Below are 72,089 nucleotides of genomic sequence, written 5' to 3' on the forward strand. Positions count from 1 at the left end.
CAAAAATCCTTCAAGACATTTCCATGACAGCTTTTTGTTTCTTCTTCCAAGAGTTCTACAAATCATCAGCATAAATGAGGAGATGACAAACTGCCGAAAAAAAATAAGAATGGTTGGCTGGGGATGGAAAATTAAAGCATGCTTGTAATCAGAGAATATGAAGCACCATGCTATTTCTTGAGACTATGTAAAATGGAATTCTTGAGCAAATTACTGTAGAAATATTTCTACAGTTCTAGTGACTACAGCTTGTTCTATACCACAACAAAACAAATCTGGGGGGAAAAAAAGCTGCTTGGAAAACAGTGTGCTCCAGTCTAGCTTGCCACATATTGTTGTGTACATTTTCATCTGGCCTCAAAGGATAGTGTAGATTATGCAATAGTTAAATAGAACACAAAGAAGTCAGAAAAAAATCAACTGTAATTTAAAAAGGATACAAAAAAACAAACCCATGTATTTTCCTACACAAATTTAGGAATTCTAGGAAATAATATGGAGTAACTGGAATGGCTGCTTTTAAGTGAGGATGTTGGTAAGTCGACATGTCAAGAATGAAGGAAAAATATCAGTGGGAGGGTATAGTATCAGAACAAAGTATGCTGGAAAGGCTACTCAAGGAGCCCATAACAGGAGAAACAACATATCTGATTCAGAAAGTTGCCATCTAACTTTCCACCTGTACTGTGACACAAATTGTCTCACAGCTATGACATGGACTGTAACATAACTGAGACAGGAGTTTATATTTGGCATCACTTCATAAATGGCAGTTCCTTGCAAACAGCAAACAGCAGCTCTTTGCAAAGGGCAGTGCTTTGTGAACTGCATCTCTCCATGAATGCCAGCAAACAGCAGCTCTTTGTGAACAGCAGCTGTTCATGAACAGCAACTCTTTAGTATAAAGAAAGACTTAAGTCTGGGGAGTTGTTTTGTTTTGTTTTCTGGCTAATACCAGCTCACCCATGCAAGATGTAAATGCATTCAAGATAAGAAACAACAACAGCAAAATGGTTAAGAAGTGTACTGGAATAATCTACCTTATTTTGTGTCACTCTCATCACGTTTCTGTGGGTGTTTGGTTTTTCTGTTGTCTCTGTTGTTGATGGGCTGGACTTTGAAATGACTTTCTGAAATTTTATGTCATTTAGAAAAACCTAAGCTTTGGATTTGACCCCTATTCAGATGCTTTTTGCTTATTTTCAGCCTTTCATTATAAGCTGAACTTTAAACTACTTGGCTACTTTGAGACCAGCAGCAACAGAAAGGACACTCTCTCCTATGGCACTGTCTGTGGCCCCTGCCTGAATCATGCTATTGTTTATAAGCATGGTAGGTCAAACCAGCAACTGGTTATGAGAAAACATGGTCTATCCAACCTCTACTTACTGTGTTAGCGCCTCAAGAACCTAAGAAGTAGAAAACAGACTGCATTCTGCTTTTCAGTTTAATTTGATCTGCAGCAATGTAACAGGTATTTTGCTATGACTACTAGCATTGTACTCAAGTTTGAACATTCCACTGGAAATGCTATTTCCCCTACAAACTCATATAGAGATGGTAAAAAGTTGGAAATATCTTCCCAGAGAGTTTATCTTGGCAGCATCACAGCGGAGACACGATATGGCAGCCTGACTAGTGAAAGAGAACGCATGGTAATGACAATCTGTGCTGGAAATTCTGTAAAGAAATCATACCACCAAGCATCCTAATTCCTGTCTTTCTCTGGAAGCAGACAAAAGCAGCACAGACCACTCTGATGCCCTGAATGACTTAGCAGACAAATGAAATATAAGCAAAAATTGACTAGTCTGTCCTTTAAACACACTCTTGGAGGAGAGATGAATTTAAAATCACAAGTAAGAAAACTGGGGTGACCAAAAGACAAGCAATTTGTCCAGAAATGCATTCAGAAGATGTCAGGGCAAAGATATAAGTAGCAGATTTCTTTACATGGCACTGAACATATGATAAAAACAAAAGGAAGGATTATGATTTACATGAAATTTTTATTAATAAAATGAGAGAATTATCCCAAAATATATGTTCGTCTTCTTGACAGAACACCAGAGCTTTATATACAATGCTTTTTATTCAAGTCTAGCCTGAAGACTTCACTGGACCTTCAATCATTGTTCTAACAAAGGCTCATTATGCATGAAATACAGCTTCATCTAGCTTGAAGTTGAGCAAAAAAAATGCTTTTTTAATTAACTTCTTAAATGATATTAATTATCTTTCATGTAAACTCTGAGCTGATCCTTAGAGATTTCAACGTACCATCATTAAAATTTGTAGACAAAGCTATTTTATTTCAGACCCAGTAGTTTTGACATACATCCCCAGAGGCCTGATTTAAAATGCATCAATGTCCTCATTCTTTGTCAAATTACCTGAGACACTTAGCAGACCACATCAATTTTTCAACTCTTACAAATACATATACAACATACAAATAAATTAAATCAACACAAATCCTCTTCTGACTTCTAGAACCTCACTTTAAAATCATCATATTGTTCTCATTGCCTGGCCTTGGCTTTGCTACCCTGGGTTCTCAACCCTTTCTAAACTAAAACTATAACACTGCTTTGACAATGTGCCATGAAAGTAGGATCATTTGAAATTAACTGTGCATTTCGACAGGTTATAGAATCATATAATCATAGAATGGTTAAGGTTGGAAGAGACCTTAAAAATCATCTGGTTCCAACACCCCTGCCATGGGTGGAGACACCTCCCACTAGACCAGCTTGCTCCAAGCCCTGTCCAACCTGGCCTTGAACACTGCCAGGGATGGGGCAGCCACAGCTTCTCTGGGCAACCAGTTCCGGGGCCTCACCTAGTATCTAATCTAAGTCTACCCTCTTTCAGCTTAAAACCATTCCCCTTGTCCTATCACTACCTACTCTTGTCAAAAGCCCCTCTCCAGCTTTATTGCTGGCCCCTTTAAACACTGGAAGCTTCCCTATGTTCTCCCCTGAGCCTTCTCCTTTCTACATTGAACAAGCCCAGCTCCCTCAGCATGTCTTTATAGAAGAGGTGCTCCTGCCCTCAGAGCAGCACCCTCTTCTGGACACGCTCCCACTGTTCCATCTCCTTCTTAAGTTGGGGGCCCCAGAGCTGGATGAAGGACTGCAAAAGGGTGTGTGTGGGGGGGGGGTGTCTCAGGAAAGTGGAGGAGGAGAATCCCCTCCCTTGACCTGCTGGTCATGCTGCTGCTGATGCAGCCCAGGACCGGTTGGCTTCTGGGCTGCCAGTGCATGCTGCTGGATTGTGGGAAGTTTCACGTCAATGAACTCTCCCCTAACCCCAAGCACTTCTTCTCAGGGCTGTTCTCAATCCAGTCTCCATTGAGCCTGTGTTTGTACTTGAGATTACCCCAGCCCATGTGCAGGCCCTTGCATCTGAGGTCCAGTTTCAGACAGTTGTTTAACCTAATTTTAAGAAAATCGTTGTCTTTGCATATTTTACAGTGAACAAATGGGGTAATAAAAGTCTTCCCTCTTCAAACGCTTGTCTCCCAGTTTTGAAAATCACATCATAGGGTCTGGATCAGAAATGAACACTTTCAGCTGCTTTGAAAAATGTTAGTCACAGAAATATCTTAACATAAGCAGTGCTCAGCCTGGCAAAGAGTCTATGTTTTCTTTTTGCAAGAAATAAAAGCTTGATTTATTTTACTGTTTCAGGATTACTTAGCTGCTATAAAATCCTACATTCACTATGCTGAAAGTCTTTGCCTTCACCAGACTCAGACTTTCATCATCTATGCTTATAGTGACCTAGATCCCACACAGCAGATGAAATGGTTAAACTGCAGTACAAAAGAACTTCTGTCGTAGCTTGGGAAGTTCACTTTTTTCCTTTGGATAAAATTCTGCTACTGCTTATTTTTAAAACATTTTATATCTCAGAACCTCTCTTTCAGCAAGCCTAAGAAAAGGAATTGTATAGCATTACATTATAACACAGCTAATACTATATTTTGAAGAGGGATTTTCACTGCATTTTCACTGCATTAAGGTTACCTTGTTCATTAGGGCTTTTGAGACTTTCAGTCAGCATTTCCATTCTCACACGACTTGCTAAAACTTCAGGATTCATGCTTGCCATCTAGTGGCTTTGAACAGAATTGGAAGCGATCAGTTAAAGGGTTTTCTGTTCTAACAGGCAGTTGTTTCAATTTATGGCTAAGTTTGAAAATAAAAAAATTGTTCTGGAATTGTACTTGAGAAAGATGCTTATTCCCTCCATATAACCATTAACTAACAGGAATAGAGAGGTTTAATTAATGGCCACTGAATCTCCTCTGAAAAGAAAACACGGCTATTGCATTTCACAGAATCACAGAATCCCAAGGGTTGGAAGGGACTTCAAAAGATCATCTAGTCCAAACCCCCTGCAAGAGCAGGGTAACCTAAAGTACATCACACAGGAACTTGTCCAGGCGGGCCTTGAATATCTCCAAGGTAGGAGACTCCACAACCCCCCTAGGCATTTGAGCATGTGATACACTTGCATTGACTGGTGGAGGTTACTATGAGGACTCTTCATATCCAACGTGTCCTTCCATACTGCAGTCCTGGAAATTCATTAGGCAACCCAAGCTGAGCACAAGCATTCTGTTTGAAAAAACAAAAAAAAAAAAAAAAAGCTTTCATGGGAGCTCATATAACCTTTTTCTGCAGAAAATCGTAGAATCATAGAATAGGTAGGGTTGTAAAGGACCTTAAGATCATCAAGTTCCAACCCCCCTGCCATGGGCAGGGACACCTCACACCTGCTGCCCAAGGCTCTGTCCAGGCTGGCCTTGGAACACTTGTCATGGGTTCAGCCGTAGCAGTCATTTTTTCTCCTTCTTGTAGCTGGTGCAGTGCTGTGTTTTGACTTCTGGGCTGGGAACAGTTGCTTGATAGCGAGCATGTTTTGAGGGTGTTTTTGTTCAAGGCTTTTTCTGAGCACATGCTCCAGCCAGGTGGAGGAGGGGAGTCTGGGAGGAAGGAGAGACAGGACACCTGACCCAGGCTAGCCAATGAGGTATTCCATACCATAGCACGTGATGCCCAGGATGCAACTGGGAGAGAGGGCTGGAAGGGTGGAGCTCTGGAGGAAAATGGAGGAGGGAGCACGCGGTGCTTGGCCGGGCAGGGTGGAGTGAGTTATGGGTCGGTGGCTGGTGGGGTGTTGTATCCTTGTCGCTTGTTATTGGCTTTATCATTATTATTTGTAGTAGTAATGGCAGTGGTGATTTAGCAATTAAACCGTTCTTATCTCAATCCGTGGGGGCTACATTCTTTGGATTTTCCTTCCTAACTCTCCGGGAGTTGGGGGACTTTGTCTAAACCATGACAACACTGCCAGGGATGGAGCATTCACAACCTCCCTGGGCAACCCATTCCAGTACCTCACCACCCTAACAGTAAAGAATTTCTTCCTTACATCCAATCTAAACCTCCCCTGTTTAAGTTTGAACCTGTTACCCCTTGTCCTGTCACTACAGTCCCTAATGAACAGTCTCTCACCAGCATCCCTTTAGACATTTCACAAAGTGGTATTACAAAATACAATTAAGTGATCTCTTGATTCAAAACTTCTGAATCTAATGAAATTTTAAAAGTAATAGTTGATAATAAATTTCAAGATAGAGAGCTGTCACTATACAGGGTCTGGGCCATCACCGAGAACTTCAAATGCTTCCCGGTTTCATGCTTGTGATTTCAGAAGCAATAACAAAGAGTTATGGAAGAAGTATCATATCTAAAACCTGAACATTTATTGCTGCTAAAAATATAAAAAAATCAGAAGTATAAAAACTGATGCATAGATAGAAAGTTAGTGATCAAGAAACAAGGAACAGAAGTCTGCCCAATTCTAATAACTGCAAAAGATGAAAATTGACTTTTAGCAAGAATTTTATTTTACATCCCCTTATTAGCATTTGAAATAAAGCTTTTGAAAAATACGCTGTAAAATTTCTTAATTGTTTATTAATGAAAGTTTTGAAAAACAAGAGCAGACAATCCAGGGTTTTTAGGGTGTTTACAAACAGATGCATAGCATTGATTGTATTTTTCAGTGTTAACAATACAGACAACTATCACACACAGTCTGCAAGTTTGCTTCTTTCTTCAAATTGTTTGTCTACTGCAAGTGAAAGAGCCTGAAGAAACGTTGGCATTGTAACACTGGGGGACTGAAAATAAGAGAACATCTTGTTAGACACACTACTGCAATAGGCATACATAATATTTTACACACAAATCAGTTTTTAAAAGAGAAATATTTGACTTCCATGTAACAAAATCTTCAAAATCCTACAAAACATAAAATGTTAGGTTTATTTTAAACCAGCTAACACAGCAAAGTCAAAGTCAAGCTATGCAAAGTCAATTGCTATTACTGTGGATTTGCTTCAGAAAAGATTTCAACAAATTAATATCATTTATAAAGCGGCAGAGGGTTTTGTTCCAGCAAGACATTATCACAGAAACAATATCAATGTTCTGTCACAACATTTAATTAAAAGAGAATGCCCTTGGACAGGTCAATCCCACACATCTTCTTCAACTTCATTTTAAATTACGGGAAGCACAAATTTCTTTCAGTCCACAAAAATGCAGAAACAGTGCGATTTAGCTTAAAAGGGGGGTGTAGGCCAAATCTTTTACTTCATACAGTGTCCACATGTCTTCCCACTTGCCCAAAACCAAACTAAAGTAGAACTAATAAACTTACTTGAATATAAAGTGCATGTGCTAGGAAAGGAAGTTTTCTCAGGACCCGGCCACTAAGACCTTCACTTCTCCTATAGTAAACCAGAAAAAAGTACTGCTTAAATGTTAAATATCCACTCTTAAAAGAAGTATGTTCAGTGTTTCTCACATAAATTGCTCTAAAATACTCAAATCAAAATTCAGCAGGTCACTTTCAGCCTATGGGAGGCTGTACAGTACAGAAAAGCAAGCAAGGGTACAGAAATAGTGTAGTCACATTTGCCTGCCGATGCTTACATCATGCCCTTCACATCACTGTGCCATATCTCATTAATTTGGGGAAATATCTACACTGCAATGGTATACAGACATACCCTGGAAGGACTTGAAAATTTGATTTTGAAGGCTGTACCTCCCAGCTACCGATTATCTCCTTCTTCCCACCAGTTACACACTGCTCCCTTTATCTCACCTATTTAATATATGCTTCCGTCTCCTCCAAATATCTCTCTATATAAAGCCCAAACTCCTATGCCTGAGAAACCCGTTGCTTTTACTCCGCTCCTTATTGGTTAAAATTGCATAGAGCAGAAGGAAAACAAACTTTCTTGACTTTACGAATGTTATTTTATTTTGTACCACAGAAACCAGCACCTTGGAAAAATATATTGCTTGATATGGCAAATATAATTATTGTTATAAGAATTGTTATGCTGAAGTGAAAGACTATTTTGCTCTACTAGCATACTCAGCAAATCACAACACTGTCCATTTGCACTTCACTCCTTTCACCTTTGCTTCTGTCCACTTACATCTCAATGCTAAGAACTGACTTGGTAGACTGCAGCAAAGCATTCTAACACATTTTCTTAGCAAGAAATAAGGCCAACACTATTTATGCTAAACTGCATTACAATTCACCATATCCACTGAAACCCAAGGCATCTTACTAATCCAGCCAGCAATTTGACAAAAGGACTTCAAAGGGCACAGCAGAAACCAGAGGAATACTCAGTCAAGCTAGATCTGAGACTAAGAAATGTTGGAAAATCCTGATTACTTCTACTTTTTGTCCCCTGACAGGTTTTGTGGAAACTTTACCAGAAAAAAAATGTAGATGTGTGGAGATGTTTCAGAACTCCAGCCGTATTCAACTACTTTCATACATCATTCCACAACTCATATATTACAAAAAAGAAAAAGTAGAATTTCAGAATCTTACCTTGATATTTCTTTTAGTACAAGGCTTAACCTTGACACGTTATTTTCTACAAAGCCTATCATCTCTAGCTCTCTGAGTGTCAGGAGCTGCTGTCGAGGATATATTATTTGACACTAGAAAGAATAACAATACACTGTTGTATGAAAAAACTTAAATACATTCAAAATTAACTTGTACAGTAAGAGTGGAAATAAAGAGAAGGAATTAATTTTGTGCATTTTTGTTATTTAGGAAATATGATTAAAATGTCAAATGTATTAAAATAGGACATTTTAGAGTCTTGCTTTCAAAATATTACCTTCATCAGTTCTTCCAAGCAAGAGAGATATATTCTAAATATTGCTGCAGTGGATGGAGGTCCAATGTATTGCTTTATGTCAGCCCTGTCTACAAAGGCCATGTCAATTTTTTCCGTAATATTTGAAGTAGTCAGGATAACTACATTGGGATACCTTCAAGATAAAAGCAGACTTTTAGGTCACATGTACAATAATAATCTCCTTCTCAGCCACTACTTATTACACTACTTCAGAAGCTCTTGGCCAGTGATCACCAATCTATTCTTTCAACTATTTCTCAAGTGTGCACAGTTTCTCAAGTGTACGTAGTTTTCTTTAACCCTATCTTAGAAGTGTTAAACATTAACTATCTAGAGCCTACTGGCATAGTTTCTGACCCATCTCCTTGCTCAAAGAAATACTGAAAGAATTTTCTTAACCATAGCTATTTTCAGATGAAGCCTGTGAACTTTTATGTTTGATGAAGCCACTTACCTTTCATTAGCTACAAGACAGGGTCAAATATGTGGCACCTTTCTTTCTATGAACAGAGCCAAGCAAAAAGTGGAGGAAAGTGGTAGGAATAAAACTGAGTACGGTAGGCTGCACTAAATCCAGCACACAAAGCAGACCAAGCATGATTAATGACTGCTTCTAAGCATGTGTTGTGCAAGTCTGCTTTAAATTGACATCCAGAAGCTCTAAATAATTAATGAATTCTCCACTGATCTTATTCTTCTCTCCAAGCAGATATCATGGCTATCTGGCCTGTATCTCTCCCTAGCTTTAAAGGAAGGATACCATCTGATTTGATTCAGTTACATGCAAAATATCCTGTTCAATTATTCCTATTTCTTTTCACAGTTAGCATGATTAACAAAGAATAATTCATTAACCAATTTGATTTAGTATTCTAAATAGGAATTAAGATTTTGCAGGAATCAAATACCTTTTCCTGTTTCAATAATGAGTTTACCTTTTAATCTGATCTATTTGTGTCAGCACAGCATTCACCACACGAATAGCATCTGAAGGCTCTGTGCCTGCCTTGAAAGCACTACGGGCTGCTGTGAGGCTTTCCACCTACAAAAAACCAAACCAACAAACAGAGAACAAAAAAAAATACTCTAAAAAAAAAAAATTGCCCAAATTACCCCCCACCTCCCCTCTCCAAACCCTAAAAAGAAGACATAAAGAACTGTACATTTGGACTGCTGGCAGCAAACAAATAACCTAATGTACCTTCAGATCCCTATGTCTGGTATCTAAAATCTCACTTTCCAAATTTTTGTTAAGTAGGCATTTACAAGGAAAGAGAAAGGAATGTCAAGAAAGTAAAGTATAGTGAGTGAAATTCCTGACTGGAGAATGGAAGCTGTTTATCATATTAATTAAATTTTGTAGGCAAAGGGGGAACAAGACACACACAATAAGGAATACATTGAATTTGGAATTATCTTCCCTGTAGGAACTCCAATATAACAAAGCTAATAAGGTACATATTTACTAAGGTGCTTACATATGCAAGCCAGAAGAGAATGAAAATTAACTGAACCATGATAATACCTTTTAGAGCTTTACAATATATGTAAGAGCACAGTTAATACAAAGGCTACTTTGAAGTTTAAAACAATACCTGTAAACATACAGCAGCAAACGAAGTTCCACCAAGAAAGTTTTAGATTCTTTTTCAGATAGAACTTGTCTGCTAAATCATACTTTTTTCCTCACAAATCACTGAAATCTGCATCAGTCAAATTTAAAATTCACTCAGTTGCACAGTTATGTAACTTACAAAAAATCGTAAGTATGCTTTTATTAATCCTTAAAAGTGAGCATTCTTAGAGGTCCCTCTCATCCATTTGCTTTCTGCTACATTTTATGTACATCAATGCTATTAGAATCATACCTCATCAATCAGTACAAATACAAGAGCATCTTTGTCATCAATTAACTCTTGAATCTTCTGGAACATCTTGGTTACAAGCTTGCCACTCTAGAAAGAAACCATATGCATATGTTTAACTATTTCCTTATCAAACTTTTCCTGTCTTACCATATTCAGAAATTGAATTACCTGTTTTTTTGAAAGTAACTTTCCAATATAGCTTCTATTTAAGTATTCTCAAATACATTAATTCTTCTGAGTAATCTTTGGTATGTATACTTATTTTATTAAACAAGCTCAACAGAAACAGTGTAATTTCTAAGTCTACTTAATTAGCTGCATCAATACATACCTCAGAAAACCATTTAGAGAAAAGGCTATGGCTGTTTATCTCAATTAACTGTCCATACCTATACCTAAAGTATGAAGGGAAAAAGAAATATCAACTCTACTGTACATAAAAGTCAGTGATATCATTAACTTCCATATATCTCATTCTCCCCATTTCTACCATGGAATTCTGTGAATCAGTCCCTAAACTACTTACCTTTCAAAATATAATACCCGTTTCAAGTTTGTCATTTCCAGAAACGTATCTCACTAGAATTTTTTTATATTAAATTACTATCAGAATTCCTTCATTAGAACAGGTGCTATTTAAATATAGTTTAAGTAACAGTTACCATGCTAATGGTCTTATTCTTCTGTTCATGTAAGGCTTTGTTCAGTATAGCAAGAACACATATAAAAGCAAGAAGCTCACTTAGCTCTGCATGGATAACCTTAGAACAAAATACCTCAGCCAGTCATTATGTCGACCATGTTTATCACAAATTCAGCTTGGCCTACAGTCAGATCCACTCCAATATTTACATATTATATTACACCTAGCATTTTATATAACTTTTAAAATATATGTACATAATTTTGTTAAGCTGCTATGAAGTTAAAGATTAACTTATTATTCATCTGATATACTGACTGACCTCTGCAGACTGTGGCATTCAGACAACCCAAGTTCAAAACAAACTGGTCACAAAAATTACTACCTATTAAAACCAGGCTTTCTTGAACATGAAAATACAAATAGCAGGCTCAACAGTCTGTGATTCTTTGTCCTTTAATATTAGTTGATGTACAAGGTGAGCACAAACGAATCACTATATCACCACTGGAACTTTTTTCACATACTTGGGCATAAATAGACATTTTAAAATACATTAAAATATGCTAACCAGTTTCTAACAGAATCAATTTTATTTATAGTTCACCTGCCTAGCAAAGAACTATGAACATTTGCATCTAGCACCACTTACTTAATAGCAAGTATTAAATATCTTTGGGCTACTGCAAAAGAACAATTAACAATAGGAAACTAAGTGAATAAAATTCCAAAAATTATCACCTGTACGACAGCCGAATTGTCAGCTTCTGAGCCAATGCTTTACAAAGAGAGGTTTTCCCAGTTCCAGGAGGGCCTGGTTTGAAACCAAATCCATAAGTTACACAGACTTTGCATTAGATTGTTAATTACATGTAACATCATTATAACTACCTTATTTCACTACAGCAGTAACTGTAGAATAAAAACACAAAGACAATGATTGTGAACACCAGCATATTTTAGAAGATTGTTTGCTCAGCTGCAGTTCTACAGCTGACCTTTGAATTTATATAATTTTCAATTATTAGTACACTTAGTGTAATAGCTTGTATGCAGGCACCATAAAGTTAAAACACAAAACAGACACAGAAGTCAAAAATATCACCCTAGCATAGCTTATGATTAACAGTAATCTCAAAAATCAGTGCTATGCTTGTATCTTCCTGAAACATACTTTTCTAACATGCAAACCAGAAACACATCATGCCTAGTTTGACCAGCTGTCCACTTGCTTAGAAATGTCTACACTGGGGCAACACAGAGAATCTTGGGAAGTATGCTATGGGACAAACCTTTTGGATCTGTTTTGAAGAGCAACAAAGACCACCTTCAAATAGACAAGTACAAGCAAGCTAAACATAGAATAAATGTATGGAAGATGATGTATGGGTGCTAAACAAACTGATGACATCAACCAGAAGACAGTACTTTCATTCAAAACCAATACTGTCATTTTAGCATAAATGTATTTTGCACTACAAGAGTTGAGGATTTCCCAGCATTAACTTCTTTGTGACTGCAATAATGAACTCACTACAAAAATTAAATAAATCCTAAATATATAAATAGTCTGAGATAAATAATTTTCCGAACAAAAATATCCTGCAGCTTCTAAACTGATAGTTGTAACTTTAATAAAATCAACACTCATAAAAAACATTTTCACTATGACCTTTTTATTTATGAATGCCAGTCTTGACAACAAAATTGTCAAGACTTGGTATTAATCAATCACTAGCAAGCTGCATTCTGCAAGAAAACTGATCCAGTTGATGTTAATCTCATTTATGGTATAACCTACACAGTAAAATAGGACTAACTGAAGATTATGGCTTCATTGAAACAGTAATAACCAAATTTGTGAATACTGCCTTCATATTTTGCAATAGAATATAGGGTTAATAATATAACACACAGACTGATTTCCCAGTTTCCTCAAAAGTTTTCATAGAGCCATAACTAACAAAGTTTTAATACTGCAATAGAACTGTAAGAAATATATGGCTCCTAATGCTCTCAGTAGCTGCATTACCTTTTGCACTTACTAAAAAAAGACAGCATCACTTAAAAATAAAAATTAAGAAAAAATAAAAATCAAAACAACTACTGTAACTGCATTGTAAATTCTAGAGTTTAAATTCCTGAAAAATATAGTACATGTGAACATTGATTTGATGCTGACATTAAATTTAATCTAAATCTGTGTAAGAGAGAACACTTCTCTGCTGCTTTTGCATCATCTAAATTCACTACACAGAAGAGCAATACAAGTTTTACCAGAAAGAAAGTATAAACAGATGGCAAATTAATCTACTTGATTTAAGACAGATAATTTTTACCGTGCAGCAAAACAACTCTGTTCCATGATATCAGGTTGCTGTCAACATTTTTGTCAGAAAATAGTAGTGTTGTCGTCACATAATCAAGTAACTAATTATAGAGGAGAAAAAGACACACACAAATTAGAGCCATATTAAAAAATACAATTACAATCAGAGGCAATCTTCTAACTACATCTACTATATATACTCAAAGACCAAAACAAAATAGGCTTATGTCATTTAGTCATAGGTAAATTTTCTCTCACAAAGACTGGAAATTAATTTCCTTCCTGTCCTCAGGAAAAAAAACATAGCACGTACTAGGCACAAACGGACTTCCAGAACTTTTACATGAATAAATTAAATGCTTTAAGAAAGTGAAATTATTTTCATTTTCCATTATCCCACTTCTGGTCTGTCTTTAAAACACAAACTGCCCAAGCACACTGAGTCAAAGACTCGAACTCCAGGTCCTGTTTAGATGTTGTATATTTGTTCATTTTTTTGTAGTCAACCCACCAAAGAATTTCCTGTCACATTTAAGTTCCTTTCTACCAAAGCATTTGTATCAGCTAATGTGAGGACTTTTTAGATCAGTTATCCTTTCAAATAAGGGAAGTTGCATGCACTTCCCTGAATGCTTGCTTCTCAAAATAATACTACTTCATTTTAGAATTATCTAGAATTAGGAAGTAGAGAAATCTCTCAACAAAATGTATACAAATCTCAGGAGTGAATCTACACTGATTTTTGCCTATAATAACACCTGATACCATATTATTTTATATTGCTGTTAGCTGTAATATGCATTTGATCTCTATGTCTTAGTAGGACAATAGAATTCCTGCAATATCTCATGCCCAAGATGTAGCAATTACACAACCGCAAAAAAAACCCCCTGAATTCCATCCAGCATGCTTTTCAATTATTATATCAATATGGATATTTTGAAAATTCACAGCAACCCCTATAGTCTGTAGAACACAACCATACCCAGATAGCTCAATTGTTTAAGAATGAACATCCATCACAATTGCTTTTACCAAAGTTAAGTAATTGTAATTTTAGTCATTAAAAGTTGCTTCTTCTAACTTCTTTCTACCAACATACACTGACAGTCATCAGTTATTAACTTGCTGTTATTTAGTACATCAGTAAGTCTAATTAAAGTCTTGTAATTTCACAGATGATTTGGAAAGCAGCTCCATAAATCAGACAAATGTGGATGTATTAACTGTTGCTTACCTTATAAATGAAGTAAGTACAATCATAATGTTTTACTTTACTATAGATGGTTATAAAGTCTTAAGTGAGAATACTATATGTTATTATAAACAAGCTAGTGAATTAATGTCCAAAAACTTCAGGTAGAAGTAATTTCTTTTAACAAGCACAAAAAACATCTTAGTGAGCGCTGTCAAAGAGCAACTGAACTATGTGTGGTTTTTACATCACAATTATTATATTTCAGATTCCAGTACTACAGTTCTATGAACTAGCAACCTCTGATGAATGCACAGAATCTTCAAACTAGAAAATGACCCCATGAAACTACTTTGTTTCTTCTAAATATTTTACCAGCATTTAAGTGGGAGCTAACTCACTCTACTTAAATCATTCAATAGGGATTTGTAGGAACAGTAACAGTGCTTGCTGGCTGACATTACCGATACCAATGAACTACCTAGCTGCCGTCAGAAACACATAAATAAACTACTATTACCTTTCGCCTGGCCTGTTACATGACCATTTGATATAATGGTTATAACCACTTTTGTTACATGACCATCAGCTATAGTCACAGTAGACCAATTAATGGGACAAAACCAGGTGGAAAGCAGTGCACTACACAATAAGTTGGATGCTTTAAGTGATTTAGTTTCCTTGTTTAGTTTACTGCAAGGTCATCAGTGCCATACCAAAGACAACAAGATCTTTTGGGACTTTCAGAATGGAGAAATAGAGAATCAATTTCAAAGAATGCTGCATAATTTTTTTCTAAGCCTCTCTGAAGTTATTTCTTTCCACCAATTTTCTTCTTCCCTTCCAGAAAACTATGCAACTAATGAGCCTTAAAACAAGGTACAGTATTTTAATGAAGTGAATTTCTACAGAACATCCACAGTTTTTTTCACACAGGCTGACATGCCTAAAGCAAAAATGAAATAGATGTTACAAGTTGCTACCAAAACACATCTAGTTGTTGAATTTCTGATGTCTGTATAATAAGCCAATGCATATGAAGAAATTGTTTATAATTTGTGGCATAAGCATCGCTGAACCCAGTTTCACTGGGAAACAGAGATTTTTGCAAAGCTGACTTCACAGTAGTACATATTGATATGTTGTAGAGATGATGTTTAATATCAAAACGTCAGCTCTGATGTTTGTTAAGTGTTTTTCAAAGAAGTATGTAACTATCAAAAATTACATAAAGGTTTTTTGAGCTGGTGATTTCCAAATAACTTCTTTACGGATGCAGCAAACTTCAGACAGGCTACATTTCGACTCTTCTCCTCAAGCAATTTTAATTGTTATTCATTTTCAACTTACATGTGATTTTACTTCAGTTTCATAGATAAGACTTTCCCAAAGGCCATGGAATTCAGCTGCAAAAGCAATACATTATATACCTGTTTAGGATAAATCAGTCTGGGAACTTGTAATCTATCACTGCAGCACAAAGCAGTTTTTAAATTATTCTTAACTAAAATTAAGGATTAAGAACAAATACATGAGAGCAGTTAAAATACTTGGGAAAAAAATGAGTTATTTTTTCTCAAAATGCAAATACTACTTCATAACTCCTGTTTCCTCAAATAATTATGAGTAAAAATTAATCTTCTTAATTTCTTAACATGAAAGGAAAAATATTATTCTTTTTACCCACAATAAGGGATGGACCTACATTTCCCCAAGATACAGAAATATGAAAAGTTGGGGTGGGAGGAGGGTTCTAAGCCCAATTTTATCATTCAGGTTTTCTTCCTTTTTTTAACATCAACATGTAGAGGACAAGAAAAAAGAAAAAAAAAGTGATTTGGGTATCAATCATTTCTAGCTGCTGGTTTCTAACTTTCAGGAAAGAATAAATAAAGACTAAACAATTATAAACCACAATAACATGGGAATAATATCAAAGTATCAGATTGAATACTTCCAGAATGGATAGTTAGGCATGTACTTACAACATGCAAAAGAGCAAGAAATGTCTCAGAACAGCTCCCTTTGAGCTCAGATTTGTACTTCCTCTCCCAGTCACAGAATACAACCTCCCCAAGCACAAGACAGTAATAGACAGGCCATGCTCTATTGGAGAACAAAGCCTGCTAGCCTTTCCATAACTTTTTTTCATTGTAAGTGCTCTAGACCTTCCAGAAATACCATATAGGTACCTGCTGGTAGCACCCAGTGATTAGCTGCAATGATATCCTCATTCTCTTCTTCCAGATTTTCAGAGCTTGGTCCTTCTTCATTCAGTTGAAAAATATGAAGAGAAAGACTGCCTTTGCTCAAGTCAATAGGCTAGAACAGACATAGAAAGAATTTTAATACATTGTATTTATCATTCAAACTTAATGATAACATGAAAAAGTTACAGCTTTGGTCCATCCAGCTTTGAAGCCTACTACTTCTGTTTCAGACCTTAGTTAGGGGTGTAGGTCCAAAAACTTAGCCACCTTTTCCTGGTTATACCAGTTTGGCTGTTAAAGATACTACAGCATCCTAGAAACCTTGTCTTGCTTTAGCTATCAGTAGTCTACCTACAACCAGTTCACAGGCACATGAACAGCGCTGTATGTTCTTGATTGTGAATACCTGTCTGTCTTTCAGTTTCAGATCTGTATCCACAATTGACACAGACTGCACATTGTTGTTAAGGAAACCATCATCAAATTCTGTCCACTTGTAATCACCAAACACAATGTTATGTCTGTTCAACAGCTTCAACACACTCATCCTGATATCTTCTTTCTTGGCCGCACTAACAAGAAAGAAAGCATTATTTATGGCATTGACATTTATAAGGAAGTATGAAGTAACATAAAAGTGACTTATTTCATACATGGAAAAAAGCTTCCATCTCACAGAAATAAAAAACAAAATCCATACAACCTCTCCCCCCAACCCCCAAAACAAACCACCCAGACTGTTTCAACTAGAAAAAGCAGAAAAACTCATAGCCAAACCACTCAACTGAACTTGGTACACTTTACTTGGAAGCTCTATTATGCTTTCAACTCTAAGGACAGCTAGTATGTCCGGATGGGAACATGCTATATTGAGAATCCCAGCAGAAGAGGCAAAAACTACAGAAAAAAAAGGAACACCATTTTAAGATTTCAGAAAGGCTTTAACTTAATTTTGCAATTTTGGTCATACATTCCCCGTGTGGATTCACAGATCCTTGTCTTTTAATTCTAACAAAATGAGAGCAGTGGATATTTTGCATTTTAACTTTAGCAACATACTCGATACAGATAGCCAAATTGGTAAGCTAAGAACTGGATAATGAGACAACATGGCTGAACTGTCCAGCTCAAAAGATTGTGATTAGAAGTGCAAAGACTAAGCACACCTGCCAGCAGGTCAGTTGGGAAAGGTGGCACAGTGCTGGCAATAATAGGACCCACACTGTTTTCACATCTTCATTTACACCATGGACAACAGGAATGAAAACAACTGCAGCAAGTTCATGGATAACATCAAAGCAGGGAAAACTCTCAGTATATCAGAGGGACCTCTGCAGGTTAAAGATATGGCTTGACAACAATCTATTGAAGTTCAACAGAAGTAAACGTGAAACCTTGTCCCTCCATCTACTACTCAGTAAACAGTACAGACCAGAGTCCAACTAGATAAAAAGCAGCTTTGCAGAAAAAGTACAGTACTTGGGGAACAAGATGGCAATGAGCCATGTGCTCCTATGGTAAGAGCCAACATTATTTTAGGCTGAGCACAAATGTTAAGACAAGAGATTCTTTCAGTCTGCTAGCCACTTGTGAGACCACATCTGAAATACTGTGTGTGGTTTTAGGCTCTGCTGTATAAGAGCAAATCCAGAATATGATCTGATTAGGAGGCTAGGTCACATGACACACAAAGAATCTGAGAAATGGGTTTGTTCAGCCTTAGGAAGAGACATCTATGTGGAAACTTATGGTATAGAGAAGGCAGCGCAGAGTGCTGTACACAGTGCAGGGTCAAAATGCAACAGGACACAAACTCCAACAAGTGAAGTTCCAACTGGAGACCTGTTTGATTTCTGAAGAACTTCCACATGTACTTGAATGCTGTCACACACATTTGGGAGCGCTTGCTTCAATTCCCCAGCGACTTCATCCATTTTTTCACTCCTGGGGGAAAGCAATACCAAAGAGCAGGCTTTCAGCAACCGTTACATGACAACGGCACCACCAGTCCTTCCCGGCACGGGAGACGCCGAGTCCCGTGTCCGTGCACGCCGCCCAGCGGCGGAACCGACACTTCCCTTCCTCCCTCTGGAAACCGCGACGCAGGCAGCGGGGACTAGCGGCCCGCTCCTTCCCTCGTGGACCTCCAAGGTGGGGAAAGGAAATCACCTCACGTCAGACACGACCTCAAGCACGGCACGCTGCAACTGGAAAAATCAGGTCCGACCAGGAAGCGGAGGAACAGGGCAGCTCCTCTGTTCTCTCAGCACCCTGCCCGCTGAGAATACTGCGCCTCCGCCGTGCAGAGAGCGGAAAAAAAAGCCCGTCAAGATCGAAGAGAACCTGAAGAACCAGCACACTGCTACCGCCCTTTCGTAAAAGGCGGGCTGGCGACAGGCAGCCTGGCCCTCCCCCATGACCTGGATCTTCCTCCGTGGCAGGCGGAAGGAGTTCTTTTGCCCTGATTGCTTCCGGTGCGGGGCTGAGGGGAGGCCGTTACTAGAGGGGGCGGTTCGGCCATGGGAAAGAAGCACAAGAAACACAAAGCAGAGAAAGCGGAATGGCGCTCTGCTTCTGCCACCGCGTACAGCGGTAAGAACCGGGAGCTGTACGGGGGGGGGGGAGGGAAGAGGTCTGTCTTTATATTCGGGGGCGCGTCTACTGCCGGCAGGACCCGGTATCTCTTCGTGGGCTGGATTGCACTGGAGCGTCGGAAGAAAAAGGGTCTTGTTTGAATACGTGAAGGGCGGGGGGGGCATGCTGCTGATCCTGTCTCGTAGTCGGGGACCTGGGGAAGCAGGGCGGTCGCGCGGGGCGGCAGTGAAGGGAAATGTCGTGTTGTGGGGCTCCTAGCAGACTGGGAGCGAGAGACGTGAAGTGGGTGGTGGTCTGAAGGAGGTGGGTTGTTGCTGTGTCCGCGTGAAGGTGGTTCGGGAGGGGCATTGGTGTGGTGGGTTTTGAGACCAGGCGCCTTCGTGGTTCCTATGGCTGTTCTTGATGGATTCCGGTTTCTGTAGTAGTTGCGTGGTGCTTGGTTTCACCTTACTCTGATAAGGGTCTTGATATGTTTTCTGGGAAAACCGATGGGTTAGTTCCTTATGTGCTCTCAGTTTGTGGAAAATCATGATGTAAGATGTGCTGAACAACTGTTTCTTAACTTGGATTTGTTAGTCTTAAGTATTATTTTTCTCTCCAAATGCATTGCATGTATTTTCAGCCTTCAGCAAATTATTGTAAAGAACATTTCTAGAGGAAGCATCAGTAATTGCTTTGTACTGCTATTTCTCTATGAATTTATGAAATGTTTTACTTTTTCTTCATTTAGATTATGTAGATAAACCTTTGGAAAAACCCTTAAAGCTGGTGCTTAAAGTTGGAGGAAGTGAAGTGACTGAACTTTCTGGGTCAGGGCATGATTCTAGTTACTATGATGACCGATCAGATCATGAGCGAGAACGCCATAAAGAAAAGAAGAAAAAAAAGAAAAAGAAGTCTGAGAAGGAAAAAGAAAAGCATCTAGATGATGAGGAAAGAAGAAAGAGAAAGGTAAGCTGTGATTTTTAGAATTCAGACTTGCAGCTCTTCATGCTTGCTTATCAGATCTAAAATCTGGCACAGAGTAACATTTGATTCACTGTTGCAAGAAACTTATTCTTAGCAAATGTAGAAAACCCCTGTGTATGTGTTGGTATATTTCTCCTATTTGGACAAGATGTTCCTGTGATGATTTCTTGAACAAAGTAAAAATTTTTTTCTTGTAACTGCTTGGTTTTTTTTATTCATTTGCTTTGCGTGTAGGTATAAATACTTATTGATTGCAGCCAGGTCAGAAACATGTTTTGCTACCCTTCGAGGAGGGTATTTTCAGTTTTTCAAATAAGTCTAGGTTGCATTCCTGTGTCTGGGATAGACCAAGTTATTCGACATTGGAATTGATATGTTTACATAAAGCAGTTTCTGAAATCCGCTCTGTTGATTGCTGTAGTACAATAGTCTTAGAATCATAGTATAGTTAGGGTTGGCTCTTGTTTAGAATAACCTACATGCTAGGCTTTGTGGCTTTCTTAGTAGCAACTGGTGTGGTCACATTTTTGTTGTCTGTGTTGAACCTTCAGGAGTAGAAATTGAAATCAGCAAGGCAGTGTTGGTGGTTGAGTCACCCTTTTTCTGCATGGAAACCTCATAGCAGCCTTCCAGTATCTGAAAGGGGCCTATAGGGGTGCTGGGGAGGGACTCTTCATTAGGGACTGTAGTGACAGGACAAGGGGTAACGGGTTCAAACTTAAAGAGAGGAAGCTTAGAATGGATATAGGAGGAAGTTCTTTACTGTTAGGGTGGTGAGGCACTGGAATGGATTGCCTAAGGAAGTTTTGAATGCTCCATCCCTGGCAGTGTTCAAGGCTGAGTTGGACAGAGCCTTGGGTGACACGTTTTAGTGTGAGGTGTCCCTGCCCATGGCAGGGGGGTTGGAACTAGATGATCTTAAGATCCTTTGCAACCTTAACTATTCTATGATTCTATTTCTTCTGTATACTAATGATTCTCTGACATATCTGCTTTTTTAATTATCTTCAGTTCTGCAGTTTTCCTCTTATAAGATAGTTCTCTGACACTACTTTGTATGAGTGTATGGCTAAACTCTGTCATTTTGAATTGATTTGTTAGGCTTGAACTATTTGAAGGTGATATAGCTCTGCTGGATCATTCAGAAGTTCTTGAATACAGGGCAGATAGTGCAAAATTTTCTTTCTACAAACATTTTTCAGATGTTTCAACTAAGAGTATGGCACTTGAAATGTAGCAAAACAACTGTGAGCATCAAATTAATTATTTGTTTTGCCTTTGTAAATTGGGGTGGAGGGGGCAAGTTTGGGTTTTTTTTTTCTCCCAGAATTTCACTATCACTGCATGCAAAAGAAACTAATGGATAGGTAAGTAACAAAACCGTAGTCTAAGCATGGTTAATAGAAGTATGCTTTTCTGTGTGAGCATGAATAATGACTTGTAAGATTATAGGAATGACTCAGGCATGCGTTTGCTTTGAAGTTCAGGAATAGATCATTAATTGCTACCCCTGTTACAGAGGATATCTTATTTTGCAGGCTTTCTAAATCATTGTGTACTTTATTGATTCCAATTTAATGCATGAGACAACCAAAATACACTTGTCATAGCAGAGCGACAGACTGATCTTAAGTGAATAGTAAATTATACTTTACTCTCTGTAGTTTATCATCATGCAGTTTTACATAGAAATATATGTGTTTTACACATATATTTTACATATTTTACATATAAACAGCTTCAGAATTTAACATTCTTTTCAGTAAAAGAACAGGAACAAATGACAAAACAATAATATATTAAATACAAAGCAAAAGGTGAACAGAATTAGTTTTCATTGGAGAAGAAAATTGAAAAAGTGACAGTGAAAATCTGTGCACTCTTATTTAAGCGATCTTATGGCTCAGATCTAGAATGAGTGTGTTTCAAATGAAAAACCACTCTTTTACTTTTTAGTGTGCAGGATTGTACATTCCAAGTACATTCTTCTAAAAGCTGTCTTCTTCCTGCTATGCTAGGAAGAGAAAAAGAGAAAAAGGGAGAAAGAACAGTGTGACACTGAAGGAGAAACTGATGACTTTGATCCTGGGAAAAAAGTGGAGGTTGAACCTCCTCCAGATCGTCCTGTCAGAGCATGCAGAACGCAGCCAGGTGAGCAGCGAGAAAAATTAAATCATCTTTTGTGTTTTTAAAAGCATGTGCATTGTAGCTTTTGTCAAAGATTCCAAAATGTAAAATGTCCATGAGGATCCACAAAAATCTAGAGCCTTTATTTTTTCCAACATTAAGAGCTTTCAGCTATCTGAAAAGTCGATATTCCTCTTGGTGCTTCTGGGTTTTAGTAGGTTTATTTTCATGTAACTAAACTTGCTACTGGCTTCTGCTACTTGGCAGAATAAAGCTAGTATACAAGTATTATTGTGTGTGGTGTCCCCTTAATTTCTTCTCCATAACATTTCCTCCGCATTTACAGAACAATGGTCAGAATGTCTGAAAACAAGTTTTCATAGAATAGCTTAGGTTGGAAAGGCCCTTAAAGATCATCCAGTTCTAACCCCCTTGCCATGGGCAGAAATAGTTTCCACTCAACCAGGTTGCTCAAAGCCCCGTCCAAGCTGGCCTTGAACACTTCCTTGAACCACAGCTTCTCCTGTGTCTTGCAGCCCTTACAGTGAGTGATTTTTCCTATATCTAATCTAAATCTCTTTGTCAGCTTAAAGCCAGTCCTCCTTGTCTTGTCCCTACCAGCCCTCACCAAAAGGCCTTACCCAGATTTCTTGTCAGCCCCCTTCAGACACTGGAAGCTGCTCCAAAGTCTCCCCAGAGACTTCTCCAGGCTGAACAAGCCCAACTCTCTCAGCTTGTCTCCATAGGAGAAATGCTGGATTCGCTTGAGCAGGTCCATGTTCTTCTTGTGTTGGGGCCCCAGAGCTGAATGCATTATTCCAAGTAGGGTCTTACCAGAGTGAAGTAGAGGGGGATAACCCCCTCCCTTAACCTGCTGGTCACACTGCTGGTGACCAGCAGCAGTGCAGGACACTGTTGGGTTCTGGGCTGTAAGTGCTCACTGCCAGGTCTTGGTGAGCTTATTGTCAATGAGCCCCCCAGGTCTTTCTCCTCAGGGCTGCTCTCAATCTAGTCTCCACAGAGCCTGTATTTGTGCTTGGAATTGCCTCAACCCCATGTGCAGGACCTTATACTTGGCCTTGTTGAACTTTGTGAGGTTTGCAGGAAGCCCACCTTCTTAACCTGTCCAGGGCTCTCTGGATGGCATTCCTTCCCTGCAGCATTGTCTGCTGCACCACATAATTCAGTGTTGTCCTCAAACCTGCTGTCCATGTTGCCAGCAAAGATGTTGAAACAGTACTGGTCACAGTACCAGCTCCCCCAGCAGTGCACCACCCTTCACTTGGACACTGAGCCATTGACCACAACTCTTTGAGTGGGACCATCTGGCCAGTTCCTTATCCACTGGGTGGTATGTCCATAAAATCCATGCCTCTCCAACTGAGAGATAAGCATGTTGTGTGGGACAGTGTTAAATGCCCTGCACACATCCATGTTAGATGACATCAGTCACTCTTCCTTTATCCACCAGTGCTGTGACCCTATCGTAGAAGGCCACCAAACTTGTCAGGCATGATTTGCCCTTAGTGAAGCCATGTTGGCTGTCACCAATCACCCTCTTACTGTCCATGTGCCTTAGCATAGTTTCCAGGAAGATCTGTCCCATGATCTTGCCAGGCACCAAGGTGAGACTTACCCACCTGTAATTGTCAGTCTTCCTTTTTCCTTTTTTCCTGGAAAAGCAACTTAGTAGCAAAAATCTGTGTCTTTAGGAGTGTTGTAAGTCTTGTGTTTGGACACTGCCCATTGATTGGTCAGGTAATTTACTGAAGAAATTTTTATTTATGTCTGCATGTTAGATTGTGGAATTGTGTCCATCAGCAGTCAAGGTGACCTAATAGGGGTAGCTGAAATTTTCTGGTCAAACCTTTATGTCTCCAAGAAGTCTGGAGCCTGACAAGCCAAAAAGTGATCTGTCTATTCACAAGGCTTCTGTTTTCACCTGCTTGGAAAATTACATTCAAAAGCCTATAAACTACCTTGCCTGTTCTGGTTAAGAAGGCAAGTATCTTTTCCCTCCCCATGGCAGGGGGGTTGGAACTAGATTATCTTAAGGTCCTTTCCAACCCTAACTATTCTATGATTCTGATTCATTAGCATGAGAAAAGCTGGAGTTTCCATTCTAGATTTTATTATGCTGCTGCTTTGTTTTTTCAACCTTAACATTAAAGCCAGTCTCTCTAAAGTATGTTCATGGAATAGGTAATTAACTTGTAGTGTTTACTGTTTGATCTGTATGAAAGTGAAATGGTAATCAGTATTTCTCTTGCCAGCAATCTGTCATTCTTCTTTTTGACTGAAAAGATTCAGAAAAGCTAATTGCATGGGTGTTATGATAAAAAAACCATTGAAATTGCCTAGATAACATGCTGTAAGAATGTGAATTTCCCAGCTGCAGTATTTGAGCAACGATATTTTACGTTGCTTTTTTTTTTTTCCTGGTAGAGTACAGAACACCTTACTTTCACCTTAATACATTTTCTTACAACTACTAGACTTAGCATCTGATTTAATGTGTGCTAGTTTTTACTGGGATTTAAACTCGGTAGTAAAGGAGAAGAAATAGTTACTGCATGCTTAGAAATCTGATGTACTTCTGCTTTGAATCCATCTCACTGATCTTCAGATCAGTACAAGCTGTACTTGTAGTTTTTTCTCTCTGGTATTTATATTTTTAAATAAATGCATATACCTGTATTCTGTTTCATTGCACTTTTCTGTGTTTCTGTCTCAAACTACAGCTGAAAATGAGAGCACACCAATCCAGCAATTACTGGAACACTTCCTTCGCCAGCTTCAAAGGTATTAAGCGTTTTGTATCTACAGCTGTGGCATTGATGTCTAATGTGCTTTTTTCAGTGATATCCAGTGGTAGGACAAGGGGCAAGGGGTGTAAACTGGAGCATCGGAGGTTCCATGTTAACATCAGGAAGAACTTCTTTACTGTAAGAATGACAGAGCACTGGAACAGGTTGCCCAGGGAGTTTGTGTAGTCTCCTACATTGGAGATATTCAAGGCCCGCCTGGACACGTTCCTGTGTGATGTACTTTAGGTTTCCCTGCTCTTGTAGGGGAGTTGGACTAGATGATTTTTCGAGGTCCCTTCCAACCCTTGGGATTCTGTAATTCGGTGTAATTATATGCGTTACCTTACAAGTTCTTATCCTGGTTTTCTGTTTGAAAATAGTGTCTACAGACTGGCTGTAATATGTTTGGTAATTTTGCAATCATATCAAACCTGGCAGGTTTTAAAGATTAATTGAGGAAAATTATTACCATGTATGCAGTTCTAGCTTTTGTAGGGAAGTGTTTTGGGCAGAGGATATGTTGCCATTATAAATTTATTGAATATTAATGGATTACTTTAGGAATTTAAAAACAGTTATGAATTTTAATAGTTCAAAAGATTGAACTCTTATGAAATTTTGTTATTGTGTCCTCTGTCAAATACCAAAACAAGTTTATACCTGCTTACTTGATAAAGCTGGAGAGGCCTTTTATTTTATTGTTTTCCATAAGATAATAACCCTGTGGCTCTTGTTTAAAAAAATATAATAATTTTTTATTATATAGCAATAAGTTAATTTTAAAATTAGCTAATCTGAAAATATACTAATTTGAAAATACGAAACAGTAGTTCTTTTTAGAGGACCTCATGAACAAGAAGAATCAAAGAGTTTATTACTCAGTGAAGACAAAAGACTCATTTGAGACACAGAGAGCTTGCAAGAAACAATTCAAGAGCTAGCCGAGTCTAATTCAAAAAGAGTTTGCATGTGTGTAAATTTTTTTCCTGTATCAGGAAAATTTTCAAATATGCCTCTGTTTTATAAGGGTGCTTTTAGTGTGTGAGGGTTTTTTTGGGGGGTTGAGGTTTTTTATTGTGTTTTTCTGTTTGTTGTTTTTTTTTTTAAGTAGTACTATTCTTTTTGTACCATTAATGCAGTATAAAAACTATGATAACTTACTTTGCTGATCTAAATCTATATATATTCTTTTTGTTTTCAGGAAAGATCCTCATGGGTTTTTTGCTTTTCCAGTCACGGATGCCATTGCTCCTGGATATTCTATGATAATAAAGCACCCCATGGATTTTGGTACAATGAAGGAAAAAATTGCAGCAAATGAATACAAATCAGTCACTGAATTCAAGGTAAATTCATAGAGACTTAGTTATTTCAGAGCCCTTTAATAAGAAACTGAAGATTTTTTTTTTAGCTGTAGCAGCCTTTCTAACATTCACTATTTTAATGTCAATTTTTTCAGAGCTGAGCACTTTATAAAAACAATTGTGTGTGCTAGAATGGGGTTTGTGCCTTATTTTTCACTGGGGAAGCTCTGTATTTGTGAGAATCTAATACAGTCTACTACAAATCACTGTAAAAATCAAAGACATGCTCTAAGGTTCTATAGAATTCATTAAAGAAACTGGAGCTCTTTGTTTTGGTCTTTATTTTTGGAATGGGGTTAGGGTTTTGGTTCAGTTTTGTTGTTTATTTGGTTTGGTTTTTAATTATTTTTTTTTATTTAGACCTGATTAGAGTGATTAAATGTCATGTTTGACTTGTCTGCAGGAAAACTGGATATACTGAACATTTTGTGTAAGATTCAATAATAACTACAGATTTGTTATCTTTAACCATCCTGTTTTCCATATAGCTTTATTTGGAATGGTCTTTTGGCAGAAACTGGCAGGTTTAGTGGCAGCTTTCCTTGGCTATTTTGTGTATTGCTATTGCTGTAAAGCTTTATCAGATGCACTGTGGTTTTACAGACAGTGCAGTAAGAAATCTCTGATGGCATTGCAAGCTGCTGGAAGGAAGGGAGGGGTTTGTAAGTGATTCACGGAGTTCCATTTGCTGCCTTCACTGTTACTGCTTTCTAGAGTGGTGTTGATATAGCAATAGACTTGGCAGAGAGCATTGGCTTGGTTATCAGGGATAACTTCTTTTGAAAGGTCCAGCGAGGTGAGCAAATAATGACTTATATTTCCTATGAGTGCTTTGATTATTCTGTTTTGTCATGTATTCTTTATTTTTCAAAAAAGGTATAGGGATTTATAGGAAATAGTAAAGAAAAATTTGTAATAGCATTGCCACTAGCAGTGCCTTCAGGTCTCTAAATTCTAATGGTGTTCCGAATTGCCTTATTCATCAGCTTAAAAAGGAATTGTGAATGGAAGCTCTTTGGCTCTATGTAGTTACAGATATGGTTATTGATACTGGGGACATAGCAACCTAAAAAAAATAAAATCATAGTCTTGTTTAGACTGACCAAGTTCTGTTCCTTTTGAAGGACTTGATTTCTGCTGATATTCTGAGGAGCAATGAAATGGTTGATAGAATTCTGTCTGCCCTACACTGACAAAGATACATGTATACCTAATTATGCTTTTGCCTTTGTAATTCTATCTAATACAAAAGTTAAATTTATGGGTTTTTAAGCTCTAAAACAAAGTCTGCTCATAGGGTTATCTTCCATCTATAATACATGTATTGTAACTAGCTGAGCCTAGTCACAAGCCAATAAATAATCTAAGAGTAGGATCCACAAGAACCATTTGCTGTATTTAGAAGAGAGGAAATTGCTGCAGAGAACTGATCAGTTTTGCTGCCAAAAAGTGGTCTGCTTCAAAGTTGGGCATGCAAAAGACTGTCTTTTTCTGCAGCATTCCATAAGCCACCACTGGATTTACAGCTCATGTGGGCTTCTTTATCTGGTGTTGGGTTCATAGTTTCTTCCTCCATGTCACCTTCTCAATTTCTGGTTTTGGGATGGTCTCATTAAGCAAAGGCAGATGGCTTAAATACCATAAAAAGTCAGAGACTGCCTATTTAAACTATGTTCACCTACTTGCTTAGTTTGGGCTTGATGACAACTACTAAATGATTTGGAAAGCACTGCTCTGACATCCCTGTGTAGAAACAGAAAGTAAACCAATCTTGGGGTGTTTTTTTACAGAGTCTGGTCATAAGTGCAGTACAGCAAGGATTTTTTTTGTGAATGTTGGGTGCCAGAAAATGTCTGTAGAAATATGTCTATGTCCAACCACAATAGTAACCTTAAAATATCTTTGTCTCAGCAAATCTATTCACTGGTCTGAAAACTAAGTGAGTTAACTTACCTAAAAGCATATCACCCTGTTTGCATACACTTTTGCACATGATCTTTTTCAAATATAATGGACACCTGCACAGAAAAAAAATACATTTGCGTTTATCTACAGAATGAATGAAACCGCATTGCTTGAACAATCATTATTTAAATATTGAAAAATTAAGAGAGAATAATGTATTCTTAAATCAGTCAGTAGTTGAGTTTGTTAGGATCCAGTTTGTGAACTGTCTGGAAAGACCACTATGTGATTCTTGGTTGTTGATTTGCCAACTGCAGAATTTTTCAGAGGCATATAATAATGTCTGTGTAATTCAGTGTTTCATAGAGCTTCTAATAATTTTTTCTATGCTTTACAGGTGAGTAACATGTGACTAGAAAAAAACACACCCAAATTGTTTTGTTCTGTTTACAGGGAGTGTGTTGTACTTTTGTTTTGGGACCTTGCATCAATAAAAATTACTTGACATTATGTCTGATGGATAACCATTCAGAGGAGAAGGCAAAATCAGGCTTGGCTGTTCTTATGCTTTGAAGTTTTCTTTTTTTGTTGTTTTTCTTTTAGTGCAAGTGAATGAAAAAGTGGTCAAATTAATAAAACTAAGATTTTATGCAAGATACTTTGTATCTTTCTGATATCTTTGATTCAGAAGATGGCAAAACTACAAAAAATATACTTACTTTGGTGCCTCATCCCTTTTATGAATTTCTCCACTGTCCATTTGTGTAAGGAAGAAATGTTACATTTGTCATTCAGGGAAAAGTAAAGTATTCTTTTTTTAAAAACAAAAAGCTAATTCCAAACAAAACTTGAAGAAGTAAAAAGGGTCCAAACCTTTGCAATTTTATGTTACCTTTTGGCTTGTGTTTAATTCATGAGCCTTCTGCTGAAATATTATTTTGTTCTTCACAGAGCTGCCATGATGAATAGTATCTTCCTTTACAAAAGGAGTTTGAAATTTTAACAGTTCTTTTGTTTTGTGTTTTACAGGCAGATTTTAAACTGATGTGTGATAATGCAATGACTTACAACAGACCAGATACTGTTTACTACAAACTAGCCAAGAAGATACTGCATACAGGCTTTAAGATGATGAGCAAAGTAAGAGACCTATTAAAAACAAAAAGCAGAAACTCTATGCAGATTTTTTTGCTATACGTAAAAGGATTGATTAATTACAAAGATAAATGTTATTTCATCTATCTGTGATAAATTATAGCAGGGCCTGTTAGGGCTGCCGTATTTAAAGGGCTTGATAGCATTCTTGTTATAACCACACACATATTTCTCAACTTTATCTGCACCAGTGAAGTCTGAGGGAGTTTTTTCAGCTGGCTTCAGCGGAAGCAATTAAGATCCATGTATATAAACCTCAAGTGTTAAATACTGTTTCTAGCTGAAATTTTAAAACCAGGATCTCATTTACATTTTATTTCTGTATGAACAGAAACCTTTTTTGAAGATGGTGGGTGTAGGGGAGGTTTCAGGAGGGGTTTACAGATGTGTACATGCAAATGCTTTTTACTCAAATACAGTTGTTGGCTTGTAAAATGAAGTTATTTTGATGAGCTGCTCTGTGTGTGTGTGTGTATGCATGTATTGCAGTTATGGTAAGTTCTGTGTAAAATAGGCAGTTGTCTTTGCATATGCAGTTTTTTTTTGTTTTTGTTTCTCTCTTGATAGTTGGGCTGCAGAAATTCTGATGCCATGCTACCATGACCAAATCATGTTGCATCGCCATTGGAAACGAGGCATTAAGAACAAAATAAGGCCATGGCCATTCCCATCCCATCCCATTATCATAGCATCTTGGCTATGAGGGAAAGGTTAAGTCCCTGCCGCTCTGTCCTTTCTGATTCTAGGAACGGCTGTTAGCTTTGAAGCGCAGCATGTCGTTTATGCAGGACATGGATTTTTCTCAGCAGGCAGCTCTTTTGGGTGATGAAGACACAGCAGTTGAGGAACCTGTCCCTGAAGTTGTTCCTGTACAAGCAGAGACTACCAAGAAATCCAAAAAGCAAAATAAAGAAGTTATTAGGTAAAGGTTTTAATGGGCATGCTTACTGGCTTGTTTCAGCTTTTGTAATACTAGACAGCAGCAAAGAATTGAGGGAAAATAAATTACTTTCAGCCTTTATCTTTGTGGTCCATAGGATAAATTGGCAATTTTATTGTATTTTAATACAGTGATTCCCAACTTGAAACAAACAATTCAAAGAATGACTACATATTCTTTTGAACACAGTTGATATATATATATAGAGAGAGAGGGAGAGATAAATATAGATACAGATATTTTCATCTTTCCTTGTATTAAATGAGTAGTTTCTTTTCATAAAGGTTTCTTTTTTGAACATAGCCATAAATGCCTTCTGCATTTTTATATCATGTCACTCCTCCCTTCTCCCCTCCCTATTTTTTTTTCCCCTAGAATGATGGGCTGTATCAAAATCAAGATCTCTCTGGGAGTGCAAAGTGGCTCCCAAGCAGTAAATTGTTTTATTTAACTTTTTTTTTGGCAGGATATAGAGGTACAGGAGGTTGTTTTTAGAGCAGCTGATATGTTCCAAATGAAATCTTATTAAGCTTCTTTGTATGCTAATACAATAGCCATCTTCCAGCCAACAGGCACCCCCATGTCACAGAGTTGTTTTTTACAGCAAAAATCTAATTTAAAGGTTTTGTTTTTCTGTTTTTGAAATTTTAACAGAAGCTGTGATTTGGAAGAACATTATGTTGTTCAGTGTTCTTGCATAGACATCCTAGGATAGATGTTGAATTTAAATGGTAGGGCATTATATCAACTGGAATTTTATGAATAACTGTGGCAGAGCAAGTCATCATGTCTTAAATTATCTGATCAGGTATTCTGCAGGCTTCTTAAACATTTGATTTTTCTAATTAACTTGAACTTTTAAACACTTGTATTTTGGCATCAGTAGGATATTCTTTTTGATGTACAATAAGAGCTTTGGGAGGGGAGAATTGAATCTAATATCAGATATTTTTGCCTTCCTATTTCCCAGTTAAAAATGGAAAAATAGTTGAAGTCAATGTTTTCAAAGTGCTAAAACAGTTTAGACATATATACTGTGTTTTAAAAAAGTGACTTGATCACTTGGACATCTAAGTAGTTTTTTAAAATTTTGTCCAGGATGTTGCAATCTTCTGAACATTGTTTCACAAATCTTGTTTACATATTCTGTAGAGTGTGATAGAAAGTGCCAGTTGTTGAGGAGTTTCCTGCTGTGTACACCTTTCCTTAAAGTTTCAATGAAACAAATCGTATAACACATTTGTCTCATAATGGTATGATCCTGTGATCTTTTTATTGTCTTTAATAGCAAAACTTCCTTGTGTATCAGATCTGAATATCTATACAGAGAGAAATTCTTAGCTAAGCAAATGGAAGAAGATAACCCAGGAGAGAGAAATGGATTTGGTGTGAGGAGATGCTCTACCCAGTACCTAAGGTGTTTGGCCCTAGTGTCTAATGTCCATATAATGCCCTGAAAAATTTTGATGTACAAAGTTTATTTTAAATATATACTGAAGACTGCCATGTCCTATGATATCTTCACACTTTCCCTTACAATACTACCTTACTCTGATATTTATATAATAGCTAAGATATGTCCTGTTCCATCTTAGGTGTGTTTGTTTGTTACATTTTTATTATTTGGGTGTTTTAATGAAAACTATCTACAGAAACATAAATGTTTAATTCTGTCATTTCAATGAAAAGAAATGGTGTGATTGAAGCTGAGTAGGAATACTAATTGCCAGTATTAACAAACATAGGAATTAAAGGACTCCCTGCTGGACTGGGAGCAATGTCGTACTTCTACAAGCAGCTAATTGATATAATCCTCAAAAATGCAGATTTTTTTTTATTCCCCCCCCCCCTCGGGTTAAAGTACACAGTATGCATTCCTTCATTACATAATTTCTTTTCTGCATCTTTCTAGTTGGAGGTTATGAAAATAGTGTATTTGTGCATGTGGGAGAAAAAGGGCGCATACAGCATTCACTTTGTGTTAATGCAGTTTTATTCCAAGTCTGTTTTGTAATGCTTCCTTTATTTTCTTCAAGGTACAGAAACAAATTTTTTGAAGTTCCATAGTTTGGTAGTTTTCAGCTTCTGCTGCAATACTTCAGTTTCATAATTTAATTCCACTTAAATTATAAAGTAGACTGACACTGGGAGAGGGGCGGGATGGATTGTTCTGTTTAGCAAACCCGAAATTCAGCCCTTTGTTTTGTTTTAGCTTTTAATTTCTACAGCTACTCCTTTCTTTTTCTTAGTTGCATATTTGAACCTGAGGGAAATGCGTGCAGCCTGACAGATAGCACTGCTGAAGAACATGTCCTGGCACTAGTGGAACATGCAGCAGATGAAGCTCGGGATAGGATCAATCGATATCTACCCAACAGCAAGGTCTACTGCACAACAAAGTTCACAGTTCCATTTTGTATCTGAATACTGAATGCTTTGTTTCATCTTGGAAAACAGGCTTTAGTATTGTATTTTCTAAGACTGTAACATCTAGGATGTATGCTCTGTGAGGAACACCACTATTGCTATTGTCTATAACTTAGTTCCACTGAAGACCCATTTTAGGGTGTCCTAAAACGATTTTGAGTTGTATATTGAGCAGTGAACATATTTAGACATTCTCTTGCAGAAAACAGTGAAATGTTGCTCAGTCTTGAATCTGCTTCCTTAATTACAGCCCTTAGCATTGAAAGTGATTAAAGTAGCATCACACTCTTCTTATTGTTGCAAACTCAGAAAAAGCAAACTTTGACATAGTTTGAAGGTTTGAAATTTTAAGTGTTAAATTAAAGTTTTCAATGAGAAGTCCAGAACCTCTTGTAGTTTTGTGTAGTTTTAGTCACCTGTAGCATGTTCTTGTGTGAGTACAAATTACAGGCATCCTTCAGTGACTAGGAGGAGATACCAATAGTTTTGTCCGTGTTGGAGTTCTTGACAGTGCTAACTACAGGTTTTATTATCTTGAATGTGATAGTTACTGTTCTGTGCCTGGTTTTGTGCTGTTCCAAGAGTTAGAAAGAGAAGTTCAGTAATACTGTTAGTGCAGTTTTCTCAGCACGTTCTTTTTATGGGCAGTTTTTGTTACCTATGTGATAATGGCAGATTCCTTCACTACTTCATGCTAGGGTTGGAGTGAATGCTACAGGCATTTGCTACAGGCTTATGCTGAGGTACATTTACTCTGCTTACACTGCATTGTGTGTAGTCTTTATTCTTTGTCCTCATTTCTCATTCTGTCACATACTCCAGTGACCACTGCAGTAAAAAAAATAATTTGGAGGTTGCTACATCTCCTGTGTTTTCCACCTCTTTTTTTAACAACTGTTGCAGAAGAAACATTTACATTGAAGCATTAGTGGTAACAGTTGTCTTCAAACTTAAGTGTCTTTGTCTTGGACAGTGGCCCATATTATGCAGTGCCCTTAGGCTCAACTGGATTAGGAAGTAAAACCTCAACAGCAGGAGAAGGTTTAATTTTTTCAGTATGTTTCTGTTTCTTTGGATAATTAGAAGGCTTGCTAGGATTGAAGGCAATTTCAAACCTCCAAATTAAGAGTGTCTTTTTAAAAAACTTTTAAAGCAATACCACTCTTCTGCTAATTGCTGACTTTATTGAAGAGGTGTTTCATGATGATACAGTCAGTTTTGCAGCGTTTGAGAATTGTTCTAGATGTAGAGCTCTTGTCTAGGCTAGACCATCTGCTACAGATCCCACTGAATCTAGGTAACACTGATATGTTCTTAGAATTCACCCATTATGAACTTTTGCCGTCACTTGAAGGTATTGTTCTTGTTTATTCTCTTTCCAGCATTTGTCACCTCTGTTTTTATTATATGCCAACATTAGCTTTGGCCTTAAGTATGGTCAGTTTCTGACATAAGCTTAGTTTGTTGCATCAGTTCTGGCAGTTTACAGACCCCAGTGTGTTCTAATGTCTTTCACATTTCTGGCTGAATTTTTAGCAGTTTGTGTATGTGCTCTGATAGATTTGTCACCTGTTTAAGAATTTGATAAATTCATAAAAATACTTCTAATTATAGAAAGTTGTGGCTGATGTATGAAAACGAGCCATTTGGTCTAGATTTGAAAAATAAACAATGAGGCAGAATGTGGATAGGATTTACAGATCTGCTTCTAAAAAGAAAGTGTGTTGTAGGCTTGGCAGTCAGAAAGGTTGGCTCTGTACTAATTATAATGGAATTGATTTTGTCTTGGATGCAAACTTTAGATCTGATTTAGGAAGATGAATAAGGAATTGTACATGTGACCTATAAACTGTTACTCTCAAATCTTCTGTTCTGTGAAACGTTGCCAGGCAGTGATAAGTAGTTTAATTTTCTGTGTTAAAAGGAGTACCAGAGTGCAGGATCTGAATATGGCTAACAATGTTACAAAACAGTTTTCTGTGTAAACACATCCTTTTTTGGGTTCAGACTGTTTTGAATGATTGCTTCAACATCTTTGTGGTTCTGTTTACAGATTGGTTATCTAAAAAAAAATGGAGATGGAACTTTATTATTTAATGTAGTAAATTCATCTGATCCAGAAGCAGAAGGTAAATGCCAAAATTTTTCAAGCAGACATTTCTAATGTTTAATGTTTTAGCAGATTTTCATGTCTTAACTGTACACACAGATCCTGTGTAGTACAGATGAGTTTAAAAAAAAAAACAAACAAACAAAACACAACTCCCCAAACCATTTTCCACAACAGTTATATTTAGTATTTCCAATATAAGGTGTTTCTCTGCCTTTCAAATTTTCACTCCTCAGATGCTGTTTTACTCATGCTAACAGTAAGGAGGTAAAATAATACGTATTTATAAGCAGTTATACATACTTCTTAGGAAACTTGAAAGATAGGCTTTTTCTTTGGGTACCTGGTAGTGTTAAAATCTAATAGACAAAAGGTGAGTGAAAGTTCTGTAATCCTATGTAAATGTACAATGCACAGATGCAAATTCAGAATAACTTTTTGCTTATCTCATAATTTAAATTATTAGCTAAATTTCAGTTTAAAGTTAATTGGGTATTGCTCAATTATTTTTCTTTAGTTCCCTGATCTTTTCTGTGGGTTTTTGTTTGTGTTACTACTGTACATAATTTATAGTATCTTATGCTTTTCTCAAAATGCAGAAGTTTTGAAGTTTAATGTTGGAAATGTCATAGTCTTTATGCTGCTGTGTCATGTTGATTTAGCACCTCCTTCTCTGCATCTTTTGAGACTGAAATTCATTCACAGCTCACCTATTGTTGCACTGATGAATGCATGAACCCTTTCAACTAGTTGCATAAAAAAAATTTTCTGGAATGGAAATGAACCTTTAGCTGCCATCATGCCCTTACCTATTTCTGGAAAGAAAAAAAAAAAAGAGTGATTTAATACCTTTGAAATCATGGCACTGAAAATTTAGCCAGTGATGGTAAAGGGAACAGAGGAAGCTTTCACTGTGTACTGTAAAGACCTGTCCTGCTAACTTAATGTTTCTGTGCTCCAGAATCTTTTTTGATTGTATAGTTAATACGAATTAAACTGAATTTACAACTAGTAGTATAATCTTATTTTAATTTTTAAGTCCTAGTGAAGTTCAACTGCTACACTTGCTTTCTGTAGTTCAGAAATTGATCATAACTAATACTGGATTCCGTAACAGCCAGTGAGATTTAAAATAACTGGAAGTGTCCTAATTGATACTGGGATTTTTTTTAGCTTAAAAGCATATTCCAAATTATTTGAACCATTTTAAGTAAGCAGATCTCAAAGCTTCAGAAGCAAGAAATACTGCTATACTCATAATGGTAATTATCTTGACAAGGTTTTTTATGTGGTGTCTGGGTTTCTTTAGACAAACTACCACTTAGTCAACATCAGAAATTGATTGTATCCCTTCATAATGTCTGGATCTTGAATGTTTGTGAATCAATGAGTAAAAGAATTTCAGATGTTGGTGTAAAATTTAAAAGTGAAATAACCAAGTAAGTCATAGATCTTGTGAATAAGAGATAGAAATATATTTACAGCGTGTATTTGAAATTTAAATGGAGAGCTTGAATTGCACTACCTATCCTTAATGTACAGGTTGAAAGACATTTAGGCTTTGTGGTAACAACACTGTTCTGAAGTGGCAAAATCTGAGTTTTCATTGTAAATTTTATACATTAAATGCTTTTCTAAAAATAATCATCCTCTTTTAAATTATTAGAGGAAGAGACTCACCCAGTGGATTTGAGTTCACTGTCAAGCAAATTATTACCTGGCTTCACTACGCTGGGCTTTAAAGATGAACGAAGAAATAAAGGTAAATGTTAAAGAACATGTTTGAACTTTGTATTAATTAAATGTTTGCATTATTTCCTGATATAAAACAATTTCAGATTATGCCTGTCTCCAAGTGGAAGTTACTTGGTTGTTTCTATAATACATAATTATTCCATTTACAGCAGAATGCAGTTTTAATTAAATTGTCTTTTTTGCTTATTAAACATAACTTTATTAGGAGTTTATGGATTAATGTTTTGTCTTTGTGTTATAACCACAATAAAAGCTTTCCAGTAATGGTACTCCATTTTCTCTGGAGGAAATAATTTTTCCTGAACAACTGTGCTTAGATTCGAGATAAAAAAAAAACAAACTTTGGTTATTTGCATTTTTGTATCATCTGACAAGGATTTCACAAACTCATGGTATTGCAGAGATTTCTAATGGTTTCTCATGCTTTCTAGAAACTGCCTGGCAAGCAGCTATGAAGTAGGCATATGCAAAACGTAGAAATGTAAGGAGAGCAGGAAAATTAATCTTTTTGTGGGAGTGAGGTGGTTGGCTTAGTTCTTTATTTTGCAGTAGTATAAGTACATTTATTTATATGGTTAAAATAGTCATGCTGATTCTAGAGTCTGGAAATGCCCTTGTGATACTGCTCTTGATTTCAGTTGGAGGGAAAACTGTACTGCACTTTCTGTTTCAGAAAACAAAATATTCCTCCCACTCCATGATCTTTTACACTTGTAATCATCATTTGTCATCTTCCTTCTACCTGTCTAGTAACCTTTCTTACAAGTGCCAGTACAGCACCTTCTATGCAAAACAACTCTATATTTCATGATTTGAAATCAGATGAAATGGAGCTCTTGTACTCAGCATATGGTGATGAAACAGGGATACAGTGCGCCTTAAGGTAAGCTCTTCCTTTCATGAGGCTTAACTTCTTGTAGAAATTCTATGAAAATCATTTGGACCTAAACCTTAACTAGGAGCCTCCAAATCCTGGTTTTGGTTGGTTGGTTGGTTTTGTTTTTTGTTTGGGTTGTGGGTTTTGGGGGATTTTGGGGGGATTTTGTTTGTTTGTGGGGTTTTTTTGTTTGTTTGTTTTGTCCCCTAAAACTGATTTTAAAAATAATTAATTATAAGACTTGACGCTATCTTGTTGGTGGGGTTTGGTTTGGGTTTCAGGTTGGTTTGGGGTTTGTTTTTAGGGAGGAGAGGGTTGTCTTATGTTTTTTTCATTGGTGGCTTGTGGGGGTGGGGGTTGTTCATTTTGTTTTCTGTTTCATTTGCATTTTTAAGTTACCCTATTTTGTTTGCAAGGCTGTTATGGATCTTATTACTAGGATCTTTGACTGCAGGATATTATAGGTGCTAAAAATTTAGTGTTTTGCTTTAAACCCCACAATAAGTAGGCTTAGATATGCAAGTAATAGATTTCATGGACTTTAAAACAATGATAATTTCAAGGCATTTCTAAACATTTAAAGCTACTTGAAAAGGAAAATACCAGTTTTCATTAAATTGTTCCTCGTAAAGGGAAAGGATCACAAACTTGCTTGTTTCCTTTGTGGGGTTTTTTGTTTGGTTGGGTTTTTTTGTTGTTTTTTTTTTTAATCCACTGCCAATGAAAGTGCCAAGTGAAAATTTGCTCAGAGTTGTAAAAACCAAGTTTACATGTACATTTCCTTCTATTGAAAAAAAAGGGGGGGAAGGGAAAAAAAAACCCTACCTTGTCTTAAAGGCCTTAATGCCTTTTCCAAAAAAAAAAAAATCAAGAGAACAAAGAAAATGTAGGTGCGTAGTTAGGGAAAACTGTGTTATATGTTGAAATATTTTTTTTTATTAAAGTAATAAACATTCTCTATAATGCTTGTATCTCCATTCCTACCAGCTTACAAGAATTTGTGAAGGATGCTGGAAATTACAGCAAGAAAATAGTAGATGATCTTCTGGACCAGATCACTAGTGGAGATCATTCCAAAACTATGTATCAGCTAAAGCAGGTGTGTCCTTGATGCAGAGAAATATCATGAGTTCATCAAAACAAGAATGGACCTACTTTTGGTTTTCAATATTGTATGACATACTTTGTTATCCACTGTCAATTTAAGAATTGCAGGCTTAGCTGTTCATCTGTTGTGAACCAAATTAGGAACCGAATTAATCAGCAGAGAAGTAATCTTTTCTCTAGCTGGATGATTTCTCCAGTGTGGTTCGCTGTGTGACAGCAGAAAGGAAAATGCAAGCGTTGCAATATAGCAAGGGGAAGAAAGGGCCTATCAACTGAATGCTGTTTGGGAAGCCCTGTCACTCAATGTCATGACTTAACATATCTGCTTCTGAGTTACAGGGCAATGCTTTTGCTAAGGATTTTTTTTTTCTTAATTTAAATGCAAAATATATTTCTTGTGGAAGGATTCATTATTTGGAATGTTATATAATGTTGAAGAATAGATTAATATCACTGTACAGGTATCTATTACTCAACAATACTAACTTTTAAATTCATGTCTTGTGTCTGAAGGAAAAACTTATTTCCGAAAGCATTTTACAACGAGATTCATACTAAGACTGGAGAAGAGATTTTTCTCAGAAGTATATATAATTCCAATGGAAACGTTTGCATTCCCAAGACAAAATAGACTACCAGAAATTGCAAAATCTTGTTTCATGTTACCTTCACCCTGAAAACCACTCTAGTTTGAAATAGTTGTCTGCTGTTTAAAATTATGACATTCTGAATGATTAAGGAATAAAGAAAGGGAGGTGGAAGGGGAGGATGGAAGGCATTCGGACTTCCTGACATGGTAGAAATGAGATTATGCTAAATCCGTGCAGACGTAAAAGGAGAATAGGGGAGATTATGGTTGGGGAAAAAAAAGAGGCAGTTGAACAAAAAATGCAGAGGATCCTTCAAAATTTTATGGGTGTTTTTTCCAGTACCTACTGGAAAAAGATTCTATATGAAACAGGAGGAAACGTAAAGGATTATTTAAAAAAAAAAAAAAGAGAGAGAAATTCAAAACCAATATTTTGAACATTGTTCAATATTTAATTTAGCTTTAAAATAAGACTTGCCATTCCCTTTTTACCATCTTCTTCTATTAATATAGTTCCAAATGTGAATTTGTGAATACTCTTCAAATGGTCAGTAGCTATTTACATTTAGGAATGGTGTTCAGTTGTGACATATGTGGATATGTACAGATGTAGTGCAATTTAATGTGTTTCAGTGGTGATGTGTCATGTTGTTTTATATTTGAATGCTTTTTGCTGCTACATTTGAGTAAGAATGAGTATCTCTGAAGCGGAGACTTAAGATTTGTGATCTTCTGATTTGGAATCAGAAGTTACATAAGTAACAGCTAAGATACTGCACTTGAATATGAAGTTCATGGGTAGAAGAAATAGTGTAAGGAGACTCAGATTACTTAAAATGCATAAACATGTATTTCAAAACAGTAACTGTTACACTGTAATTGCATTACAGATACTTCAAGAAGTTAGCTGTCTATAGCCTCAATTTGTGTGGGAAGTTTGAATGTAAATATACTTGAAATTGTACAAGAGAGAGGTCTCTCCCTTATGTTGAATAAAACAGTATTTCTTTCTTTCCAGAGGCGAAACATCCCAGTAAAACCACTGGATGAAGTTAAAGTAAGTTATGCTGATAGTGTGGTTTGGTTGGTTTGGGGTTTTTTTGTTGGAAGAAATGTCTTGGCATTTGAAGTAGAGAAAATTAAGTTCTCTGGTTTTCTGACAGCCAAATTCCAAATTTTATTTAATGTGCATCTGTTCTGTGTAATACTGCAGGAAAAGATTGGCAGTGGAGTTTATGATAAAGAAGGGACTGTTTGGCTAGTCCTAAAGAGGCTGTCTTACTTAGCTCTAAATTGCTTGCATGAATGTATATGGTCACCCATTAGAGAAGAACTAGTCATTTTTGTTGCTTTATTTAAAGGTTTCATGCAAACATCACAAAACAGTGATAGTGTTCCTTGGTGGTCTGGCATCTAATCATGGTAAATCAGTAAATTACACAAACTAAGAGTATTCTTAGGAAACATAAGTATAAGCTATGAAATGCTAACATCTAAAATATTATTTGGTTCTCTAGGTTCTGCCAGTTCTCATAAAAGAAGAACACAAGTTGCGTAATACCTGTCCAGATTCTTCCAAACAGATTATGGTAAAGTGGTTTATGTGTTTAAAAAAAAATATATTGACATGTTCTTTTTGTTTAGAATAAGCTTTCAGTACTTAAAGTGGATTCTCTGACACTCTGTTTCAGCTAGTAGCTTTGTTTGTCCTATTGGTCTGTATTCTCCAGCTTAATTCAGCATGCATAACAATCTCAGAGGCAGAAAGATCTATTAGTAATCTGAAAGATACTTAATCTGTTAATGAATATTTGAGGTACAACCTGCTATAAAAGTTTTTAAAACCTCAGTTTTGCCCTTTCCATTGAAAATGTGTGTTAGAAAGTAGGGGTAAATAATGCATATCTTCTGCTTTCACAGTTACTAACTAATCTTTTTTTAAGTGGTTTTATCTTGCAGATTATTTGTAACAACAGAAAAATTGTGCTGTATTCCACAGCAATTCACATTAAAATCATATGGATTACATTATAACAACCAATAAAATTTATAGTTTTATAAATATTCCTTATTTTTTGTGGAAAGGTTTGTATTTCTCTAGAAGGTGACTGGTGAAGTCAGTTCATGAAAATGCTGTATTTCATTTTCATATTCCTAAAAAATAATACCTGGTTGTATATTTACCTGCGTGTTTTAGTCTTCCTGCTAGAATAGACAATCTCAGAATTTCATTTAGAATATGTTTTGAAGCTTAACAACTTTTACACTGATCATATAGTAGTATTGCAACAAGTACAGAAAAAAATGCAATTTTTGTTGTAGTGCCGGCTGTATTTCATTATCCAAATGTAGTAAAAATAATACTTGAGAGTCCAGCTGATGCTGTGTATAGGGAGGCCCACCTTACTGGTTTTATTAGTCACATACTAAAAATTTCAATAAATCCAGTATAGCATTAAGAAGGTGAGGGAAAAAGGGTATCTGGAAGTGGCTCATGACAATACTGATAATGCTTACCTCTGCTAGAGTTCTGACATGGGACAGGAAAGAGTTGAACAGGTAATTGAGTTCCAAAGTTGGTAATGTTGGTTTCAACAGTCCTGGATGTTGAGATGAAAGATCCCTTGACTGTACAGATCTCTTGCCATTCATATGACTGGATTGTCCTGGAGCCATCTGTGAGCTGTCTGTGAGTTGCAGGTTAGCCAAGATGGTTATGGATGCTCCAGACTCAAGTGTTGTGGTACACATTTTTGAGAGTATGGATTCATGCATGTACCTTAAACACTAAAAGTTATGACAGCTTATCACTTTTGCTAGTGTTTCTGTTTCTTGTATTTTAATAGGTTGGAGAATCTGCTGGAGACAGTAACACTTCTGACTTGGACTTTCTGTCTATGAAACCATACTCAGATGTATCTCTTGATATTTCTATGTTAAGTTCATTAGGTAAGTAAATAAATAAGCCATCAATTGCAGTTTCATTGTACTATTTAGGCAAAATAACAGCTGCATTTGCTGAACATAAAAGTGGGTTCAAAAAGTTGAAATAAGTCTACATTTGACATATGTAAAAGTCTATAGGTAACATAGGTAGGTAACGCAGGTAAAAGGCTGGTACAAGGTAAATGAAACATTGGTCTTGTTTTTCCTTTGAGACATCTGTGTGCTAACCAGGCTAACTTTTTTGTATCACTGAAGAAATCAAAGTATTTGTACCTCACAGTTCTCATAGTTCTGCTTGTTTTTATGTCTTCATAAATTTTAAGGGTCGGTGTGGAGCTTTGTTTCAGAAATGTTACTGCTTCGTATGCTGGTTTTTGAAATAACCTGGGCAGTAAGTAAGTGTGTGGAGTTCAATCATATCACCACCTGGAATGTCCCAAAGAAAAATCAGAAGAAATTTCAGGTGTTAGGAAGACTTTAGCTTCAAATAAGACTTTTGTATGAAAGTGTTAGGATATTGCTTCAAATAAACATCTTTGAGAGGTATCCTTCTTTAAATACTACACAAAGCAATGTTCCCATTTCTGCAGTCTGCCAAGCTGGCCAAATGTCTTAAAAAAATGCCATCACAAAAAATACTCGTGGTTTTAGATACTTATAATTCAGAATGTGAAAGCTGCCAAACTATATTAGGAGTCAGTTCAGTTTCAGCCATTTCCCATGGTGCTCTCCTTGAATCTCCAATATCACCAAATGCTTTCCAACATGTATTTCTTGAAACTGAAAACAGATCTGCAGCTGTTGCCTTTTAGAAGTGTGAAGGAAAATGCAGGATTAAGATCATGTGTAACGTTTATTTTAGAATTTTTTTATAGTGTCTTGATAATTTTTGAGTCAGTATGCATGTGCTGATTGTGGGTTTTGGTTGGTAATTGGTGGCCATTAGGGAAAGTGAAGAAGGAGCTTGATCACGACGATAACCATTTACATCTGGATGAAACAACTAAGCTGCTGCAGGACCTTCATGAGGCTCAGGCTGAGAGAGTGGGATCCCGGCCATCATCCAATTTGAGTTCCCTCTCCAATACCTCTGAAAGAGACCAGCATCATCTTGGTAAAGCTACTTTTGTCGCAGAAGTTGCAGTACTACTGCTGTAATTGAAACATGTTAAAGTTTATATTTTAATTTACATAAATCTTTGTATGAAACTACTTTGATAAAATAGTGTGTTAACTACAGGATTTTGTTTTAATTTTTAAATACGTAAGGCAAAGGCAACTAAGAAGACATGCTTTTGACCTGTGGAATTAACTGTAGTTACTTGTTTTTTTATTAGGCATGATTGAAGTAATTGTGAAGTAAATTGATACTGACCAGCAAATCCCTCTATGCACTTGCATTTTATGCTCTTAGAAATACTAAGGAGTATTAATGTTTCCTTGACATGGTTGTTAGCAGCAAAGAACAGGTGGGATTCTATGATAGCCTTCCATTATCAACTATAAAGTTCAATGATAAAACAGGATAGTAGGTTAACATACCACTTAACAATTTGTTGCCATCTCTGTGAAGGTAGGACATGTTGGTGGGATGATTCTCGATGAAATTTTGTATACTTTTTTTTTTTTTTTAGCTCAAATTAGTAGAATTATGACTGCTTTCCCCAAAAAGGTCTAAATTAATGAAGAATCTTGTCGGGTTTTTTTTTCTCTTTCCATATCTCCTCTTTACATACTATTTCAATGTCTGTCTTGCTTTAAAAGTGTGAAAGGAACATATGAACTAACCGTGCTGTTTATATGCATAAATGCCTCTCCATTAGTTTTCGGTGCTTCTAAAAGTTTTTCGTTTATTTCCCATGTTCTACAGGAAGCCCATCTCATCTGAGTGTTGGAGAGCAGCAAGACATGGTTCATGACCCCTATGAATTTCTTCAGTCTCCAGAAACCTCAAATGCCACTACTAACTAATCTGACATGTACTATATATATATTTTGTATTTTAATTGTATTATGTTTTTATAAAGTTTTTGTCCATGGCAGAAACCTCAATTTTGTTCCTCTTTTCTATGAGGATTCCTGTATAATATTATTATGTATGCTGGATTAGACAAAACAAAACAAACAGCATAGTATGTCACATTGTTAGCAATGTACCAAGACCTGCTTTTGGTTTGTTTGTTGAGGAAGATTGTTGTGCACTGGTGTGTGTGTGTCTTAGCTGAAAACCAACAAATAATGTGTTAGAAAAATTTGTATTTCATAGAAAGTAAAAGGTGATAATTTTCCCAGTATAATGGCAGCAGTCACTAAATGTTTCTAGTAAAATTATCTACCAGTTCTGTTCAGGTTCTAAGTTGAACATCTTCAAGGAGGACTATTTTATTCTAGCAGTGACAGAGCTGCATGAATTGTGATTATTATTGTATTTCCCATCTCCTATTGCTAATGATCTGTACAAGTTTTTTCTGTTTCCACGTATTTAAATCTTTTTTTAATCACTCAAGAGGAGAGTAACAGTGCTTCATAGCTGCATCAAAATGCTCACTATGAGAATTCTACCCTGGATCTAAAAAAAAGATGGATGTTTTTGTGGTCCCTTGTGTCTTGAAACAAAGAAAATTTAATCCTTTTATTTTTTAATTTGATATGTATATATTGGCTGAAAAAAAAATCTGGGTAAGGTGTGCTTTTCAGTAATTTCAACAATACTTCTATAATTCAGTATTGATGAAACTCTGGGGGTTTTGTACCCTTGATACATGCAAGCTGGGCAAATTTATGGATTTACAATATTTTGTAAATATTAATAAAAATACTAAGCCACTTTTTATTTTTGCAAATACCTTGTTCTTGCCAAGATAAAATTAATTGATCTTCCCAGCTCCTTCCCCACCCCACTTAAGCAATGTGATTTGTGTTTAGCTGTTAGATGTCATTTTATGTTAAATCGGCTGGTTTCTGATGATTTGGTGATTCTGGTGGCTGCCTTTTCCTCTCTGTGTGCTAGCTGACTGCTCCTTCTGTTGCACAAAATAATGTGTGGGATTTCCACCTAAACTGGATCAAAAACTTTTGAGTTTCAAACATTCTTCTTTGCTTTCCTCCTAGTCAGTCAATTTCACAATTAAAGGAGCAGTGGTGCCCACCTAAAGGCTGGAAGTAAAGTAAGGATCAGGAGAGAGCTTTTGAAATCATCATTGGCAATGATAACAAAGCCTGCATGAGTTACCTTGATTGTAAAGGATTTAATACCGATTCTTCTGTAGGAGCAAAGCTCTGTGGCATATTCCTGTGCCAGTGCATCATTGTTGTGTCTTGCCTTAATAATGAACAGAAACACAGATTTTGATAAGATAGTTTGATAAATCAGGTATCTTACCTGTGCCAGCCTTCTTTGATGAAAGTATCTTGGGTTTGCAGTTCATCCTGAGGTGAAAAGTTTTTGTATATAAAATTGTGCTATTTATCTGTTACAGGGTTAAATCTTGGAGTGTATTTTTAATCATAAGGCTGCAAGCACTTTGATTTTGATTTTTTAATTTTTTTTTTAATTATTTTATTTACATATAGAATACTGGCATATTCTGGTCTAGAAAAGTTGGGATTGCACAACACAAATGCACAGGAGATCTGCCAGAGGTCATAGCAGAGCCAAGATACTTATCACATGAAGTATTGAGGAATAATTACTTTTGAGTGTATAGAAAACATATTCCATAGTGCACGTGTGTAATTCTGTGGGGAAGGAGGTTTTTTTTTATTATTATTAAACTTGGGCCAAAGATTTTATATAAAACAATTTGGGGATGTTTTTGGAGAGTCAAATTAAATGTCAATTCTACTGGAATTCTACTAGTACACTGTTTTGTGTAGAAATGGAGTCAAGTTTAACATGTACATTGAGTTTACTATTCAGACACCACATCCATCCCAAAGAAATGCCAAACCTTCACTGTTATGCTACTGCAGTACTGTACTGTACACATCACCAAGATCTGTTTGCACCCATGAATTCCTTGTTTCAAGAGGGTCACTTTGCTGCAGGCTTAAGCTGCAGTAACTGTATTTGTGGCTACCAATTGCAGGTACACAATATAGAAATCAATTACATCACTAGTAGAAGTAGCCTGTACCAACTTTAAAGGGCTGGGTTGATTCACAAGACATGAATCAATGGGCACATGAAATCAACAATTAGTATCTTTTGAAACCAAGAAGACTGTGTTTTACAAGCAGGTTATTTTGATCACACCTTTGTGTTTTGTGTTTTAAAATTAATTGTGGATTTGCAGTAACCCCTGCAGAAAATATTTTGAGTAAGTAAAATAAACCTGGTTGTTTCTGATACAGATTGTAAAATCACTGTCATATTGTGTAAATGTGCTCTGCCTCTTCAGCCGCTGGATAGCTGAATATATTTTGATTAAGGGATACTTTTTGTTTTTAACTGTTTTCATACAAAATAAGAAAGAAGAATTTCAACTTTCTATTAGAAAATGTCCTGAAGAAAATTCTTACTCCTTGTATGTCACATTTATTGCAAAAGTGTATTCATGGTAGCTAAACAGGAAAAAAAAAAAAACCAACAAAAACAGTTGTATGTTCAAAGGGTGCTATATATATATATATTCTGTTGTTGTATTTCAGTTTTTTTTGCTATTACAAGAAACAGTAATGCATTGTCCAGTTCTGGGCTCTCCAGTACAGGTGAGATATGCCATTACTGGAGCAATTCTAGCACAGGACATCAAGGATGATGAGGGAAGTGGAAGCATCTCTCATAGGAGGAGAGGCTGAGAGAGCTGGGACAACTCAGCCTGGAGGAGGCTCAGGAGTGATCTTATCGACATGTGCAACTATCTAACAGGAGGGAGTTAAGAAGAGTGAATCTTAATGAATACAAATTCACCAAAGTCAGAAATGCACGAGTTTCACATGGCCTTCTAAAACTTTATTCTACAAATACCTAGGCCATAATATTTCTCACTCTCCTTACACTGTGAGAATATTTTCACATTTCTTAACAGTAAAGAAGTTAAACAGCAAATTATCTTTTTTTTTTTTTGTCCTTCATAGAAAAAGCAACAATTCTTTGCACACGCTAAATTGTGCCTGCCATTTCAGTGCTGATACAGGACAGAGATCCACAGGCAGCAAAGAAACAAGGGTTATTGATGTGCTAGAAACCACAGAAGTGCCTGACAACAGTCACACAGGAATTGGGGCTTCCCCAGAAAGGGTGTCAGGATCAATAGCCCAACTCAAGTGCGTCTACAACAATGTCCACAGCGTGGGCCACAAACCCGTGAACAGCCGGAAGTCATCGTGCAGCAGGAAAACTGACACCACGGAAAGATGGGTTAATTCACCCAACTGGAATGCTGCAATGGATGGGTAGAAACTCTTCAGAAGGGATAAGCAAGGAAGGAGAGACAGTGGGGTAGCTCTATATGTTAGGAACTTAGACACATACAAGTCTATGGGATCCACTCAGGTAGCAAGGGAGCTGACAGAAGTCCTCTAAACCACTTTCCATCACTTAGAAGCAGCCATGGCTAACTGGGAATATCCCAGTTGCCTGAAGGTAAGCAAATACAACACTCATCTACGAGAAGAGCTAGAATGAGGATCCGGGGAGATACTGGCCTGTAAGTCTGACCCTGGAAAAGCTTTAAGAAGCAATTCTACCAGTCCTGTTGCTACTTACTTGAAACTGGGAAAAAAATCCTAAGCCATGTCTCATTTGCTCCTGTGTATGCAGGTTGTAAATTCATATTAAAATACATTGAAAAGCCTAGAAATAATCATTATTGACCTGTAAGCTTATGATTCTTTACAGTCATTAAGATTTTGAGAAATCATTACATAGTCTGTGATTTTATTTAACATATACCTACCTCTGTTTAACTGTAATCCCACATAGACTAGAAATGGATGGAGTTTGAAGTTTATCTGGCAGACATTTCATGTTTAGATAATTTGGAAGAGAACCATATTTTTATGGCAACACATTTAAGCCTGTAATACATGACAAGCATATAATTAGCTAGATGGCACCATACATCAACCTACTTTATGTGAGTTACCATCAGCTTGAATTCATGTTTCTGATGCTGCTGTTGAAAGAGAGATAGATGTGTTTCTCAGGATGTTTTTTAAAACCAAGCCAGAGTTTCTATAGCATATTGAGAAAATTGAGTGCATTTGTTCTAAATCCACCAAATGATTTTAAGGCAACACTGAAGATTAATTTGCAATTTATTTTGTCTTCTAATAACTGCTATGTCTAAAATAGTATTGAAGCAAGGATGTGAGCAATGGTAAAAAAAAATCAGCTTTGTTCTGTTCTTCCACAAGATAGGAGTATGTCAGTGAAAATTGATATTTGTCTACATAACTGTGATTTCTTTTTGCCTGACAGCTATCTGCAATATAATGCTTTAGCACAGCCATCTTCAGTGGCAGCAAAAGCAATGTTGAGAATGCATTGCACACATCTGCAGACATCTTTGTAAACAGTGATTCAGCATGTGTCAACTTCCCTCCACTGTCTGTTTTGAGGTGCATGAGTATAGGTACAGAATGTACATGAAAATGTTAAGAATAAAGAAAAAAACACATTAAAAGTACACACTTTTTTTTAAGGCATGTTTTTCTATGCAGACAAGATGCAGACAAGACCTGAACAGCTGACCAGCAGAAATAATCTGATTTCTCCACTCTACATTCTGGAGTGAATTGTTGGTCTTTACCATGCCACTCCTTTTTTGAGTTTGTTGCCTTGCTGCTTTTTATTTACCTGGCTGCTGAAGGATTTGGTGTCAATGTACCATAACTGCCACATGAATGGAAATATGCTGGGGTTCCTGTTTTGGTTATGGTTTTGTTTTTTTTTTTTTTTTGTCCTAACCTTCTAACATCCTTCTTGAGATATGTTTTATTATAAATGCTAACTGATAGGTGTCCAAATAGGGGACAGGAGGAAAAAAACCCTCACCTGCCTCACTAATTATGCTGCAAGTGAGAGCTGGGGCACTTCCAAAGGGATGGCATTTATTCCCAGTGAGTTTAAACCCACACTTGAATGTTGTAGAACTAGTTTTACATAGATTAGTTGGGTTTAAGTTGGTCCCATCTTGCAGGAGGATATGTGTGTACATAACTGTGTGTGTATAACAGTTACTAATGTTTTGAATGATACTTTTAAGTAGGTGGTGGCTGGAAGAAAAGGGGTATGAGGCAGGAGAGGGAGAAGAGCCACAGCTGTTTGGAGGCCAGGAGACAACGCATCTTAGTTGAAGTATTTTTCCTAGACTGATCAAAAAGACTAGATGTCTTAATCACAGAAAGTACCCTCTTACAGAAAAATGTCAGTCTTTGAATCAGTAAAGAGGCTTTTTTTTTTATATATATCACGAGTCTTTCCGGTATTAGAAAAATAATATGCTAGGAGGAAAGCATCTCTACATGAATTTAAAAAATGTTTTTCACTGTGCACACTTTCACTAACTATAGCCTAGCTAGCAGTGCAGGAAAGAAATGAACTCTAAACAGCTATTGTGCCATTACTTGACTTCAGGTGAGATGTCATCTTGCTCATCAAGAATCTGCAAGAAACCAGGGCAGACTGATGTTCTTCCTCCACGTATCTGATAGAGGAAACAAATACGCAAACTAAACCTGCATGCGTCTCCATGACTACCCATCACGATTGTCCTGGTTTTGGCTGGGATAGAGTTAATTTTCTTCCTAGTAGCTGGTGCAGTGCTGTGTTTTGGCTTTAGTCTGAGAACAATGCTGGTAACACACAGATGTTTTAGTTGTTGCTAAGTAGCACTTAACTCTGATCAAGGACTTTTCAGTCTCCCATGCACTGGCAGTGAGGCGGGGCACAAGAAGTCAGGAGGAAGCAGAGACAGGACACCTGACCCAAACTAGCTAAAGAGGTATTCCATACCACAGCATGTCATGCCCAGTATAGAAACTGGGGGAAGTTATTGGAAGGGACTGATGGGTGCTTGGGTCTGGCTGGGTATCAGTGAACAACTGAGTTGTGCATCACTGCTATGGGTTTGTTTTTTGTTTTGTTTTTTTTTTTAAATTGGGTTCTTCCCACCCTCCCCTTTTAGTATTATATCTCTCTCCTTGTTATTTCCCTTTTCATTATTATTAGTAGTATTATATTGTACTTTAGTTTCTAAGCTGTTCTTACCTCAGCTCATGGATTTTCCTTTTTTTTCCCAGTTCTTCTCCCTGTCCTGCTGAGGGAGTGAGCGAGTGGCAGCTGGGGTTAAACCACAACATAGGTCCAGGTCTTTACTGACAGAGATCCAGGTATCCTAGTGTAATACTATAAACAGGTTGTTCTGTGCTGCCATTGTGGGATTGGAATGTATTCAGTGCTGCTTTTCAGGAGTAATATATGATATTCTTTATGCTTTGGCTCACAACAAATTTGAAAAGACGGGAGACTTATTTTTGCAGGGAAAAAAAAGAACCCTGGAAGCAGCCCTATGAAAAGCAGAATGACCAGCTCTCTATTTGCTTATGAGGCACTCTGTCCATTACAGGATTAAACATCAGTGAATCTGTAGTGGATTTATGAACTAACACTAATTTTATTTTTTAGAAGTGTCAACTTGGATAACATGAACCACCTTGTAATCTGATTTCTCATTCTTTGGTAATTCGGTACATTACAGAGCATGGCCTGAAGTTCTGCACTGTGTTCAAGTGAGACTCTTGTACATGGTAGAGGAAGAAAGGTTTAACAGCATAATGAGAAAGAAAACACTGATAGGCGGCGGTATTTCATCCACTTTTTAATGTTCAAAACATAGATAGTTGCTAGGAAATACTAGGGTGTCAATGGAGCACTCCTATGACAGCACCATAATTGTTGAAACAGAGGTTGACTAGTCAGCACAGCTGCAGGTCTTATGCCTAAGTTTCTTTGCAATGTGTGTAAGAAAACAGTCTATTAATTGTGTCCCTTCTTTTTTGAAAAAAGAAAGAAAAGTTTAACATACACTGTAAGAAAAGCAGGATACTGATGAATACCATGTCTTTATATCTGAGTAATTAACAGCCTTGCTGAAACTCTGATGTGCCTGAAGCCCTGTATTTTCAATCATGTGCATCCTGTGTATTATCATTTGAGGACTTGTGCTTTAAAAGTGTCATGTCCCACAACTATTTGATTAGTCTTTATGTTGAGAAGAGCCATACTTACAATACCATGTGTCAAGTAGGCTATGCTTCATAAGTTCTAGTGAAAGAAGCTAAATACATTATATATTAAAGTCTGCTTTGTATTGGAAATGTCAGACAAATCTACAATTACGATGGATGTGAATGACTTGGGTGTGAAACATGTTAGTACAAGTACAGTTGCATTCACAGTGCAGGAGAGATCTAGGAAAGGAAGACTGAGATCTGTAAACCCAGTAGCGTGCTGCACTTCTTTCTCAGGAATACTTGAAAGAGATGGCACATCAGGTTGTTCATTCAGAAGTCTTCCCATTTCGCTCTCTGTATGGAGAAGATAGGTCTGAGCTAGGAAAATGAAGTATCCTAGTAACTGTTGTGAAGCCTGATTTTTATGGCATTTTAAAAATATTGGTTTTTACATACCATGTAGTAAGAAAGTTTGATTCTAACACTAATAAAAATATAAAAGGAAATGCAGCCAAAACAGGCATTTGTTACCTATTTGACAGCTTGTTTTTATGTTCTACCTGACAGAAGGATATATATATGAAATATTGAAAATTATTTTTTTCTTTAAATTCTTGCCTTTTTTTTTTTAGGCAAGGTCCTAAAACTGCTGTACCTCTGCATTGTTCCTTTCTGAATAAGATTTTTTTCACCAGCTTAGCTGCTGTTCTGTTTCTGGTGAAGAATAACTTTGCCTAAACATAATAGGAAATAATTGCATTTGGGCACACAATGAGACTTCCTGTACTGCTGGAGAAAACACACCTTCCCATTGTCCTTTTGTTGTGTCAGTGAGCAGTCATACTCTTCAAAGTATTGGTAACTGCTGTCATGGTAACAAAACAAAACCATGGTGTGGCGGCTATTTTCAGCATTGCACATGTGATGTCTCATCTGACTGTAAAACACGCAAGATTTTAACCAGGATAAGAGGTGTCTTCCAGTTTAAACCTGGTATAGGTAAATCATATTTTCTGAAAGATGGTCCAGGTGTGGGCTTTATTTGAAGTCTTTTTCATTCCATTGGGGTTCTTTTAGGAAGATGGGTAGCAGGTTCATTTTTAGAGGTGGGATAGGAATGACAGCCCAACCAGTGCAAAGAAATCAACTTGTTCCTCATAGCACTAGTCCTGAACACTTCTGCAACTAACTGTGTGGGGCTGGCACTGAAATTCTGGGGGCTCTGGCAATAATCAGTGTAGCCCTTGTGTTCTTCAGCACAAAACAAAGCAATAAACTAATACAGGAGTTTCATGGAAAGTGGTGGTCACACTACAACATGTGGAAAAATGGATCCTCAGATGACTGTAACAAAACAGCTGAGAAACAGTGGGAAGGAAGATGAGATAAGCTGATGAGGAGATAACAACTTTCTGAAGAATGGGGGCAAACTATGAATGAAGATTTGGATGACTTCTGTGTGTGACCTTTTTCTTGGGCTTCTGCAATATAAATTTAATGGTAATATGCCTTCCCTCCCTCCTCCCCCCCAGCTAACAATGACTGGTAAGACTTAAAACAATCACCTTGTAGCATCCAATTCTGAGGGAGGCAATTCATTTACTTACAGGCATTAGAGAACCTTTCATTATAAATTATTGCCTTAGGATGTAATTCTACTGAGTTGGGGAAGACAATGGAACTTGAGGTTCTTTTTAGACTGAAGATTTATTTCCTGTTCTGAGGAAGGTATGCTGACCTTGTCATGTTTGGATTTGATTCAAGGGAGGAGGCTTCAAAGAGGTGAAAGAAAGGAGATTGTAACAGGGTTTGACTAGTTCCTAATACTGTTTATTAGATTTTTAATTCACACAGTTCTGTGGCATGCTACAGGCTACATAAGTTCTGAGGAAACACAGAGCATAGTGTTTTTCAGTCAATAATTATGAAAAGAATCTGAAAAATGTTTTTTCCCTTCATAATGTTGGAATACGTTCTTGCCAATTGAGAGGGAAAGGTACAAAACGAACACACGTTTTGCGCAGGATGAATATTAGCTATGCTACCTGATATTTTTTCTCTTCCTTTATGATACTGAAGATCTTACCAATAAAACAAACATTTTAAGTCATATGATAAAAAAACTGTTACAAGAGATACATACTCAATCACAGTTTTTTTCCTTTGAGTGACAGTTTATTGTTAAAATACTTGATGCCTTCTTAACTTGTTACGCAAGTCATTGGTCTACTTTTCCTTCATCACTTTACTTTCTCACCTTGCTGCTACAATTGATCCAGTGGTGCAAAACATGCTAAGAGTCATAGAATCATAGAATCAAAAACTTGAGTAATCCTGTTCCAGTCTTCAACAGAAATAAACATATACATGTCATTCAGAATCAACATTGTTATCTCTGAAAGGGTGATGTGTAAATCATTACATTAAGGAAACAAAAAGTTCTGGCTTTTAGGGACAGGGGTTGTGGTTTTCAGACTTTTGTGTGTGTGTGTGTGTGTGTGTGTGTTTTAGTTGCTTGGCCATAGTAAGAAGAATTGCTAGTTGTTGCTACATGTACTGGCATTATACATTTTAAATTCCACATATTTTACTAGAATTTATAAACTCATTCTTTATATGAGAGACAAGGCATTCTGCTTTTAAATGTTTTTAAATAATCTTGCAGTTTCAAGGAATAAAATCAATTAAAGCATTGTTTTTATCAGATCCTATGACCTTTATTTAAAGTCTGCTACACTGTGTCTGAATGTACCTTTTCTGTCTGCCTTGAAACTTGCTCAAATTATGACAAAATTATATTTTTGTCCTATTTGTTAAACTAAAGCCAGATTCTGAACTATTACCTGCATTGAGTATATTTTTCACCTTCCTGTAGTTACTAGAGAGTATCTTTACTAACTTCTGTCCCTGTATTATAAGGACTTAGTAAGAGAGTGCCTGATGCTTACTTTACCTGTTGCTACTGAGGCAAGTACTTTGATTTCTGTTTGGTTTAGAATAATGTTAAGTCATTGTTATGTTTTGGAATTAACTGTTTAGAAAATCAGGGACTACATAACTGACTTTGAAGCATGAAAAAAAGTGATCTGGTGGAATTGTTTCTTTCCAGGTGGGTTCTGAATTCCAAACACTTTTATCCCTGTAGTCCTTGAAATTGAAATAGGCTTGATATTTCTAATCCAGCATGGTTGCCTATTTACTCTGCTGAGCAAAACTCAGTACCTTGTGAAAACACATGCACTAGCTCAGCCCATGCTGGGTTTGCATTCCATTAGTTCACAGTCATACTATCCTAGTCTTGTACGTATCCTGTCAAGAAAGATAGTGGTGTTTATTTAACAAGGTATGAAATATATTGAACAAGCATGTGTTATGATGTGCCTCATTCACTAACTGTGCATTTTTGTTGCACTATACAAATATTTGTTCTGTCTTATTTTCTGGAAGATATATGAAAATATAATACTGCTGATAATACTAATACTGCGACTAAATAATCATAGTCCTGGAGGTGTGCAAATCTTCAAGTATAATTTGTTTAAATGTCTTTAGATCTTATCTTTAGTATGGTTGCAGAAGAAATATGAATTTCAAACTTCTAAGTTTAGGTAAGCTGAGATCTGAATGTATGTAATATAACAAAGCTAAAACTGCTTGTACTTTCATGTGTATATTTGGTTTATATAACAACAAATTTGAAAATATTCTATTTTCAAATATAACAAATATAACAAAAAATTGAAAATATATTCTATTCCATTACTGTGAATGCTATCAGATCTAAAAATTTCACATAGAACAGATGAGAGGTGATGGGCACAAGTTACTCCTGGGGAGATTCTGACTGGACACAAAACCAAAAACAAAATGTTTCACAATGAGAATAATAATTTACTGGAATAATTTCTCACGGAAGTGGTGAATTCCCCAGCACTGGACACTGTTAACATTCAGATGGACAGGGTTCTGGGACATCTTGTTCTAGGTCATGCTTTGCCTAGAGAAGTTGGACCAGATAATCCTTTTCCAACCTCATACTCTATGATTCTTATCTTCTGGTCATTGAACTGCAATCTGAAACCTGTCTCATTGAACTCATGCAATACAGGTTAAACTACTTATGATATAAAACACATGAAAACTCCTAATATTGTTCCTGATGAATGAAATTACAGCATAATTTTTGGAGGATTAACATTTCATTGCTTCATTTAAAACAAAGTTAAAATCCTCTGAGTCACGACAATTAATGAATTAATGGGATAATTTGTGTCTACCGTCTTTCTTAACCAGTAATATGTAGCTTCAGTTTTAAATTATTTGCACCTTTAGGCTTTTGGTTTGGTTTTTTTTTAGGGTGTTTCCTTTGCTTTAGGGCTTGTCCAATTTTAATAAAACATAAATATCTATAGTGGCCTTTGAATTGTTAACTGACTCAAGCAATAACTTAGCAACTGAGATAACATAGGAGATTATCTCTAGCATACTGTTCTTACACACTGCTTTGCTTCCAGAAATGCTGGGAAAGGCTTCAGAACAAATACCCCCATAGCCCATTCTGGTGTACAGGGCCTACAACATTGTTGAAGTTTACTGCTAAACAAACTGGCTAACAGTGACCTATGATGCTTTTCAGGAATATTCCTGTTGTAATGTGGTATAGTCTTGTAACTTGATTTAAAAGTTAATCACTAAAGTTATAACATTGTGGCTGTGGTGAACACAGAAATGTTTGTTGGTATTTGTGCCAAATCATAATGCTTAGACATAATTTTCCATCAGTCTAAGTTGGCATATCATCATGTACTTCTTGTTACCTGAAGCCCTGCAGAGTTCTGTGTAGGGATGAATCTTATGTCAGTATTTGTAACACATCTATATACTTCAGACAAAGAATAATGTAAATATGTTGCAATAATTCCCCATTTAAAGTTATTCTTTTGCTTCTCTTTTTTTTTGGGGGGGGGATTGTTAGTTTGGTTGGTTGATTTGTGGGTTTTTTTTAAGAAACTAGATATGGCTATGATTTCCATTGATGCTTTTTGAATTGATGGAAAAAATATAACCATACTTTCTTGGCATGGTGTGGTTTAAGCCCACTCGGCAAGTCAGCCACACAGACCTCTCTCACTCCCCCCCTTCCTCTCCCCACTCCCAGAGGGATTGGGAGGAGAATCAAAAGAATGTAACTCACATGGGTTGAGATAAGAGCAGTCGAGTAACTAAGGTGTAACACAAACCTCAAAGAGGAATACCTCTTCGACTAGTTTGGGCCAGGTGTCCTGTCTCTGCTTCCTCCTGGCTTCCCCTCCTCCCTGGCAGAGCATGAGACTCAGAAAGTCCTTGGTCAGAGCAGACATTCTGACTAGCAACTAAAACCATCAGTGTTATCAGCTCTGTTGCAAGGCTGAAAGTCAAAACCACAGCACTGCACCAGCTACTAAGGAGAAAAATGACTGCTACTGCTGAACTCAGGACAAATGGTTTACAGATTGATCAGATGAACACATTTTATTTTTTAATTGCAAAAAACAGAAGAACTTTTTTAAATTTTTCTAATAAAGAAACACCTATACCCAAGAGGTACACACCAGTATCTTGATAAGCTTCAGTTGTGTTTTCTTGGAGTATTCTCTGGGAATCATCCCTTAGATATTTAATATAATCTGCAGTAACTTGAAACAGCTTTGCACTGTTATGTATTCAGTCAATCTCTATTGCACTAAAAAAGAAAAAAAGAAAAAGTGCAGGAGTTGTAAAATCTTCAGCAAATGTAAAAAAAAAAAAAAGAAAACAACCAAAAAACCAACCAAACCCAAACTATTATGGTAACACAGAGATTTCTCATTTGTAATATACAGTTCTGCTAGATAACCTGCAACATCTCTTTTTCTGAATGGTATGATGGATTGTTGTTTTCTACAAAACAGCTGCTAGGATAATTCTGACAGTAAGCAATCAGAACAATGTTATGGCTAGTAATACAGTAGAATTACAAGTAAGGTAGGATTGTGACTAATGCAATGCTTGGAGGAAAGCATTTTTTTTTCTTCTCAAAGAGTGGGTTGGTTCTTCCAAAGTCGGATTGTAGCACTAATTACGTTGACTGCTCTACCCATTTATAGAGTGGAGTCAAGGATGGGAATACTGCGAAACAACAAAAGTTTGCTAGTGTCTGACCTTTTTGCACCTGATTGTATTTAATTATAGATCATTCAGTCTTGTCTGTCTACTTGGGGTATTTCTAGAGGCCCATCTTTGGGCTTTTGCAAACTGTTAAGCAGCTTCATGTCACAGTCCTTAGCTGGCATGGCTGGTATTCTGAACATTTGAAAGTCAAAAAAGCAAGTGTAGGTTCTTAGCTAGATTTCAATTCATGCACTGCAGCTCCAATTCAGAAACTCTGTCAGTGTTCTGGTAAGTATAAAAATTTTTTTCTCTTTTTGGCATGTCTAACATTTCCTGACCCTACAAATTTTATCAGTTAGTGTCTCTTGAGAGTATAACCACTGCATTGCAGATCATGGTGGTTGCAGTAATGCAAACAGACAAATGGTCAGTTCTCCATCTGCAGACCAGAGCCCCTAAATCATTATTAGAAACCAAGAAAGGTTGTTGTGTCTTTCAAAGAACTTTGCTTATCTACATGTCTTAAAGTTGCATTGCCTATGAAAATAGTTTAGTTATTACTAAATGGGGACCACTCTTCACTCACAAAATAACACTATAGTGGTTTCTATGTAAAAGTATTTTCCACCTAGAAATGCAGACTTCACCGTTTCACAATAAGTTACATACACTTAGGAAGGAGAGGAATGCGAACATCTATGTAAATCCTTTGCCTGGTGAGAGAAAGTTTATAGGATTTTTTGACCTCACCATTTCTTATATGTTCATTGGGAATACATAAAGAACAACTGGAGTATGAGCAAAAATGAGTTCTTGTATAGAATGGCAGTTTCACTGCCAAAGAGACAAGATGAACCAGTTTGGTAAATTTCTGATGAGAGAACTTCTTGTCCTTATAGCCACCTTGTTACAGGGGGATAATCACATCCCTAGTCCTGCTGGCCACACTATTTCTGATACAAGCAGGGATGATGTTGGCTTTCTTGGCCACCTGGGCACACTGCTGGCTGATTTTTACCTGTTGACCAACACCCCCAGGTCCTTTTCTGCCAAGCAACTTTCCAACCACTCTTCCCGAAGCCTGTAGCACTTTGCTTATTGAACCTTATACCATCAGCCACGGCCCATCAGTCCAGTCTGTCCACATCCCTCTGTAGAGCCTTCCTACCCTCAAGCAGAACAAGACTGCCACCAACCTTGGTGTCTTCTGCAAATTTACTGTGTGCACTCAATCCCATCATCCAGATTACTGATAAAGATATTAAACAGAACTGTCCCAGTCCTGAGCCCTGGGGAACACCACTTGTGACTGGCTACTGACTGGATTTAACTCCATTCACCACAACCCTTTGGGTCTGACCCTCCTACCATTTTTTTACCCAGCAGAAAATAGGCCAATTCAAGTTATGAGCAGCTAGTTTCTCCAGAAGAATGCTGTGGGAAAAAGGTGTCAATGGCTTTACTAAAGTCTGGATAAACAACATCCACAGGCTTTCCTTTATCCACTAAGTGGGTTATCTGGTCATAGAAATTAAGTTAGTCAAACATGACCTGCATTTCATAAACCCATACTGACTGAGCATCATCATTCCATTGTCCTGCACATGCCATGTGATGGCACTCAAGATGATCTGCTACATGAGCTTTACTGGCAGCAAGGTCAGACTGATGGCCCTATAGTACCCCAGATGCTAATTCCAGCCATCCTTGTAGATGAGCCTCACATTTGCTAACCTCAAATCAACTAGGATTGCTGATAAATGATGGAAAGTGCCTTGGCAAGCACTTCTGCCAGCTCCCTCAGTACCCCTGGGTGGATCCCATCCAGCCCCATAGACTTGCATGTGTTCAAGTTCCTAACATATAGAGCTACCCCATTGTCTCCTTCCTTGCCTATCCCTTCTGAAGAGTTTCTATGCATCCATTGCAACACTGCAGTTGTGTGAGTCAACCCACAATCTTTCCATGATAGCAACTCTGCCATAATGTTGCTTCCAGCTGCCCATGGGTTTGTTGCCCATGCTGCAGGCATTGGTGTAGATGGACTTCAGTTGTGCTATTGATCCTGACACCCTTTCTGAGGGAGAAGCCCTCATTCCTGTGTGACTGTTCTCAGGCGCTTCTGTGGTTTCTAGCACATCAATAACCCTTGTGTCTTTGCTGCCTCGTGGATCTCTGTCCTGTGCCTCCACTGAGATGGCAGGCACAATTTACTGTGTGCAAGGAATTGTTGCTCTTTTCATGAAAAAAAAATAAAATTCTTTGTCATTTAACTTCTTTGCTTTTAGGAAACTTGAAAGTGTTCTCACATTGTGAGGAGGGAGAGGTAGAAATAGCATGTCCCAGCTATTTGTAGAATAAAGTTTTAGAAGGCCATGTTAAACTCTGGTGGATTTCTGACCTTGGTGCATTTGTACTCACTCCATTAAGGCTTTTGCCAAGCTTGGATATCTGTGTTGACATGATTCCTTTGTGTACATAACCTTATCTTCTTTGGAATTTAATGCTCAGCATAAGTTTGTTACTGCTGTTTCAAAAGAAGAAGCTGCCATAGTTACATCTTTGGACTAGGCAATATGAGGTAGAATAGCAAGTACTACAGGAGAGATGCCCTTGTATACAATACAGCCTTGTATATCACATTTATTGCTAAAGTGTATTTATGGTAGCTAAACAGAAAAGAAAAATCAATTTTTATGTTCAAAGGGTACTATATATATTGTTTTGTTATGTTGTTATGTTACATTTCAGTATTTTTTGTGATTACAAGAAACAGTAATGCTGTGTCCAGTTTCAGGCTCTCCAGTAAATGTGAGATATGCACTTGCTGGAGCAATTCTAGCACAGGATGTCAAGTATGAAGAGGGGATTGGAACATCTTTCATAGAGGAGAGGCTGAGAGAGCTGGAACTCTTCAGCCTGGAGGAGAGAAAGCTCAGGAGTGACCTCATCTGTGTGTTCAAGTATCTGACAGGAGCGAGCTGAGAAATAAAATTCTTCAACCTACAGATGTATATCTTGAAAACTGCAGCTGTAGGATGTAATATATTGCCCTTCTTTCCCATGTAATTTTGCTGCTCTTCTGCCAGATCTCTTCAGTTATATTCTCAGCAATTACTCTATTTAGTGCTTTTTTTATTATTATTTTAATCTTTTCCTTGTTTACTTTTAAACCTTCTTAAAGAGCTCTGAAATCCTATGGTTTTGTATACTCCAAATTAGGAAAAAATATGCTATTGGAAAATATGCAACAAAATGTATTTTAGACAAGGTATATGGGGAAACTGAAGAAGCATTGATTAGATTGTCCCCAAAACAGAGAATTTCACTGGCTAACTACTAGATTCTAGGATTTGACATCAAGTTCAGATTTCAAACAGCATCATATTAATTGAATGTATTGAATTCCTGATCTATGAACACAAAGAAAAGTGTCAGTTTAGATCATGCTTATTTTTTTAAAGTGGGTGGCAGGGAAGGTGGAGAGAGAGGATGAAGAGGAAGATATAAAATAACAACATGAGGTTCATATATGTTGACTCCTACACACTTGTATAAAAAGTCAGCTTAGCTTTTTCTCTTTTCCCTTTAAACTATTGCTACAGGAAAAACTCACAGAGCAGAGGGAAAAAAGCAAACTGTATTTTCTTTTTTCTTTCCTTAAACTGATGCAGCGTTTTGAAACTAACCTAGTAGGAAACATGTGCATGATCTCATAATAACTTCATATCATTGCACAAAGCAATAAAGCAATGAATATTTTTAATAAGACTAGAAACCTTAATTGCTTTGAGTTTTTGGGTTGGGTTTTTTTTTTTCCGTTGCTATCGTGATTCTCAGAAAACTCTAAATCAACAACTGAAGTAACTTCCTGCCATGGAAGCAATCAAAAAATCAGAACAAAAGTCTCCTACAGGCTGGACATGATGTCCTGGGTTGTTAACATTCAGCATTTTTGTCTTAGTGAATTAGCAACCTTTCCTTGTTCTAGTGCCTAGATTGCTTCAGCTTCTTGTCTAAGGGTGAGAGAGCAGGGGAGTGTATTTTCTGTGTTAAAAATAAGGCTTGAAACTACCAAACTATACCTGTGTCTTTACTTAAATACCCTCTATAAAGGGTTAGAGGAACATGGAAAATCATCTGGGTATTAGCATAAACGTTAGAAAAATGTAAATTCATCTTCAGAGAATTTGAAGCTAGACATATCATTCATTATTTTAAGTCACACTAGTCTGATGGCTTTTTTCCCTCTGTTGCTGTGGTACTGAAATGGTCTGACATAGGTGGCTGCCTTGATGTAGAACACTCGAGTTGTGGGCAGCAATGCTTCAGAAGATGAGTAATTGTAGAGCAGTGGCAAAAGGGCAAGATATAAAATCTATACCAAAAAAAAGCATTCTTGCATCCAGACAAAAGAGTAAAACTCAGAAAAGTGTGTTCATAATTTAGATTAAGATTCACGTCACTCTTTGTAGGGAAAAAAATAAAGAAAGAAGAGGAAGAAAACAAAAAGAAGGTATAATCTGTGGTTTTCCAGAAAGATTTCAACAGCCTTTCCATGACCCTTTCAGCCTAAATAAATAATTTTATACTGTAGAATATTAAAGAGATGGTGTTGTTTTACCATGTCAGGCAATTGAATTGCAAAGGAATTTTCCAAAACATTGTGCTTAGAATCTGTAGTGGCTGTTTCATATGTTTGTGTGTACAGGACAAGGGTATTCTAACAAATCAAAATTGTTCTAATCTTTGATACTGCTCCTACTCATATGCTGAGAAGACCCATCTTATTTGTTAGTTCTTTATTGTGCTCCTAGATACGGGCAAGAGTCTGAAATTTACATCATTAAAATGAAGGAATCTTTCACAATTTTTATTTTTTATTTTTATTTCTTTCTGAAAGTGAAATTGTGTGCTTTTTCATTTTTTTTTCCCTGCCTTGTCCAGGACATACAGAATTGAACAATTATTTCAAAATGAGAAATAAATAACTACAAAGAGCTTTCCACTGTCAAAATACTGGCATACCAGATGCTGAGCTCTGTACTTTCTTGTTGGTATTAAAATATGCCTATCTTTTTAACCTGTGGAATTGTAACAGGTTCTGCATGTTCTTCTTAGAATTGTGTTTGAAGCAGGAGGTGAATTCACTTCTGTCCAGAGCTTTGATTCAAGATTAAAATCCTTATGTGGGAAAAATTATTAGTTCTGGAAACCACAAGCATAGTATTCAGTAAATGCTCTGATTCAGAATATATTCTTTTAACTTTCAAGCTCCAGGGGGTGCTTGTATAGGTATTTCCAGAGGAAAGGTAGTTATACCTTCCTTTCATAGCATTCATTCCGGTTTACAATTGTTTTGTTCACCTAGAAATTTCATGTGGCCTGTAGGGAGGGGGGCATTGTTGCCCCTGCATATTACAAATGCCTATGTAAAGGAGTGGCCAAACTTGTCTCTGCAACCTAGGCTGCTGCAAGAGATAAGAACTGTCTTGTTCTTCTCCATGTTTGGCTGGAGGGTATTGTGATATATCATGGGTGTGTTCATACACACACACCTAAAATGAATGCATTTTGTTCCACACTAAAATGAAAAGTATACTTTGATCATTGATATACCTAGAAGATAAGAGCTTTTAGCAGGTAATAAATGCACTTTTAAATTAATGCATTTCATTAATTAACAATTTGAATACTAAGAAGGCCTGGCTGGCTAAGGAACAAGTAGTCCACTTCCCTAAAAACCTTAAGTATGGCAGCTACTTCCTGTTCTGCTAATGAACAAGAATCATAAACTTTGCTGATCTTTAGATCACACTCTTGAGAATAAATTAAGAGTTTAATCAGAGTAAACATAAACTACTTTGTAAGAATGTTTGTTAAAGTACTTAAAACTTGCAAATCCAGAATTCTTATGGAGGCATCAGGCAACTTTGGGAGTACCCTGTAGTTCAATCTGCCTTTTTTCCTGCTACTTTTTCTGCTCCACATATTTATAGTGATGGAATCAAGGTCATCAATTTTTTGTATTATGAGAATAAAAACTGGGTTTCTCTGCTTGACTTTAAGTACCTGAAGAGCCATTTCAGTCTCATGTGAGCATCATTAAAATCTTGCATAAAACAGAGTGATCATGTGGCTCTTTATTTCCTTAATATGAATTAGAAGGGAAACATTCTTTTCATGGTGGTGAAAAATTGATAGGACTAGAGGTAGATCGTTTTGTTTGCATGTTTGTGATAGGGACTTTTGTGTGATCCATTCCAGCATCTTTAGCTTGGGAAATAACTGCTCTGGGCATAAAGGAATACATATGCACCTCGGTCCCCCACATTAAAGGTTATTGTCTGCAGACAGACTACCACCAAATAAACAGCTGAGTTTGCTGTGTTGATGTCCCTAAAATATCATGAGTTGTTAGTGGGTCACTGTCCTCCTTTGACTGTCCAGCTGTTTGCATGGAGTGATCTTGTTGTTTTGAAATTTCTAGCTGGTTCTGCAACACTTTACCTGTCATCAGTCACTTTTGCCACAGACCTGGACAAAAACTGCTGGCTCAGTGGAATGGGGTGGAGCAAGTAGTTACTTCAGTGACAAAGAGCTGGAGGTACCTAAGAATAAGGTTCTTTTGCAGGGTCTTTCCTTTAGGTTTCATTCCTTGATGTTGAACTGCCAGCGCAGTAAGATAGTGAAATACTATTCTAAGGAACAAATAGTGCAGATGTCACTTGCACACTTTGGCACTAGTAAAGCCCAGAGAATTTGTCAGCAGGTTACAGGCAGTAAAATACTGCTTTGAGCATTCTCAGTTCAAGCCTCTTTGATTGGGTTAAGGAGTATAATTAACTTCACTATTTAGATGTCTAGATATTTGCACCATTATTACATGACTAAGATCATGTAATAGCTTCAAGATTGTAAGCATGAAATGTACTTTCTGTGTTGCCCTGGTTTTTGTAGTCTGTTTTGGCAGGGCTTTCTGCCAAGGTCTAGGCGGCAGGGATATTCATTGAATTAAAAATTACTGATAATTTGTTTAATTATGCAACTGTTTTGTAAACACCTATGCTAATTGGCTACCTGTAGCACTTCAGGTAGTATCTGCTGAGATTCAGTCCAGTTTACACTGGAAAAACCAACCAAAGAACAAACTGAACAAACCAGTGTAACTTTCTTTGTATCTCAGTGATTTTTTCCTTTAATTGCTTCTATAGGAATTCCCAATGTCTTCCTTTTCAACACTGGACAAAGAATAAAATTTGGTTTGGTGAGGTTTTTTTCATTAATTTCTTTTTATTGTTTGATGTTTTTCCCCCAAGTAATGTGCACCTCAGGGTAAATCCCTGAGTCAGATCTGTTAGTGCAAGGTGTGGATTTCTGGCAGTATTTCAAGTAAATACATCATGGAATCATCTGTTCACTGTTCAACTGATAGCACCCGCATTTCCCACAAACCAAGAAGCAAATAAACACTTAAAAAGAATTTTGGTGAAAAATTCTGAGGTGGAGTAGATATTGAGTTTAAAGGCTGGTTTTTGGTTTTAGCTGATTCTCAGGATTCTTTTCTTGGCCTACATACTTGCACTTCAGAAATATTGCCTGCAAACTAGATTAAAGAAGAATGGTTTCTCAAAAAATGGCACTGAAATGTGGAATTTATCATTCCAGAAGGAGTTAGTGGAGTTTAAACTACAGCTTCCCATTGAACAGCTGAATTAAGGTATGTTCAGCAGTGTGAAGGCATGTATCACATGGATGTCATAACATCTTTGTGTGGCAACTGTTTATTTCTCATTCATAAGTAAAGGTGCTTGTCAGGTGTAGTACTGCACAGCATGATTGGCAAATTAAAGAATACAAAGTTAAATCAAGAAATGAATATCTGTTATTTTCAGTTGTAACCTTTATCAATACTTGTTTAGATAAAGACTCATCAGAGAAGATCCAGTTACTTGATATGAATAGTTCTCATACTCTTCAGATGGAGTCTGCAAGGCAGAACAGTAATGAGGAACATTTACCTGATCATTTTTCTTAGCATTGTCCTTAAAATTAGCCTTTGCCCAGTACCCTCATCTGCATGGGCATGGTGCTTAGAAGGAATAATTATTTATCAAGAGGATGAAGTAAAATTAGTGAGACAACAAACATTTTCAGGAATTGTCCGAGGGAGATCAGAAAATAAAGGAACGGTTGCTTGTGGTTTTGGTTTATGCTTTGGTATTTTTTAATGAACTGTTTATTGTTGCACTGTATTGTGACCTATTGAGATCACGGTGTTTCTATACAGCTGGCCTTTTTGCTGACTTAGTAGAAATGTTAATTTTCTCTTGTGTACATACATTCTGTCTCTCACAAAGCACTGCTGGGAATATTTGTACATCCAAGATACCAGTCTGACCATCTTTTATGCTGAGTGGTTAGGGTTAGCAGTGTCTGGAAGTGGATTGTTGTGGTTTGTATTTAAAGAGAATGATGATTTCTCTACGATGATTTAAAAAAAAAAAAGAGTCCAGCTAACTGTCTATTTGTACTTTGTGTGTTCTCAACACAAAGCAATGAAGAATTCTTTTTTAAAGGCCTTGTAAAAGCATTAGGCTCTCTCTTCTACACCAATCCCTGAATGGCTTATCCTTCACTTACTCAATTGTTTGGGTTATGTTTACTAGTCATTATTGACCTCTTTGTTAACATGGCTACTGCTGAGATCATTCCTCATCCAACAGAGATAAGGCCTTGTGTTCTGTTGCATCGTTACAGGGCAGATCTCCAAGTCCAAATTGTTCATCTCTTTTTGAAATAATTTGTCTTTTGAGCTTTGTAACAAGACTTGTTTACTGGGGGGAGGGAAGGAGAAAATCCCTGTAAATGAATGCAGTCATCTCATTGTAAAAACAGTAATTCAGGGAAATAATAAGGTGAATGTGTTTTCCAGCTGCTGTTTGTAGATCGCAGTTGCTAGGGTGCTTGATATCACAGAGCATAACGATGTCACATGGTTACGGTTTGCCTATCTTTGCTTTTCTTGACAACGAGGTTAAAGGCTATACCCTGAGCACTTATCTGATCAGAACTGTCTCAGAAAATCAAAGAGAAAAAAATCTTATGCAGCCCATATAACCATAAGGATGTTGGATCTCATTAGGAGCTGTTATACCTGTGAATGGCTCATTTGAGGGGTAGACATGAAAATCTGCCTTGCTTACATTCATTTTATTGGCTATAGTTAAGGGAAACATGTCATTCCACAAGACAACTTCCTGCTGTAGGCACAATGTCTTTGCAGGAAAGAGAAGCTTTTACTCTTTAGAACAAGGCTGGCTGCTTGCTTCTTTCATTAAAAGAAACAGCCGCTTAACCGTGTAGTCACTGGACAACCAGATCACACATCCCATTGCCCTCATCTGTGATTGTAGGTTGTAGCAGGCTGCTCGCTTCTCAATTAAATCAAACAGCTAGTGTCCTAGGAGTTCACAAAGAAAGCAAGAAAGACTTTATTCTTGCAAAATCCCTATGCTCTGTGCTTGAAACAAGACTGAAACAAATCAACACAACAAAAAAGAAGTTACCAAAATGCTTTTTCAGGCTTTTATTTTCCTCTACTTGGTAATTATAATCCCATGTCTTCAGTGTTAAACCTTGTTTGTTCATGATCTGAATCAATCCTCTCCTGAACTCATCAGTCTACCTGTTGGCTGTATTCTAAGCTATGCAGCTGCTTAGTTGCATTTCATAGAATCATAGAATCACAGAATAGTTAGGGTTGGAAAGGACCTTAAGATCATCTAGTTCCAACCCCCCTGCCATGGGCAGGGACACCTCACAATAAACTGTGTCACCCAAGGCTCTGTCCAGCCTGGCCTTGAACACTGCCAGGGATGGAGCATTCACTACCTCCCTGGGCAACCCATTCCAGTACATCACCACCCTAACAGGAAAGAACTTCTTTATATCCAATCTAAACTTCCCCTGTTTAAGTTTGAACCCATTACCCCTTGTCCTATCACTACAGTCCCTAATGAGTAGTCCCTCACCATCACACTTGTAAGCCCCCTTCAGATACTGGAAGGCTGCTATGAGGTCTCCACGCAGCCTTCTCTTCTCCAGACTGAACAGCCCCAACTTTCTCAGCTTGTCTTCATACAGGAGACGCTCCAGTCCCCTGATCATCCTCGTGGCCCTCCTCTGGGCTTGTTCCAACAGTTCCATGTCCTTTTTATGTTGAGGACACCAGAACTGCACACAATACTCCAAGTGAGGTCTCACGAGAGCAGAGTAGAGGGGCAGGATCACCTCCCTTGAGATGATCACGCTCCTTTTGATGCAGCCCAGGATACGGTTGGCTTTCTGGGCTGCGAGTGCACACTGAAGCTGGCTCATGTTCAGTTTCTCATCAAACAACACCCCCAGGTCCTTCTCCACAAGGGTGCTCTGAATCTCTTCTCTGCCCAACCTATAGCTGTCCCTGGGTTTGCTTCGACCTAGGTGTAGGACCTTACACTTGGCATGGTTAAACTTCATGAGGTTGGCATCAGCCCACCTCACAAGCATGTCAAGGTCCCTCTGGATGGCATTCCTTCCCTCCAGTGTATCAACCGAACCACACAGCTTGGTGTCGTCAGCAAACTTGCTGAGGGTGCACTCAATCCAACTGTCCATGTCACTGACAAAGATGTTAAACAAGACTGGTCCCAACACCAACCCCTGAGGGACACCACATGTTACTGGTCTCCAGCTGGACATTGAGCCGTAGAACACAACTCTCTGTGTGCAGCCATCCAGCCAGTTCTTTATCCACCAAGTGATCCATCTATCAAACTGATGTCTCTTCAATTTAGAGGCAAGGATGTCATGTGGGACAGTGTCAAATGCTTTGCACAAGTCCGGGTAGACGACATCAACTGCTCCACCCCTGTCCATCAGCTCCATAGCCCCATCATAGAAGGCCACCAAATTGGTCAGGCAGGATTTCCCTTTAGTGAAGCCATGTTGGCTGTCAACAAGCACCTTGTTGTTTTTCATGTGCCCTAGCATGCCTTCCAGGAGAATCTGCTCCCGGATTTTGCCAGGCACAAAGTTGAGACTGACTGGTCTGTAATCTCCCGGGTCATCCATTTTCCCTTTCTTGAAAATGGGGGTTATATTTCCCTTTTTCCAGTAGGCAGGCACTTCATCTGACTGCCATGATTTTTCAAATATGATGGCCAGTGGCTTAGCAAGTTGATTCGCCAGCTCCTTCAGGACCGGCGGATGGATTTCATCAGCTCCCATGGACTTGTGTATGTTCAGGTTTTTAAGATGGTCTTGAACCAGATCCTCTCCTACACTGGGCCCAAGGTCTTCATTCTCACAATCACTGCGTCTGCCTTCCAAGGCTTGGGTGGTGCAGTCAGAGCCTTTGCCAGTGAAGACTGAGGCAATGAAGTCATTCAGAACCTCAGCCTTCTCCAAATCCTGTGTAGCCAGTTCTTCCGTGCTGTACTTTGTTTTTCTTGTGGTGCTGTGCTTTCTTTTTCTACCAGCAGTCAGGACCAGAACAGTTCACAGGGCTCCGAGTTCCCCAAGAAATCTAACTGTGAATCCATTGGCTTGTTAGAACCACTCAGTGTAGTGACCTGCATAGTACTTGAAATCTTGAAGTGACAAGATTGTGACTTTTATAAAACTGAGAAATATACATGCAATAGAACTTTTTAAAATAAGCTAGATAGGATATTTTGATTAAAAATGCTTCAGTGTGTTTCTCAATTTTTCATTGCATTAATACATTGGCATTAAGATAATCTTCATCAATAAATTAACCTTCTTTGAAAGATACTGTCTTAAAAAGATGATTCTGACAAACACCTTGCAGTTATCTTGCCAAGGCTCCTCTGTTCTGGGAGGTATATCGCTCCCAGACTTCTGGTTTGTGATAAAGGAACCTCAGGATTATTTTGGTTTTTACATGAGCAGTAAGTGTTCTAGAAATGGCTATTAACCATTTGATTGGTACGTCTCTTTTTGGCTGTGCTTTCTCTTTTCCTGCTTATGTGCGAACATGAGGGCAGGAATGAAAAGTTAGGATGCAACTGGTCACTTAGTTTCAGAAAGTGACTTTCTTCACTTGAGTGAAGGTCCCATATGGTCAGTATAAATGGCAGCTAGTATTAAATTGTTAATAAAGTTTGTAGTTGTGAATCTGTCATACTGAGCACATTGTTTCAGAAAGCACAATTGGTCCTTATTCATTTATTCCATTTGCTTAGGGAACTGAACTATTTAAAAGAAAGATTACAACAATTACTGACTAGAGTCATAATCTCAATGACCAAACAGCATGGTCCCCATTTCAGCAGGAACTTGAACAGAAAGTTGTTTAATGGACAAGTACAGGGTCTAACTTCCACTGCTATCACTAACTTATTAGTCTCCTGTTTTAGATATACATAAAACATATGTAAATGAGCTTCAAACATTCATGTAGCTGTATGAGAATTATAACCATATTGCAATATGAAGGTAAACTGAAATGTTAATTACCAGTGTAAAGGATGCAGAATATTAGTCCAGAAGAATCATCATCTGCTTTGACAGGAATTAATTGAAGAGTATCAAAGAACACCAAACTACCAGAGAGATGCTCTAGCCACTCCTAATGTCTCAATATTCATGATTCTTTAAAAATACTCTTCTGAAAAAGTAGAGTTTGAAAGAAACACCATCAGAAACCAAGCAGTTGTGCAAGAAGGGTACTAAAGATTTAGGTTCCTACAGTTTCCTTGAAATCCTTAGCCTAAAAAATGTTCCAATTCCTTATGAACAGTCAGGTCAATCATGTGGTAACAGAAGTGTTAAGTTACCAAGTTCAATTCCAAAAGGGCTCCTGTCTGTACAGATATGGCTAAAAATAGCTGACGTTACCACTTCCTAGTCTTATCACGAATTTGTTATCAGGAACTAACTAAATCCTAAAGGTGAGAGAATCCGTATCTGTTCCTGAAGGCTCATGGGTGCCAACATGAGAATTCTGTGAAACTCTCTAGTTTGTCAGTCAGATTTTCTCTTCCTGTGCCTGTACCATAATTTCTTCCTTGTTTTGTCGTTCATAACACTTTTCCTGTTGACAAAGGTTCACAGAAATGCTGGATCTCTGGAGATCAACTAGTCTGACCACCTTGGTCAGCGGGAGGTTATCAGGTTATCCTGAGATTTGAAAACTTCCAGGGCTGGAGATCCCAAACCTCTTCAGCAAACCCTTCCAGGGCTACACAACCCCCCTAGGGCATGCTTGTCCTGGCGTTTTTCCTAACTTCCAACAAGAAAACGATAAAACAAGGACTGTGTACTTCATCTTGGAACAAATTCAGAGCTCTAAAATAGCATGTAAAAAAGTGAGACATGTTTCTTCAAATTATATCCAAAGATTTATCTGTCTGTATTTTAAAGGTGAAGAAGTGGGAATTATGTCACACCAACATTTATCCAACTAAATAAATTGAGAATTTGTACCAGGTCGAAAAGTGAGTGTATCACATAAATTTTGCTGTTTTTTTGATGTAAAAATCTGTCAGTCCTGAAAATGGAAACTCTCATTTCTCCTGCCCCCTAGCTGCTGCCTTTTTTTTAAAGGATTTTCCAGACATTCAAGGCCATCCTTCTAGGGCTGGTTGGGAAGAGCATGCAGACTTCTGGTAGAATTACTTTATTATTAACATCCACTGATAAAGGGATGCTCTATAGGGAACCGTATACATCATGTGCAAGCTTCCGAAGCCCTAAAGTGTGCTTAACTGAAGAGATACCATTGTGCAAAACCACACTAATTTTTTTCCACATGTGAGATACTTCTTGCCTCCTCTTTTTACTTAAAATCTGGCTCACACTGCCTTTGACAGGAGTGTTACAAATTTGTACCATGGTGTACATTCTTTTTCTTATAAATGACAGAAAAACTTCACTGCACTCTTGTCAAGTCTCTTCAAATCATTATGTGGGAAAAAAGTGTTGCCTTCTTTTTTTTTGATTCATTGTCTCTGTGGGTTAATTGTTTTCAGTTGGGGGTTTGGTTTGGATTTTTTTTAAATATTTTAGTCTGAAATTAGTTCTGCAGTGAAGTTAAAAATATGCATTTGTATGTTTATTCTGTTCCTGAACATTAGTATGCCGAGGGCATGATGAAGCAGATTATATTGTCTGCTTTGTTGCCTTTGGGAAGGACTCAGGCTGTCACAGACTGGCAGCCGAGCAGTTTGTGGAACAGCAGCTTTATAGTATGATGTAATGTGCTTTAGAATCACTCCTAGATTGAGTCAAAAGAAAAAAAATAAATTAATAGGTCACAGCATTCCTTTGAGAGGATTTTTTTCCCTGCCTGTCAGGGTGCTGTAGTAGATAAGATGCGAAAGTGAATTTGGTCATACAAATCAGGCAGGCTCTGGCCTCATGTACATGCAGCTCTTCCTTGTTGCTACCCAGGGGGTTTAATGCACTTAGAAGTACATTTGAAACAGATCAAAGACATTTAGGTTCCTTGTTCCGGTGGAACTGTGAAGGCGGTGTAAGCAGTATCATGCAAGAATTGTCTGGGATTTCCCATCTGGTCCTATTCACTAGAATTGTCAGG

The 72,089-nt window shown here is 37.3% G+C and overlaps 2 protein-coding genes across 8 annotated transcripts; one reads left to right on the plus strand and one right to left on the minus strand.

The window, feature by feature from the left end:
• Positions 1 to 5,899: 5,899 nt before the first annotated feature.
• TRIP13 (thyroid hormone receptor interactor 13) lies at positions 5,900 to 18,904 on the minus strand. Its single transcript, XM_005149847.4, has 14 exons — positions 18,672 to 18,904; positions 18,345 to 18,446; positions 16,909 to 17,074; positions 16,485 to 16,614; positions 15,643 to 15,698; positions 13,108 to 13,198; positions 11,510 to 11,582; positions 10,457 to 10,520; positions 10,126 to 10,212; positions 9,193 to 9,299; positions 8,237 to 8,390; positions 7,939 to 8,051; positions 6,739 to 6,808; positions 5,900 to 6,196 (listed from the first exon to the last, which is right to left on the minus strand). The coding sequence occupies exons 2-14, from the start codon at positions 18,434 to 18,436 to the stop codon at positions 6,101 to 6,103; spliced, it is 1,299 nt and encodes a 432-aa protein (XP_005149904.1). The 5' UTR covers positions 18,437 to 18,446; positions 18,672 to 18,904; the 3' UTR covers positions 5,900 to 6,100.
• Positions 18,905 to 18,969: 65 nt separating this feature from the next.
• On the plus strand, positions 18,970 to 46,523 carry BRD9 (bromodomain containing 9). 7 transcript variants are annotated; one of them, XM_034061201.1, is made up of 18 exons: positions 18,970 to 19,094; positions 19,828 to 20,048; positions 22,085 to 22,217; positions 24,935 to 24,995; positions 26,202 to 26,346; positions 29,299 to 29,409; positions 30,171 to 30,346; positions 31,653 to 31,781; positions 32,614 to 32,746; positions 34,845 to 34,920; positions 36,568 to 36,663; positions 37,407 to 37,539; positions 38,521 to 38,632; positions 40,248 to 40,286; positions 40,747 to 40,818; positions 42,076 to 42,178; positions 43,122 to 43,289; positions 44,046 to 46,523. In XM_034061201.1, exons 1-18 carry the CDS (start codon positions 19,022 to 19,024, stop codon positions 44,144 to 44,146), a joined length of 2,082 nt encoding a protein of 693 aa, XP_033917092.1. In that variant the 5' UTR covers positions 18,970 to 19,021; the 3' UTR covers positions 44,147 to 46,523. The 7 variants fall into 7 exon arrangements, with proteins under 7 accessions (XP_033917092.1, XP_033917096.1, XP_033917102.1 ...); XM_034061205.1 differs by having other exon boundaries at positions 31,674 to 31,781; XM_034061211.1 differs by having other exon boundaries at positions 30,231 to 30,346.
• The last annotated feature ends 25,566 nt before the right edge of the window (positions 46,524 to 72,089 follow it).

This window comes from Melopsittacus undulatus, chromosome 1 (assembly GCF_012275295.1).
Source record: "Melopsittacus undulatus isolate bMelUnd1 chromosome 1, bMelUnd1.mat.Z, whole genome shotgun sequence".
NCBI classification, from domain to species: Eukaryota; Metazoa; Chordata; class Aves; order Psittaciformes; family Psittaculidae; genus Melopsittacus; species Melopsittacus undulatus.

Bases quoted from the DNA above. Each gene is read 5' to 3' on its own strand.
- BRD9 (XM_034061201.1), top strand. From the start codon at position 19,022: ATGGGAAAGAAGCACAAGAAACACAAAGCAGAGAAAGCGGAATGGCGC. The intron at 36,664-37,406 runs GTAAATGTTAAA...CTACCTGTCTAG, and splicing joins AGATGAACGAAGAAATAAAG to TAACCTTTCTTACAAGTGCC. The intron at 40,287-40,746 runs GTAAGTTATGCT...TTGGTTCTCTAG, and splicing joins AACCACTGGATGAAGTTAAA to GTTCTGCCAGTTCTCATAAA.
- TRIP13 (XM_005149847.4), bottom strand. From the start codon at position 18,436: ATGGATGAAGTCGCTGGGGAATTGAAGCAAGCGCTCCCAAATGTGTGT. The intron at 17,075-18,344 runs GTCTCCAGTTGG...CTTTCTTGTTAG, and splicing joins GTTCTTCAGAAATCAAACAG to TGCGGCCAAGAAAGAAGATA. The intron at 10,213-10,456 runs GTATGTATTGAT...GTTTCTTTCTAG, and splicing joins TCTCTAAATGGTTTTCTGAG to AGTGGCAAGCTTGTAACCAA.